Below are 72,089 nucleotides of genomic sequence, written 5' to 3'. Positions count from 1 at the left end.
TTTTGAGTACTTCTATTTCCCCTTCATGCACGTCTATACTTTTTTTGCTCGCTATAGCATTAGTGTTAATTGTTTATATTCTCTGTCTATGCGCGTCTACATTATTTATGATCGTTACAACATTAGTTTTGATTGTTTCTATTTCCCGTGTATTCTCGGTCATACTTTTTTTGTTCGCCGCAACATCAAGTTTGATTGTTTCTATTTCATATGTATGCACGTCTATACCTTTTTTGTTCGCTGCAACATCAGTTTTGATTAATCCTATTCACCGCCAATACGCGTCTACATTTTTTTTGTTCGCTTCGACATCAGTTTTGATTGTTCCTATTTCCTGTGTATGCGCGTCCACACCCTTTTTGTTCGCTTCAATATCAGTTTTGATTGTTCCTATTTCCTGTGTATGCGTGTCCATATTATTTATGATCGTTGTAACATCAGTTTTGATTGTTTCTATTTTCCGTCCATGCGAGTCTACATTATTTATGATCGTTGCAACATTAGCGCCGATTATTTCTATTTCCCGTTCATGCGCGTCTACACTCCTTTTGTTTGTTGCAACATCAGTTTTGATTGTTTTTATTTCCTGTCCATACGCAGTGATATCATTTATAGTTATTGTAATCTCATCCGGCTTGGTATTTTTTTTACCAAAGAATTTATCAAAGTTGTCATCGATCCTGTTAACATTTTTTCGCAACGGGGGTAAATTGGCCGACATCTCCATAAGATCCGAAATAGCATTTTTTATTTTTACAAGATTTGGTTCGTCTGCCGTCGGGGGTCCCCGAAAAAATCTTTCGACAATGTCTCGCATTTCGCCGATGTGCGTTATTATCGACCTGAACTGTTCTCCCTGCAAGTTAAATTCACCACGTAAACCCTTTAACGAATCCGACATGGTTACATAATTGTTGCCAAGTGTACTTATTTTTCCATTTATCGTCAAGATGGATTCACCCGGTTTGAGTCGTCCGTCGCTGGTATACAGCGCGATAGTGTCCTCGGCGGCATCACGCTGTCGTATTAAAACGTCATTCAGTGACACATTACCGGATTTCAATTTACCCTGGCGGTCTTGAAATACAACTATTTCGCCCGGGTCAACACTTGTTAGATTCAACATATCAGCGATTTCATCCTCAATTAGTTTTTTTATGTCGGCGGCGGTCGTTTCCGTGGATTCTTTCAGCGCCGAAACCGGTCGCCCCCAGATATCAATCATTATTATTGTAAATGTTATTCTCTAAAATCCGTTGAGCTTCTACGACCCCACTAGTGTATTCGTTTACAACCACATGAGGTGGTTTCCGCGATGATGAAATCGCCGCAAGTACGTTCAATACCTCGCGGCCACATATCGGTGGGTCACTTAATCGCTGTGTTGGCAGCGTGGAATAAAAAACCCGGGCTGAACACGCCCGGGCTGAACACGCCCGGATATACCGCATGAACTCTTTCGGCGGGGCTAACCCGTATGAATCAAAATAGACGATCGCACGCGGATCAATCGCGTACGCAACCCAATGAGTTCCCGCTCCGGAGGACCCATCGAGGTTAATTATACCGGTTTCAATATTCCTTGGTGCCGCCGGTAATTGATCCCTCATAAAAACACCTCTGAAGTTTTTTATCGCTAACGCGTTTGCGGCGTCTATTAAATCAAAATTAGACATTGGAGTCATTGACTCAGGAGTCATTGACTCCCGAGTCAATAAACGGTTCCCGGTAGTCTTAGACCCTTTCCCGAGTACCATGAATACGGGGTTCCCGGTAGTCTTAGACCCTTTCCGGCCACGGGTCGTTTTTTTTTTGTAGCCTTTCCCGGTTGCCTTCTTTAATGCCATTCCCGCCGCGGTACCAACGGCTCCTAACGCCGCCGCCTTAGCCACTGCTGGGGCCGCCGCGGCAATCAATGCCGGAATCGCAGCTAACAGCGGAAATATCCCACCGGTCTTTTCCATGTTTTTAATTGCTGCGGCTGAAAAATCTATTTGAACACCTTTTTTATTCTTAATCGCGTCATTGAAATGTTTTATTTGACGCGCCGTCAACGATATCTTATGATTACCACCCGCCATCTGCGACGGCTTCAGCGTTATTGTGGTCCCGCATTGTTTAGCCGACTTTGATCGTAATTTCTTGACTTGACCATCAGTCAACTCTACACTGACGACACTATACGACATTTTATTGTAAACGCGTTTATGCTTTCAATTACATGTTTTCCACTGGCGCATCAACGATTCTCATTCGTCCACCAACGCCTTCCAACAGCATTGATTTATCGCTGAGAATGACAGCAACCGCTCTATAATTAACACCAGCCGGGGCTATACGAGCTCGGAAGTGTATATCAACGACGGATTGTCTCGTTAAATCAAGATGTTCCAGCGAAAAATAATAAATCGGATACAGGTTTTTAAAATCAAGTTGTGATATTTGCAAACCGGTGTCGACGTTTTGATCACGACCCATATATGACAGCAATCGATGATACACACGTGCGACATGGTTGTCACCGTAATTAAGCTGTATATCCTCGGATGGTTCCTGTTGTCCGTTTATTCTCAGCGAAACCTCCATGACTCCTAATCGATCAAATATCATATGGCTGCGTTCTTGATTACCCAATCGTTCCCTATTCTGTAGCGCTATGAATATATGACGCGGGGCTGAAACACCCTGTTTTGATGCTAGGTGCCATGTAAACGTATCGGCGACGTTATCCTCTTTAGCATCAGTTGTTACCGCTAGCCAACTCAACAGCGATTTCCCTCCCTGTTCCATAAATGCTAACAATCGTGCTTCCGTGGTAACTGATGGAGTCAGCACCGGCATCCACAATGCCATTTTAGTTAAAATGACTTTACCGGCAGCGACGCCAGCAGCATGCCATATTGCATTGTTATCATCGCCCCTTCGCGTCAGCGCGATTGTATGCTTAGCCCCATAGACAACTTTTCTAACATTTCTGCAGAATCCAAATATGTGATGGAGTGGAATCGCGCATGAAAACTTTCGGCGTGGTCCTTGCAACATTCCTATTCGTGTTGCAAACCCTAGATTAAAATTATCGTTAGTACTTTTTATGATATTGAACTCAGCACCCGGTCTTGTTCTGCGGTCTGGGTTGGCTGCTTCAGTTTGATTAGGAACTGAAGTATCTCTTTCCACCAGCACGTTAATGTACTGAATATGATCAGCGTTATCGGTGGAGTCCTTCGCAAACATCATAGATGGGCCCGCCGATCTTGTATAATCATCCGAGTATCTCGCCAACCCAATTATCGTCGTTGCAACATCAACCTCGCGTTCTATTGATTCAATTTCTCGCCCGTCAATAAGATATCTGGCGCTCTCAAATAACGCCATGATACCGTTGTTGACGAAGCCAACTCGAACACGATGGTCATCTGCGTATGGTGCATTATCGGCGGCATTTGTCACGAGTTCTCCCTCAATTTCGATAAACGCTTCACACGGCAAAAAATATTTACTGGTATCTTGGACTTGAAGTTCAATTCGCGATCGTAGGTCGGGTTGCGCTGCATAATAAGAATAATATTGATAATCACGGACAGAATCATCCCTGCGCACTGGGGCGTCCATATCAAACGCGGGGTCAGCGGTTCGCGCAAACATTCTATTATTTATCATGTTGATGTTTTCAATTGCGATTTTTTCGTCGTAGACCACTTCCCGCTATCGCGTTCATGAGCGCGTTGGTTGCCGCATCGGCGGATGGCGAAGTCGCCAACGACGGAGTCGCCGCCAACGACTGAGTCGTCGCCAACGACTCTAATTTTTCTTCCACGGCGTTATTTATTACTTTACTGACATTTGCAGGCATCACTGTCGTTGATGGCATCTGTTTTTTTCTTGAAAATCTCTTGGATTTCACCAACGACATTAGTTTGTTCCGCGCGGCTGAAAGCGCCTTTCCGGCAACATCTCCAATAGCGCTGATTCCCTTATCACGAATAACATCAATAGCCTTCATTCCTAATTGTTTGGCTAACGGCGCTACTTTTGGAGCCATTCTTGTAAATAACCCCGCAATGGTGCTACCGAGACCATCTCCATAGTACGCGCGGTAAACAGGCAATCGCGAGTTTACCACGTAGACGAGTACTGGTTTATCATGGTTGTAGTGTATGATCATCCTTATTAAAAACACCAGTTTTCCAATTAGTGATTGACCCCCTCCCCACCGCCGTGTGGAAAACCGGAATAAATTTTATCAAAATTTCCTTGGGTTTTTGCCCTCGATAAAAATCCGGTTTTTTTCTGGTTTTTTCTTGATTTCTAGTCATTTTTGGTCGTTTTTTGTTGCCTATAGTCGTTTTTTTCTCGATTTTTCAGAAAAACATCGATTTTCTCTAAATGATTTCCTTGGGTTTTTGCCCTCAAAAAATGGCCAAAAACAGTCAAAAAACGGTCAAAAACAGTCAAAAAATGGCCAAAAACAGTCAAAAAATGGCCAAAAACAGTCAAAAAACGGTCAAAAAATTAACAAAAACGATAATTTTATAATTTTATAATTTTTTTAATCATCCACGAGCTCGTCTATGAGCGTTCGATATGCATTAATGTCCATAATACCGCCTGCAAATAAACGCTTGCAAATATCAGCGGCCTCATTGATTATTTCCGTAGAGTTATTTCCGGCTCGTTTTCCTCCGATTAGTACTTCCAGCCGTGATATATCACTGAAAACACTATTAGGACAGGTAACGCCGTAGGATTCTTTACCAACAGAGTATCCTTTTCCTTTTTTTGGTGTTATACTCTTAACTTCCTTGTGGAATGCGTCGTAATCGGATTTACTACGATGTGGTAATGCATCTTTATGTTTACTTGCTAAATACACTATTCTTGCCCAGTCCTTTAACGACTTTATATTTTTCTCGTAACCGTTATTGATATGCTTCTTATCTCGTATGCTCTTAGCAAAATTGTTGGCAGTAAAATTAATTAATTCTTCCCTGTTGCTGAAGCCTCTAATTTGATCTATTGTGCTCTTCTTGAGTACAATACGGGGTATATTCCCCTCTTTTTCTTCCGGTATTTCTTCTTCTGGTATTTCTTCTTCTGGTATTTCTTCTTCTGGTTCTTTCGCAGTAGCGCCTAGTTCTTCCTCGTCGGCCATTGTAACATAAGGTTCTTGTGGTTCGGTTATAGCGAGTGGTGGTGGCCTCCGTGTTGTAGCAGCCGCTATTTTTGCAGGGAGTGTTTCTAAAGACCTTTTTGTTTGTTTTGTCTCTGCCGCTATCTTTTCAAGCGCACCAAGAACGGGTACAGTTACCGCCGTAACATCCTTAGTCGCTTTAGTTACCGGGGCAAATAACTGTTCACTTCCAACAGCAAAATCAGTTTGCATTTGTTGTCGCGTTTGAAGTTTCTCTCTCACTCTGTCTCGTAACGGTATAAACTTTATAAGCGCTGCTAGCCGCTCTCTGGCTAGCCGAGTAGTAAGTGATTCACCTACCATTATTGTAAATTGATCTGCAATTTCAAATAAAATTTTCCGCCGGGTCTTTCCATGGTGGAAGAAATATATCGTGTCATTGTGTACATCACATATATATAATGTTACATTTGTATGCCGACTTCGTCACGCGACGTGGGCACAGGTAACTTCAAGCTGAGGCTCCCCACAGGGGTTTCGTCTATGATCCTCCTAATGTTTTTAATCTTACTAGAGATCTCGCGGCGTTTTTCATAAAGCTGCCCGAGTTTTTTTCGTATTGTTTCAACGGCAGTGAATAACCCAATGAATACGCTTACGTCATTGCCATACAGGTTCTCATTAATTGTATGTTGTAATCGTTTTATAAAAGAATACTCGCGGGCTAGCGTAAAACGCCCTCGCTTCGATTGTTCGTTTATAGCCTCATAATCGGATAATATTTCCTCGCTGTTGAGCCTATCAGATAATACAATTCCTTGATTTTTTAATTTTGAAATCTCAGTTAATATATTATTGATGTCTTGGAAATCCATATTCTTATAAACATCTTATTTCTAATATCAAAAATTTTATTAAAATCTAGGTTTAAAGTTTAATAAAATTATTGGGGGTCATTTTTGACCCCGTTTTTTGTATGGACAGTACAATGCCGTAAATCTCCACTCGAGTGTTGTGGCAGATTGCAGGCATATACATATACTTAATTATGGACAGTACAATGCCGTAAATCTCCACTCGAGTGTTGTGGCAGATTGCAGGCATATACATATACTTAATTATGGACAGTACAAACAATGACGGGGGCGTGGTTTGCACTCAACCGAACCAAAACGCAACCCATGAAAATCAATCATGGTTGCGTAGTTGGAAAAAACCAACCGCGCACACTATGAATGATAGTGTGGGCTGCGTTTTGGTTCGTTTTGAACTTCAACGAAGGGGGTTTTATCCCCTCCCCCCCAATTATATAGAAAAAAAAAACATCTGACCGTTTCCCGCCAGGCAATTGCCCGCTGCGAGGCGCGAACCCGTAAATTGTTGACTCGAGTTTCATAGTCAAACATGTTTGCATTGGACTACGGACCGCACCTAACAAATAACGAGTTTTTAAAAAATATAAGCACGTAATGCGTTCCAGGTGAACGCGCATAGGTAACTTATTTACATTGAAACAGACGACTATTTGCAAATCACGTGACAGCATAACTCTATCATGGTGACTTCGTCATACCCTCACGAGTTATCCCCCTTCAAATATGAAAATTGAATTCTATGTCCGTTTTTACTTGAGAAAGCTGTTTGATATACTCGTTCTGCAACAAATCGTACTGAGGCGCTACAAATGTCAAAATATTTTCCTGCCTCATTCATTGACTGAAATATTTTTTCCTCGTGCGTTGACGTATCAAATGATTTGACGCCCCTTGCTGCTTTTGAGTACTTACCAGTCTGGCCTTTTTTAATATTTTCACTCTGAGAGATAGCTTGCAGATTACACAGTCTGTTATTTTGATAATTAGAATCAATGTGATCAATAACGAGACTATCTTTGATCAATCCGTGGAAACATTCATAGATGATTCTGTGACAGAGATATTTTTTCCCTCCAGCAGTAAACATTAAATACCCGTGATTGTTTTTCCATCCAACCGGCTTCTTCAGTCTGCGGTTTCTAACAATACCGTCGCGAGATGCCTCGTAATTGACGAGCAGGGGATGCGGCTGAAATTCTTGGTCCATTTATATAATAATACTACTTGTCTAATTTATTATTTGGTTTAATTATAAACCTTTCAATGTAGTCTTGGGGGGTTTTGATGACGAAGTCGGCGGTGGGGTCAATGACGGCGTTTTTTATTCGTTTATCGTAATAGCGTTTTAGTTCCCTGTATCGCTTTCCGCCACAATTAATACACAACTGCGATTTTCCTCTTACACCAACGTGACAAACCAAGCACGGGAGGGGGCCAAGAGAACCATTACGAACGCTTTGTAAATGATACCCGCAGAATTCACCTCTACATGATTTATTGCACGGGGTTATCGACCCAATCATCAACCATTTGCATTTATTCATTATACTATATTCTTTTATTTAAATACTTGTTTTAATTATATGGATGAGTTTGAGAGATTAGCAGTAATTAAGCCCTGGAAAAATATTAGGTTTAATCTCGATAGAGTCCTCAAGGACACACCAAAAGCGTTAATAAACGATAAAACCCTGTTGAGTAAAATACGCGATTGTATCGGTGAATTCAAGCGTGATGGTGCATCTCATAGTTGGTCAACATTTCGAATTGATGGCGTTGTTGATGCTACCATGAACGACAACCGCGCAGCAATGATAATATCACAACTTGACGGTAAAAAGTATTTCTTCAGAGTAAAATTCATTGTCCGGGTGGAATCAGGTGATTGGATCATACGTGATAAATTTGAACCAGTTCTCAGCGACAAGAAAACAGTCACTGTTAGCCGCGACTCCAAGCCGGGGTTGTTAACCGGAATTGACAAACCATACTATGAACGAGCGTATCCTGAAACAGCAGTTGTTTATGGAATATACCCGTTAAATAAGAAACCTGATATCGGAAAACTGAAACCAATGAAACAGTCAACTGGGATAAATTGTGTAGCAGAACGAATAATAGAGCATTTTACAAATGCATGTCGAGGAAACAAATTGACTGATTTACGACGTAGCAAAATCAACCAGTGGGAACTAACCGTAAAAGAGCGTGGAGCAACCATCAGCGACATAGCGAGATTAGAAACGTCGTTGAGATTTCCAATAACCGTTACAACGATAACCGGTGAAGTATTATACGAATCGAAGTATAAATCGAAGGGAGCCCCAATCAAAATTATTGATCATAACGAACACGCATGGACGCCCGCGATCACAATATTTCCACGGGATAGAACAGTAAAGTATATACCCGAAGAATTCCTGGGAGAACAATTCTCCAGGGATGGTTTTCTCGCGGAGAGGAAACTATTTGATGCTATTGCCTACTTGTGTAAAAACGACCCTGTATCAGTGTGGTTACTTCGCAGCGCTGAAAACGATGCGGATACCTTTGATCAGTTTGTAAGACCAAACGGCGAATTATATCGCACTGAAGCATTTCACAACAGGATGAAAAAAACCGCCATAGAATTTGAGGAGCATGATGAACAACTGCTAACAAATTGTTTTACGATTCCATCGGTTGTAGCTCATGTTGCAGCAAGGAAAAATGCGTGGAGACCAACGCGCAAGGAATTTCTGCCGGATGTACAATCCAGTTGTTTGGAGTATTATCACGGTGGATTATGGAACACTGAATACAACCGCGACGCTATGATCTCGGTTGATATGGTTGCCTGTTATCCAGCGAGTTTTCTCGGGTATGGATCCGCCGCTGAGTATTTCAAACGATTTGGACACCCCAGACATGAAATGACTCGTGTTGCTATTAATGGACCACTGCCTGATTTTGATTTAACCGGATTCGCTCGCATAGTATCATTTGAATTCGCGGCAGGACTCCATCGCTGTTGCTATATTTGGATCGGTAGACACATGGCTGAAAAGAAGTGGCTGCCAATAGCGCTGCTACGGTATATGATTGATTGTAGCATGCTAGTTTCGTTGATTGTCAGTGACGCGATTATATCATACCGGGCACAGACTGAAGTCTGGTTACCAGAACCGGAGCGTCTAGATAGCATAATTGACGAGTCCAGAAAAAACATTGATGCCGACGAGGAATATATCATCGAATGGTCCAGGAGGATATTTAACCAACGAAACCGCGAGGCAAAAGATCTCGGTAGAAGAATAATCGGTAAGTTCACACAAGGTGGAAAAAACCACGACTACAAACGATATTGCTCACGGCTGATTATAGATGACGCAGAATATGATTTCGTAATCAAGGACGCAGTGGCAAAAAATAGATACGTGAACTGCAAAACAGCTTTCTTGTCCAATGGAACGAGGTTGGGTACAGTTGTTACCTACAGCGATGGAGACAGCCCGGCGTATCCACATTTGAGGGCGTCTATGCTGGGTTATGCCGCTATCAATTTATTCTCGATGATAAATAGATTCCCCGATACCGCGGTTAGAGTAGCAGTTGATTCGTTTTATATTGACGTAGCGTATAAGGGAAACGTAGCCGAGTTTACTAGTCCGGACGAGAGTTGGGGTACATGGAGAATTAAAAATGAAATACGACGCGATTATTCCCCGTCAGCAGATGTCACCGTTGAGAACAACTACTTACGCGGTGATAAATTGTCAGAATGGTCTAATGCACCATCGTGTTCTGATCCAATTTGTAGACACAAGACGGTTTATTTAAGCGGCTGTGGCGGGTCAGGAAAGACGACTCGGGCAATTGAATTATTTCGAACGCGGGCAAGTATAATCGTGCTTACACCGACCCATAGACTAGCGCGAGAGATAAAACAACGAAATGTTGACGCTGTTACTTATCACAGCTTTTTTCGATACAGCGGCGGTGAGTGGACTCCTGATCGAATGGGTGAAAAATTTATTCCCGACATTATCATCTGGGATGAGATATGTACTGTTTCGTTAGATACTTTACAAATGTTTCTTGAGTGGTTGTTGCGCGCGAATACAGCGGTAATCATGTGTGGGGACCATGGCCAACCACCACCATTTGTCGGCGAGGGTCCACATGATTGGTTGAGCGGGTTCGTGGACTATTATGAAGAAACCGATACTGATTACCGAGCACTTGATGAACAACTGCGCGAGGTTAAAAAATTAATCAGATTACAGCCGGATAGAATTCAATGTGAAATAATCCGCGAGGTGATTCCGGAAACGCCGTTAAATGAATTCTGGGAAACATGGAGACCAAACGATTTGATTGTAGCGAGTAGAAAGATAGTCAGAGACACACTTCAGCGGAAGTTGTTTACGTTGCATAAGGAAAAGTTTCCAACGCGTCCAGTGCCGTTATGTTATAGACCCGCGGACACACGGCGGCAGAACATTGAAGTTGAAATTCCAGGCCGGACAGAAAAACAAATTCTCGTGCTGAATGATATCGTGCTCGTTGATATCGGTGTCGTCGAGGACGCGCTACGTGCTGATAAATCCCCGTGGACGCTAGGATACGCAACAACAATACATTCCTCGCAGGGACTAACCATCACGGACACAATTGTTTGGATAGTTGATAATCGCATCGAATGGTCGAATCTAGTCTATCTTGCAGTGTCCAGAGTACGAAGGATAAATCAGCTTCGAAGAATTGTTATTGACGAAGCCACCGACGAAGCCGGCGACAAAGTCACCATCGATGCAAGCGTCATTGATAGAAAACTCTCGGGTTACCGCCAACAGGATAAAAAAAAACAGCGGCGTTTTGATATTGATGCCGAATTAATAATCTCGCTACGACAACAACAGAATAATCACTGCGCGAGTTGCAATTGTATAATGAGTTGGCGTTATTCGGATAAAGACACTCGCCAATTTACCGTGGATAGGATCGATAACAGTCTCGGTCATGTCAAAAACAATGTGAGGTTGACCTGTCTTGAGTGCAATAGACGCAACGGCGCTAGTTAAGACCACGTGGGGGCAATTGAGTATCGTTAGGTATCACTTGTAGTTGCTCGCGTGTAAATCCGCGCTGAGGAGCAGTTGAATCCAGTCTATAGATCGGTGGTCTACCAGTTGATCGTGTTATCGTTGATATGTTATGTGTGGTAACACTCCAAATAGGATCAGTAGCTCTTTTTTTACCGCCTTCAAGCTCTCCTGGTTCATATAGATATCTAACAGTGACATCGCCAAGAATCGGCTTGGAAACGCTATTTATTTTTGATCTTTTGGGTATATACTCGTATTTAATCGCGTCGCTGGGCTTCATGTTGATTGCTCGGGTAATCTCGTTATTTAACACTGCAATTACGCCTGGCAACCTTTTAACCCATTCACGAGATCGTTTTTCTTGGATGAATTCCTTCGCGTATTGATATCCAAATAACCGTTCAGCGAGAGTCCGATTGAATCGTTCAACAATTGCCTGATCACGATGTAGCGCAGTATGACCTCGTCGTATCGCGACGCTATGATGTTTCAGCGTTGATAAAACAGCGCCGCGAAATTCACTACCGGGATCAACTTGTAATAGATTTGGCCAGCGCAGAGGGCCTCTTCGATAAATTCTTTCAAACGCAGCGGCTACTTCAGTTGCCGACTTTGTTTTTAACGGCTCCGCTTGTTTGTATCGACTCGCAACATCAACTACGGTTAGCGCGTATTTGTAACCGTTGTCATGCGGCAAAAATAGTATATCAGCCTGATGAACTTCATTAGGTACGCTGACATCAAAGCGCGAGAAGTTGATTTGTTTAGGCGGTGGTAGATAGATTTGCCATATAGCCTGTTTGGATAACCAATTAGCCGCAGTGGTCTTTGTTACCTTTGCAGCGCTTGCAAGCTTACCAATTGCGGCCTTCCCCTTCCAGTATCCTCTCGGAGAATAATAGATGGATTCCATGTTGTTATTATAAACGCTATCGTTTTCAATTACCAGCGCCAGAAGCTCCGCTTCCAATCATTAATTTACCTTTCATAGCCGATTTTACCAACCATGAGGCCAATTTTTCTTTGACGGATTTATCAGGAATAGCATTTAATGCGTGAATTAATTTTACATCCGCGATATGACGCTGTTGCAGATCGCTACTTTTGTAAGCAACATCATGAGCATGACACGCCTTATCGATAGCGTTTATTGGATACTCACCGGGTTTGGGCTGATTTTGATCATCGAGTCTAATATCTAATCGTGTTCCGGGGCCACAGTAGTTATATCCTGGGAGGTGTTTTTCTCCTGGATACTTTGCCCACGGTGTTCCGGGGAGTTTTGCCAATTTGGCTGCGATGTCACCTCCTCGCTTTTTTTTAAAACATCTCCGGGTCTAATAGAAATAAATCTAAATTTCTTTGTACCGCATTGTACACACTTGCCAGTAAGGGCCGATCTGTTATTTCTTGTTGTAGCGGTTGTCATATCATTTGTGCCAGTACGTACTCTACACTTCACACAATATAGATCCATAATTTATGTATAGAGATATGAATATAATTGATTTTTCGGCGACTAAAACAAGAGAACCAGTTAAGCATGTTGCAGCGTTACCAAACTCGATCCGGATGATTATCATCGGACCATCTGGATCCGGCAAGACGCAATTGTTACTCAATTTAATAATGAGATGGATGAAGTGGGATAAGTTGTATTTGGTTGCTCCTAGCGTAGATGATCAACGATGCTACGAGGTGTTGAAAGATTTCAACGAGAATGCATCAGCGATCGCTAAAAAAAATGTTATTGAGTTTATTACGGATATCAATGATGCACCGGGTATTGATGATATTGATGGCAACGTTAACAATCTAGTCGTGTACGATGATGTTATGTTAGACAATCAAAAAAACCCAGCTAGGATATTTTCCAGAGGCAGGCATAAAAACACTGACGTGATATATGTCACTCAACGATACACTCAGATTCCAAAAGTAATTAGAGACAACTGTAATATTCTTGCTGTGTTCAACGGTGTTGATACACACACGCTACGAAATATTTGGCAGACATGGTGCGGCGGTGACATGGACTTTAATGTTTTTCGAAACTTTTTTAGTCATGCTCAGTCGACCCCACATGGATTTGTAACGATAAATTTACATGATCCTCGGACACGATATCGTATCGGACTTGACCAAATATTCGGTTAGTTGTAAATAATTTTCATTGTAAATAACCACTTAGCAGCAGAGGGGGCAATGACATCGACGCGGTCGTCGACGTGCTTACCGGACGCTGACGACGCTGGGGATCGACGCGCAGAAGGTGTTAATTAAACCAAATGACGTTTGGACGATCCCCCAACGACGTCGTCGTTTTTTTTTTACCAGGCGCTGACGACACTAGATCGTTGAGTGCAGAAAGTAATAATTAAGCAAAATAACGATTGGACAAAATGTCCGATTCGCCCCCTCTGCTGCTGGGACAAAGATATTACTGGCGATCAGGTCATCACAGGGACAAGCATATTACTGGCGATCTTATCATCACAGGTACAAGCATATTACTGGCAATCAGATCATCACAGGGACAAGCATATTACAAGCGATCAGACCATCACAGGGCCAAACATGTTGCAAGCGATCAAACCATCACAGAGACAAGCATATTGCGAGCGATCAGACTATCACAGGGCCAAAAAATTTATTAGAAGCGATCACACCATCACAGGGACAAGCATATTACAAGGGATAAGATCATCACAGGACAAGCATTTTACAGGCGATCAGATCATCACAGGGACAATCATATTACTGGCGATCAGATCATCACAGGGACAATCATATTACTGGCGATCAGATCATCACAGGGACAAGCATATTACTGGCGATCAGATCATCACATGGACAATTATATTACAAGGGATCAGATCATCACAGGTACAAGTATATTGCTTGCGATCAGATCATCACAGGGACATGCATATTACTGGCGATCAGGTCATCACAGGGACAAGCATATTACTAGCGATCAGATCATTACAGAGACAAGAATATTACTGGAGATCAGATCATCACACGGACAATTATATTACAATGGATCATATCATCACAGGTACAAGTATATTACTTGCGATCAGATAATCACAGTGACATGCATATTACTGGCGATCAGGTCATTACAGGGACAAAGATATTACTGGCGATCAGGTCATCACAGGGACAAGCATATTACTGGCGATCTTATCATCACAGGTACAAGCATATTACTGGCAATCAGATCATCACAGGGACAAGCATATTACAAGCGATCAGACCATCACAGGGCCAAACATGTTGCAAGCGATCAAACCATCACAGAGACAAGCATATTGCGAGCGATCAGACTATCACATGGCCAAAAAATTTATTAGAAGCGATCACACCATCACAGGGACAAGCATATTACAAGGGATAAGATCATCACAGGACAAGCATTTTACAGGCGATCAGATCATCACAGGGACAATCATATTACTGGCGATCAGATCATCACAGAGACAATCATATTACTGGCGATCAGATCATCACAGGGTCAAGCATATTACTGGCGATCAGATCATCACATGGACAATTATATTACAAGGGATCAGATCATCACAGGTACAAGTATATTGCTTGCGATCAGATCATCACAGGGACATGCATATTACTGGCGATCAGGTCATCACAGGGACAAGCATATTACTAGCGATCAGATCATTACAGGGACAAGAATATTACTGGAGATCAGATCATCACACGGACAGTTATATTACAATGGATCATATCATCACAGGTACAAGTATATTACTTGCGATCAGATAATCACAGGGACATGCATATTACTGGCGATCAGGTCATTACAGGGACAAAGATATTACTGGCGATCAGGTCATCACAGGGACAAGCATATTTCTGGCGATCTTATCATCACAGGGACAAGCATATTACTGGCGATCAGATCATCACAGGTACAAGCAGATTACTGGCAATCATATCATCACAGGAACAAACATATTACAAGGGATCAGATCATCACAGAGACAAGCATATTACAAGCGATCAGACCATCACAGGTGCAAGCATATTACGAGCGATCAGATCATCACAGGGATAAGCATATTAGTATTGATCAGATTATCGCAGGCTCTTATAAAGGTTGTAAAAGTGTAAATATGCATAACACATTAGTTAGGCAGAAAAGAAGTGAGATGGTAATGAAGAATATTAAAAATTAATTCGCGTTCATTCATTGGTCAAAACAATATGAACTGTAATTCTTATCTTCATTAAACGTTTGATTGATTGACTCAAGAAGGAAACATTGGAACATGGTGAAATATTTTTAGAAATAATGGGTTTTATTTGAGGGTGGAAAGGTACGTCCACATATATCTCTCTTAACATTCTTCAATTTATGTTTGAAGAGTTATTGCCGATTCTGTAAACTAAAAGTAAATAAGTGAGGTATTTTTAAAATGTGGCTTACAAATGTAATATTTGGATAACACTACTAGTTCGTATTTCTGCGTTTGAATCAACAATATTTAAAATTTTCATAATTTTCCCAATGCTTGTTATAATTTGCTTTGTTTTTATGACCATCATCATCGTAGGTGTAGCGGTGGTCTCTTTGTTTTCTTTTCACATGATTAGCCATCGTTTCCTACGCTACCACAAACTCTGTACACCTTAATTTACATTAACGATATTTCTGGTTTCATTGGTACGTCACTTCTGCATACAAGCACACATGTAATGCCTGTACCATGTTGTGGGAGGGCCATGCGGTTAAAACCAATAAGTATTGTTCATTGATGATGCAATATTAATTTATAGATATTAACGACGAATATGAGCTTTCTTACGTGTTGAAGATCAAAACATAAATTAAGCTATAAACCTCTCTATTTGACCTATGAGGACTCTATGGTTTTAAAATAATTAATATAAATGAGTGAGAAACAACAAGCTTAGTAAAATTCAACGAATAATTTTTCCCTAGCATACAAAAGTGAATTAAATCCAAATATATCATAGAATTGCAGACACAAGTCCTAATAATAAAAATTCTGACTAAACTTTAATGGCAATCCTCATTTCAATACTCTAAGAGGCAAAATAATTAATTCTGTCCCTACACTCCCTCCATTGTTCTAGAAGCCTGTCTTGAAAACAAACTACCAATGAATTTATTTCAAAATTTACAAAAGGCCTCGCCTCGCAGTGACCTGGTACACCAACACTAGGTGTCAATGTTTAGTGATGTGTCACCTTTTGCGAATATAAAACGATTGATCTTGTATTCTTACAAACATAGCCAGGAAAGCGAGCATAACGAAGTTCGACAACCCGTAAATGTGCTAGAAACCTCATTTTTGAAGCAACAAACGACATAATTTATTTATGTACATGTGGCCTCTCATTGTTCCCCTAATCCTACATGAGGCAGTAATAATTTAAATTTATAAGTTGTCTCGCAGTAACCTCGTAGGTGGTAATGTGTAGCGACCATTCACCGTGAAAATAAATCAGAACCCTGTTTGATTAGTATTAAGGCTCATTGAATATAACTTTTGTTTGGTGAGGGTGTGATTTTTATCGGACTGTGACAGATTGGAAAAATGAGAACATTTGTACATCAATGATGCAAATAGAAACTAGCCAGTGATTTTTGCCAAGACAAGACTTGTTCTTTATTGCACTAAGCTTACAATACTCAACATAAGAGAAAAATATTAGTATATAATTTTGCATGCATACACATCAGCCATGGACAATTTATTTTCTCTCACAGTAAATGCAATAAACTCACAATGATATCTCACAGCATATGCTATATAACTCACACTGATAGCTCACAGAAACTGCAGTATATCTCCCACTGATAGCTCACAGTAAATGCAATATAACTCACAGTGATAACTCATAGCAAATGCAATAAACTCACACTAATAACTCACAGTATATGCATTATAACTGACACTGATAGATCACAGAAACTGCAATCTAACTAACACTGATAGCACACAGTATATGCGGTATAACTCACACTGGTAGCTCCCAGTCAATGCAGTATACCTCACACTGATAGCTCACAGCAAATACAATATAACTCACACTGATAGGTCACGGTAAATGCAATATAACTCACACAGGTAGCTCGCAGACAATGCAATATAACTCACACTGATAGGTCTCAGTAAATGCAATATAACTCACACTGGTACCTCACAGGCAATGCAATATAACTCACACTGATAGCTCATAGTAAATGCATTATAACTCACACTGATAGCACACAGTAAATGCAATATAACTCATACTGATACCTCACGGGAAATGCAATATAACTCACAATGATAGCTCACAGTAAATGCAATATAACTCACACAGGTAGCTCGCAGTTAATGCAATATAACTCAAACTGATAGCTCAAAGTAAATGCCATATAACTCACACTGATAGCTCACATTATATGCAATATAACTCACACAGATAGCTCACGGTAAATGCAATATAATTCACACTGATAGTTCACAGTAAATGCAATATAACTCAGATTGGTAGCTCACAGTAAATGCAATATAACTCACACTTATAGCTCACAGTAAATGTAATATAACTCACACTTGCAGCTCACAGCCAATGCAATATAATTCACACTGATAGCTCACAGTAAATGCAATATAACTCACACTGATAACTCACGGTAATTGCAATATAACTCACACTGGTAGATCACAGAAACTGCAATATAACTCACATTGATTGCTCACGGTAAATGCAATATAGGTCACACTGATAGGTCACAGTAAATGCAATAGAACTCACATTGATAGCTCACAGTAAATGCAATATAACTCACATTGATAGCTCACAGTAAATGCAATATAAAGCACACTGATAGGTCACAGTAAATGCAATATTACTCACATTGATAGCTCACAATAAATGGAATATAACTCACATTGATAGCTCACAGAACATGCTATATAACAAACACTGATTGCTTACGGTAAATGCAATATAACTCACACTGATAGCTCACATTATATGCAATATAACTCACAGTGATAGCTCACATAAACTGCTATATAACTCGCATTGATAGCTCACAGTAAATGCAATATAGCTCACACTGATAGATCACAGTAAATTCAATATAACTCAAACTGATAGCTCACAGAAACTGCAATATAACTCACACTGATAGCATGATTTCATTATTACAGTCATTACTTCAATGGAATATGATCATATTGAAACTTAATTATATAGACGTTGGTACAATTGGGAAGACGGTTTGTATATATGCTTGGGGTCCTCCTGGACAGTCTCACAGAATCCTGGGACACATTGTATAAAAAGTTTAATTTATGAAATGCAGTTAAGGTCTCACTCTTGCGCCGTTACTTTTCACCATTAGACAGGGCAGTAATAGAGTTTTACACCTGGCAGGATAGGACAAAGATACTTTCCAGTTCGTTTGGCAAAGATCTTCATAGCATATTGACTTACAAAATGGACACTTTGGATCAAACCAAGACAAAAAGATTTATGCATGCTTATAATCCTTTCAAAATGAAGAGAAGGAAGTTATGAAAAAATGACGAGAGGTCCGTTTCCTGAGGATGATATGGTAGACGTGTTAAGCTGGCATGACTGGAGTTGTATCTTCTCTTTCATTTGAGAAATTGAACGTAAAGAACTGAATCAGGAGCCAAGTTTCATTAAATAATGTTGGCATGGAAGCTTGTAGGATGGTCGTTTTCAACTTCAGGATGATTTGCAGAAACATTACGTTAAACGTAAGCCTTTGTCAAATAAAGTACTGAATTATTTTGGATTTTCTATGGACATATACGTACTCGTATCTTTCAATGTACATATACGTACTCGTATATTTTTATGTACATATACGTAATAGTATATTTCTATGTACATATATGTAGAATTGTCAAAAAATTCAAAGAATATAAGTAAGGTTTTCAAACGCTGTAAATTGATTTACAGTTAAACAAATGTTTAAATCCATCTGGACTTATGCTCACTAGACTATTTATATAACCTGTACAGTTACATTAGGTTTTGGCATTAACTAGTTTGGAAAAAGCAATACACTATTAAAAGTAAACTGTTGCACAACATATGAAGTCATCCTATGAACATATCGCAACATGCACACAAACGATAACGCTTACGCTCCACTGCGAATACGAAACCCTGGGTGGTCTAGTGGTATAAATATCTATCCTTGTAGAATACTCCTATCTCACCTCCGTCCACGCGGGTTCGAGCCTTGGATCGACCGATATGGATAAGTTAAAAAGTTTGATATTAGCTTCCCGTGGCTCGTGGTTCTTCTCGCACTTTTCCGGCTCGTTAACCGCCCCCCCACCACCACCACCACCACCACAAACACAAATCAGGTATCCACTAAGAATACATTCCCTCGCCTAGAATACCTAAACCGTTTTGGCAAAATGATAAAATAAACGCTAGTTTGTCGCACGAATTATCGCCATTTTTCTTCTCTTTATCTCTGCCGTCATGTCTCACCAATTATCAGTCTAATCAACTAGCCTCTTATTCTTTCTATATTGTGATCCTATTGCATATGTACCCGTCTAAAATACCCGTATAAGTCCCCATCTAAAGTAGCGGTATTGAAGTAAGTTTTACACTAACTCTGACTACATAGAAAACCCATGCACAAAACTGTATCCAATATTATTTTGTTCAGGAATTTATTAAATATAATTCGCAATTCGGAATTATTACTGTAGATTCCGAAACAACCGGCAAAATTAGGAATGGATGGCATATCTATGTCCATAGTATGCCTGCCTCGTCCTGTGTACAATAAAAAGAGAGAGAGAGAGAGACAGAGACACAGAGAGAAAGAGATCATCAGAATCTTTTTGATCTTGCCCAGCGGCTTGGACACAAGCTCCATCGGATTAATTTCTCAAAATCTTTTATCTGCTACACTCTCAAGCAACTTTCCCAGCTCCAATGTGCCATGGTCTCACAATGCGGTACGCCTTGGACGTGCATGTGCATGCCTTTGGACATGATCTTTTTGAATTCACTTGCTGTCTCTACATATTTACCTTTAAAACAATAATTGTAGAATTTAGGATGAGACTGAAAACATGACGAGATGAATAAGTTTAGCAGAGGTGAAGTGAAGTAATAAAAATGTAACTGATTGTTATTTGAAAGAAAGAGCTATAATACAAAGCAATAGATTTTGGTACATGCAGTCAAGGCAGGCTTTAGGCCGATTTGACAAATTCGGCAGAGTTCCGTTATCATAAGGGCCCCGCGCGTTTGTAATTTAAAAAAATATACCTATAGAGAGAAAGTAATTTTAAAGCGATGGAAGACACTTTTAGGTTCAATATCATATAAAACTCTTTCAAGTTTATTTCCAAATCTGACAAATGGACCCGCCTGAAAAAACCAGGTGGCCCCGCCAAAAATGATCCAAATTTGGCTCCGCGTTTGCTAACGCCGTTATTGCATGCAGCTCGAGAATCAAGACAAAATATTATAGACTGTCAGGATTAAAGGGAACATGTTCCAAGAATATATACTGTCACCGCATGTGTTCATGACTGAACTCATTCCCCTGACTGGGACAATGAAACAGCATTACTCACGTTATAATCCAGAAAGAACGCCACCGTAATCAATTATGGTCTGTCTATGGATGATCTGAAGTTCCTAATTACAAATGAAATTGTATTAGTTTCCCTGGTCCAGACAGAAAGATTTGTTACTGACAGACATACAGAATTTGAAACCAACATGTAACAGACACTAAGTACCAAGAAGGTATTATCATTAGGCAGAGAAGATATTTGATGCCACCAACGCAACCATTTGGAGGAATTCTAATATGCTACAAAATAAATCAAATAAGGGCTGACATTGTAATGGTTGACAGGTAACGAAACCTGGCCTATATCAAAGATATATCAGTAATAGGTGACTCTCTGGTTGCACAGAAGAAAATACAAAAAAGTGACAAAGTAATCCAGACTGACCAGAGGAAATCGTGCCGATTGTGGTGGAAGCAGTATCAGTAATAACCTGCAAGACAGACTCAGTTTCCGTGGACAATAATAATAATAATAATACTAATAATAATAATAATAATAATAATAATAATAATAATAATGACGTGAGATGACGACGAGGAATATAGTCCATGTAAAGACTATAAATTGGGATCAATCATAACAGCTCGATATCAACTTTATCACGATCTTATTAAACAGACACCAAACCGGACCAAGACTGAACAAGTAAGCTGCCCACGAATATAAAGCTAGCATCAATCATTCTTCATTATGCTGAAGCTTCGTAATTTTCAAAAAAATTAGGAAAATAATCACAATAACAGTTGATTGTATTGGCTTGTCAGACAAAACAAAACTTTTTGAAAGAACTGAGATGTTCCAAGTTTTCGATGACAAGAAAACAAAAAACTGACAAACTCACCGAAATAACAAGAGAGTAAATACATATAACATCCAGATAGAATGTGTACAGCTGGACAGCAGACGGAGCAACCGAACGATGCAGATACCCAGACCTGATTAGAGCTATGCGTGATGCGTACAAAGACAAAAGGTCTCCTGTTATCAAGCAATAATAGGACTCTAGAATCATGGTTAAGAAGGAAAACGATTGAATCTGTTAAAAAGTAACTTTCACAGATGTGCAGAATACTTGCATGCAAAGACGAGACTTGATAATATCTGAAGACGTTTTAACAGCACATCAATCCAAAGCTTATGCAACGCAGGGTCATGGCAAGTTTTACTTGTCGTTATTAGGAAATATGATCAGATCATCCGGTGATGATGATGTGTGGGTTTTTCAGCACATTATATGCTATACATGCCGGCCAGTATATTGTTACACGCACACGGGTATTTACTTGACCGAGCGGTTGTCAAACCCTGGCGCGATTCTCGATAGAAGTCATAAGTTTACCCCGACTTTCCAAAGACTTCCATAAACCTCAGTTGTAAATTAGAAAGCCCGACGTGTCCATTCTATACCTAAATTTTCCTCTAACTAATGCAAGACCACAGATAAACCAAACTGCCAACTATCTATCAACCGTAAATCTGCGTGTTTTGGCTTCATTATGTTTCCGTACCACCAACCGTTCACGCCTTTGAACATATATGAGTACTCCCTAACAATGGGAACTATTTTAACTCCGCCACCTTAGGCCAGTCAATGTATGCTTTCCAGGTACATTTCGCCGATACAACTGCACCATATTCGCCCACATGGCGACATAAAAGGTGCCTGCCAAGGCCCTTTTTATTTATGCCCTTGTGTAATTTACCGGTTTAATACCGTAAGTACTGTCCTTGCAGTCACGCTACTAATGTATACCACTAGATTTTAATATGTACTATTTTACGACATGGACTTTCATTCGGTTTTGGTCGGAATTCACTACTAGTGTACCAGGACATCATGGAAACACATTAACAATTCACTCCGTGACGTTTGCTCCTATTAATTAGCTCATTAGTTCGGGTCATGAATATTTCCATGGCGCCGAATTCCAATAATCAAACAAGTAATTACACAAATCTAAGAATTGCTTAAAACGGGTCACTACAACCAAGTGCACATACTCTAAATTTACTACAATATCTTGTGGAGCAAGAACCCGGGCAAAAAGCATGAAGAATCACTGACCCACTGGAAGCTACTGGAAAGCCATATGATATACCCAGCTTGGCCAAGCCCGAGATTCGACCCCATGTTTAGGGGTGAGATGGCAAGAATGGCGTGATTATGACAATCTTGATACTCTATTCGGCATTTCCTAATACAGAACAGGTATGACCATCTAAAGTGGTGCAAAAATAGAAAACGTGTTTAATTAGAAAATTATATTAATATATATCCTGTTAAACAATTCCGTTTCAGAGCATTTTTGACAAGTTTCGTCTGCTCCGTAGCATGGAGAGTATGTTTTCAGAAAAATCATGTATCCCACGATTAAACTCGAAATATAATTCCACGCATATTTCAATGTTTTCATTGAAAAGATCAACTCCAATCGTTAATCTCACCATCTATTTTTTTTCTAAGTGTAAGATTACACCCAATGATCCTCAGCGATAATGGAATTTAAAAGAAATATGCTGTAACTGGAGCAACCCTAAAATGTACACCAAACTATCACTAGCAGCTAAACAGAAGCAAAACATGAAAGAAAGCTGCTTTTGTAATTACCCAAGGAAAACTCGCCTCAGTTGATCCATTACCCTGCGATAATGCCATGCCACTTTTCATCACAAAATAGAAGGGCGAATCTGTAACTTGTAGTACTGTGGTCATTTCGTTCATTTATATCCTTTTTAATTTTCGTCACAAAGCTAAAAACGTCTTATAACGCTTACGATGGAATATTGGCGGGTACATGGTGCAAATGAGTACACTGTGGTATAAGTACTACTGTCCGTCCACAACACTTAAACTGTCTGCATAAGACAACTCACATTTTCTCCTTGTTTATTTTCACACAAATTGAAGCATTACATAAAGCAAATTACTTTCTTAAGTCGCAATGACCTAATTGTTGACATAATTGTTGTCGCGTTTCAAATGAAGATATTCATTTTCATGTTTCACGTATATATATATATATATATATATATATATATATATATATATATATATATATATATATATATATATATATATATATCTGTATGCATATATATATATATATATATATATATATATGTATCATTGTAGAGGACGGTCGGATGTCATTGTAATCGTACGCAGAGGATACGCTACTATATTACTATTTTTAGAGGACGACTCGGCGTCGCTGTTGTGGAGATTAAAGCCTTTTTCAGCACATGATAGACTATATATAGCGGCAAGTATAACTGGCGGTTCAATACCCAGGAGAAGAAAAAAAACGAGAAGAACCATTGACCTACGAAAAGCCATTGTAATATGACCTGGAGAAAGCACTACAATATCACAATTTATGCAGAACGGCGCGGCACCATTGTAAAATGACCCGGCGGACGTACTTGCACAGACTTTTTGAGTAAAAGCACTAAGACTGAAGCTTTTTCTAAATGCATTAAAAGTAATGTTTCATTAAACTATATTGAAAGTAATTTTCTACTAAAATATATTGGGATTAATTCTTTTTATTTCTGTACTACAACTGTATACTATTTTTAATAAAGATTGCAGGTGCAAAACTCCTTTGCACTATACAATACATTTCTCATGTATTCAAAAGTCTGCAAATTTTACACTCGGTAATAAGTTGCCGAACAAGCAAATTACTAAATTCTCTTTGAATGAGTAAGTTAGAAGATTCACGAGTTTCCTGTATCGAACAAGCCGACGCGGCAGAATTGTCTCTATGATGACACACACAGATGCAAAACAGCGTCAGTTAGAAAAGACGAGAGCTTCATTCTGAGTCGAAATGTACGATCACAAGTATCTAGACGATGGTTCATATTTGGTCGTGAGGTTACGTTCAAAACTGCGTATCAGTTGAGAACAAGCATGCGCAAAATCAGTTCGTTCATCGAGAATCAGAATACTAGGTCCCTTACAGGTAAGAATGTCTGTGTTTATAAACTTCTTTAAAATATAGGGACTTTTAAAATCTGAGATTTTCACGGTTCCCTCTAGACTTTATGTTTTTGTAATATTTTTGTGAGTTCTTTCAATTATATATCATACTCTGATGGAATGTTTAATTGTTAAAAAAAATCGTATTTTTGATACATATTATTACAGAGACGAATTCGCAACTAATTTCATGTTTAGCTTCAATTTGGAAATAAAATACTCTATAAGTAATAAAGAAACATGTTTTGATATTGTATTCCAAATAAGTATTCTATTTAAAATTTAGCAAAATACATTTTTTCAAAACGAGTGTTGCATCAAGCCTCAACTCAAATTGTATACTCTTTGGCTATCGTGAATTTAGTCGAGATTTAATTATCTGTATTATATTCTAAAAGGAAGAAATTCTACAAATGGATGATGTTGGTAAACTCGAAGGAAAAGTGTAATTTTACACGTATTTCGTGTATGTTGTGTATTTTAAACATAAAGTTTTATAGATGCATCTGTAGAATATATATATATATATATATATATATATATATATATATATATATATATATATATATATATATATATATAATGTAAGAAAGATCGTTCATCGCGACTCAAAAGACTCTCTCTCACCTTACAGTTACTCCCCTTACCTCTCGTTCAGCCTCCCCAAGAATGTAGCATTATCAAGAAGGTTAGGATTGACACCTTTTCTTAAGGTATGACGAAAATGTCATTATAACAAGTAGTGGACGATTATCATGGCCAAAGACGTCACTCATTAAAGACTGATTACCTCTTCTTTCGAACTTTTTGCACACAGGAAGGGTCTGTTCTGAAACATCAGCACTAAGAACATCACAACAGGAACGAACACAATTACAATACAGAGTATTTCCAGCATAAAATGTATACATAACCTGTGAGAATTCTTCTTGAAGTAACACCTGAAATTCCCGACATGTTGAATGCATACAGTAACTAGTACAGCCCCGAATCCGAGCTGCCTGCAACCCAGGCTGAAATACATCTATCCATGCCATTGTACAGACAAGAAAACCCTCTTCTTCAATTAATAAACCAATTATGGGAAGCTTTTGAAAAAAATCTACATTCTTATTTTGCATCGATTTTATCTATGAGAAGTAGGAATAAATAAATATAAATAATGACATTTACCAGAAAAAGTTACAAAGCTATTCTGAAAACCTGACCCATCTAATATCTGCCTGCCTGTCATTACATAATACAGAATTTCATTTATTATACATTCTTTGTCTACATCGACTTGCGGAATCACAGACAAAATCTTAGCAATTTTCTCTCATCCGTTCTGATATAGTAAGGAATCATTTGTCAGCACTTGACGAATCTCCCTCCAACCATCCCAATGTCCCCTTCCCCTCCAATCATTACCATAGGTCAATTTTGTATTTTGTCAGCTTGGCATCGGTTGCTGCATATATTTTAGCTGGTGAAAGAAACACTGATGCGTATAATTAGGTACACAGTGCTTATTGTTTCCTTTGGTTGTAAAGATTAAATTTACACTCAAATAACTTTTGACAGTGACAAATTCTATACTAGAAGAAATCCGATATACGTGAAGTTATGAAGCACCTGTATCAAAATGAGTATATGTTAATAAAGTACAATCGAGCCTATATGGGGCGGTCCATTTAGCAGATACGCATGGAGGGGAGGAGGTAACCCAAATGCATACGCTTGTGTATGGTTGGGGGTATAATGATAATGTAAGTACGAATAGGAACGGGGTTGGGGGAACCTGGATAATAATATGTCTAATACGTAACCTGGCCGACTGGGTTCAGTCTGCGTTCGAATTTTAGCGGACATTAGAGAAACATTTTAAAGTTACGCAACTTATTTCTTTGATGCAACTAGACATTCAACGTCGGTGGACAATCTGTTTCATTAAACATGTTAATATTATTAATCCTTGATCGTTTCTGCATGAATTAAATGTAGGCCGTTCTGTTGAATTTGGGGACAGGGATGTGTCAAGCGTAGGTATGCAGGTGGGCGTGCAAGAAAAGTACGTATGTGTACAGGGAGGGGGGAGGGGTCAAGCTGATATATGTACACATATATACACGCACGTGGTCTTTATATGCACGTTGTTACTAAAACAGGTTTGATTGAAAGAATCGTTCTCATCTTTTAGTTTATTATTCGAAATACAATGACTGGACACACGAGCCCATATTCCCTCATGACTAATCACACATCACCAAAAAGTATGTTACTCAATCGTTTTCATATGCACTCGTGTGTCGCAGGCACACTTGCTTAACGACCTAGTAATTAATTCCCATCTATCTACACAGTCATTTCTGATTCCTATGAAAGAAATCAAGGTATAGATAATCAATTATTGAGAATTATAAATATACACCAGACAGAACGGAAAGCGCTATCCCTAGATTCCTATAGAAGAATGCTTAACAATAGTAGGCAGAAATACTATTTTAATACAAATAATACTATTATACAGGTTAGATAATTTTTAATTCGTATTCTACGGAGATTCGAACACAGGTCCGTGGGTAATCGCCAACCATCGCCTTGCATGCACACACGAGCCCAGTTTCCCTCACGATTAAAGACACATCACCGAAAAATGATGTTACTCTATCGTTGATATATGCTTTCTCTTATATAGCCCCATATTTAACATACGTTGATCACACGATTGGCGCAGAAAAAATGTTGACAACGGGTTGTCAACGGCCAGGATTTTTGGTCAAGGCTTACAAACATGAAATGGGGGCCCCGAGTGGCCGAGTGGTCTAAAGAGCTCACCGTTACGGATCACTGCCATCTCACCTCTGTCTGCGTGGGTTCGAGTCGTGGGTTCGGCCTATGTTGGTATGTGAGAAAGCTTGCCAGTAACTTCTCGTGGGTAGGTGGTTCTTTCCGGGGGTTTCCCTGGTTCTTCCTCCACCATTAATACTAGCCGCCATGTATAGCCTATCTTGTGCTGAAACAACAACAACAATCATGAAATTCGGCTCCCGACTCCCAAGTATTGTAATATTAATTACCGTTCTTACAAGACATCCAAAACGTTTTGTCAACGAATTTACATCAGAAACAAATGTGTTTTGTTATTTAGGCACACATGAAATGGTCGTTGGCAGTTAAAACTGATTACGTCCCGTTCCTGGGTTTTCTTTATGTAAAAGAAACAAACACCCAACAGTCCTTTTCAGGGTCACCCACCTTTCTCGAAAATATATATTATTCATTTTGCCGAAATCAATGAAAACTCAAAATCCCTTTTCTGCTCCATGAAGTACGTGTGTGAGTGCGTGAATGTAGGTCGTTATTCTAAAGCATCAAAACCACGAGACACCTACGTTTTCTGTCTGGTCTATTCTGGTACAAATTTTTCACTTTTTCTGTTGTTTGAAATTTCTTCACTTTCACAGTTTTGACCTCCTTTTCGTCCTCTCTTTCCTCTCGTCTTCTTTTGTTCTCTTTTTTTTCTCATTCTCTTTGCGTCGGGGTCCTTCCTTTTTGGAAGGTACCTCTTTTTTTCTGTTTGTAACCCTCTCCTCTTGCTCCTGTTGTTTCTTAGAGCTGTCTGAAGACCAATGTCCTTTCTCAAGAGAAAGATAACAGGTATCTAGACGTTTGTCTCTTTTGATACCTTTCTTGCTTTTTTGACGGTCTGGACATTCTGTAGCCCAATGCCCTTCCTTCTTACAGACACAGCAAGCATCTTGACTTTTTTCTCGAATACACCAGACAGAAAACGTAGGTGTCTCTTGGTTTTGATGCTTTAGAACACTAATGACGATACTAATGACAATTATGTTTCTCGCTTAACGGCTTGATGGAAGTTAACCATATTTCGTATTTATGAGTCCATGCGATAACCTTGTATAAGTTTTGAAGGGGGCTGTAACAATTGTTAACAGCGAGGCCACTTGCGATAGCCAACAACGTTGCATCAGTTATTGTTGTTGATATCTTTATTTTATGGTTGTTTTTGTTGGTGGTGGTGGTGATGGTGGCGATATTGCTGTTTTCATAGAGAAACGATATTTGCTGTGTGTAAAGTTCCCAACATACGAGGAAACTTGAACTTGAGTACCACGGGCTACATTATTTTCCAAAGACGCATATAACTATTTTGTAAAAATCTAATCAAAATTTCCTGTAACTTATTGGATAGAGAATTACTGAATACTTGAATTATACAAAATAATGTTTCAACACTTTAAAATGTGGACTTCAGTATATGTTTATATTGGATGCTATAGCATAGACACTTCGCAAAAGAGCATGCCGGGATCGGTCCAACCAAACCATGTAATGAGAAAAGGAAGAACACAGTACAAATAAGAAAATGATTCGTAGTCATAGTAGTGTTGGAAGTACTGCTAGCGTAGAACGATAATAGCAATGAGATAATGATAACGACGATGATAAAGCTGGTTGTTACGAAATGTTCAAGTAAAAATATAAAAAATACCTACGAAAATGAGGAAGAAAAATGAGACGAAAAGTAATGAACTTGCCCACTCGACTTAAGTGCAGTTCATCTAAATGGTAGCAAATCTGAGGAAGTCGATGTCCCCCTACTTTTATGATACCTACTACAGCAGATGCTTATGTCGAGTTACTCTTGCAATAAACTAAATGAATGAATGATAAATGGACTGTTTGATTGGTTAATTGCTTGCCTGATTGATTAAACAAACTACGTAATTGAATGAGATACATTAAACAAAATTGAATCAGATTTTTATCCAGTCAATTGCCACAGAAGTAATAATCATGGTGGAGCTGCTTAAACAAGTAAATCCAATAGTCTGTGACCTATGATTACAAGTCAATCCAATAGCCTGTGACCTATGATTAAAAGTCAATCCAATAGCCTGTGACCTATGATTACAAGTCAATCTAATAGCCTGTGACCTATGATTACAAGTCAATTCAATAGCCTGTGACCTATGATTACAAGTCAATCCAATAGCCTGTGACCTGTGATTACAAGTCAATCCAATAGCATGTGATCTATGATTACAAGTCATTACAATAGCCTGTGGCCTATGATTACAAGTCAATCCAATAGCCTGTGACCTATAATTACTTGTTTTACGTCCGTAAATAACGCTCTGTTTTCCAGCACTTTTGCTGAAACGTTAACTTCGGAGGAATATTCCATTTGTTGGACATGAATATTTTCTGTTCCGGCATTTGCTTGGATTCTCTCTGGACATCCGTTTATTTTTCCCTCTGTTCATTGAAATAGTTGTGATATTCTATCCATCAACATGGCATATGATTCAGGAGAGAGACTGAAATCTTTGGCATATTCTTCTCCTTGGAGCAATCTCACTGTTCTCTGAATAAAAAACAAGTAACCCATTGAAAAAGCATTCATCGGTATCTATGCCCCGAGCCATCAATGTCTTGCAAACATGGAGGCATCTAAAGTTACCTCCTGTATACTATTTTACTTTTGGATATTCAGTTCAAAGTTTGTTTGCTAAGTATTAATATGAGTTTAGCTGCAAAGCAATATAATATTTCTCGGTTTGTTTGACCTAATTGGAAATAAACCTGGTTGGAACCATAACTTGTTAAAGTTTGTGTATTGTTAAAGTTTGTGTGTCAGCACAAAGTACCAAGATTTATTATCAAAATATGTTGACTTACTAAATGTAAAATTGCAAGCTACTAAATTGAAATTCAGAGATACTAAGTCTGTTTTCGAGTTACTATATAGAAAATTCAAATTCATAATTCGAATGTTAGAGATTCTAAGCTGCAATTTCAGGATTGTACCTGAAATTTCGAGAAGGTTAGCCAACTTTCGCGTAACTTTCAAAACTCACAAATCAATCCACTTGGCCCTTGTGCTCCCTCGTAGTTTTTCAAAGTCCCAGGTGGTGTCATATTTCCGGATAATTTCAGTTGGTGTCTGTAAAATACCATCTGGCTTCAGTCGGATTCGATCAGTTATCACACGTTTCCTTCCATTGTCTTACAGCTATAAAATAAATCCTGTACGTAATAGTTACAATAAAATATTAATTTTAAGACTTGATTCCAGCAATTTAAAGATAGTTTGATGAGTTATTGTTACGTTAGATCGCTCCGGTGGCCTAAATAGTTAAAAAGGTCACATCCGATGCGGAAGGTCATGGTTTCGAACCCCACCCAAGTCGTACCGAAGGCTTATAATACTGGTACTAGCACCTGCCTCGCTTGGCACTCAGTAATAAGAGGTTAGTGTTAGGGCTGGTTGGCCTGGTGTCAGGATAATGTGACTGGGTAGGACATCATGCTACATGTATACGGCATGATGTTCAAAAGCCATCTTCAAAAGCGTGAATACTCCAAGCAGGCGACCCATTTGATTTGTTGTTGTTATGGGATTTAACGCCATTTGTAGCACAAGATAGACATGGCGGCCAGTACAAATGGTGTAGGAAGAATGAGGAACATCTCCGAAAGAATCACTGACCCAAGAGAAGCTACGGGCAACCTTTTTCACCTACTCACTTTGACTGATCCTCAAGCTCAAACTCACACAGACATAGGTGATATGGCAGTGATCCGTAACGGTGTGCAACCATTCTATTTGTAAAAATGGAACAGCCATTGAGAAACTTCTTGAATCGATACAACTGTTTTGTTTAGTACATTTAATGTTCAATGAAACAAGATAATTTAGTATGTACACGGTACTCCTTTTGTATATTCTATATATAACTCACGTTCTCATAACGTAAGAAACAATTATATTAAAAGTATTACCTTTTCCTTTCGACATCGGTAATGGTTCTCATATCAAAACATTGTGATCTTTTTATAAACATATTGTACGTCTGCACAGAGAGAGAGAGAGAGAGAGAGAGAGAGAGAGAGAGAGAGAGAGAGAAGCAGCCTATAAGCATCTCGTCCTCACCGATGCAACGATTGGGTTCACTATGTTCGCCGATAGAGACTAAAAAGTTATGAACGGGTCTCCGGTTGCATGATGTGCGCATGTTCTGTAAAGCGTATTATAGCTAGTTGACCGACCACTTTATTCTCCCGTTGCGCTTTGTTTGTGTAGTACAGCATTCCCAAGGTAAATGTTAAATATAGTGATTTTAATGAACTCGGATATCACGCTTTGCACCTAAAAGGAAGGAGTTATTTCTACTTCAAGGTGAGGTCAAAATGTTCGCGAGAATAACAAAATCTCCTCCTGGTCCACTGGGATGGCCTATCTTGGGATGCCTTTTGGAAATTGATTCCAGTCGTCCTCACGTCAGTTTTGATAAATGGGCGAAGCAATATGGGCCCCTGATTTCGTGTAAAATGGCCGCCAAAACTTTGGTTGTAATCAGCAGTCCTCTATTGGTCAAGCAAGCCTTGGTGGAGAAGAGTTGTTCTGATGTCTTAAATGACCGACCGGATACATTCATTTCCAAATATATAATGGATAATGCAAAGGGTGTTCTGTTTGGTGAGTTTCGTTCATTTTTATTCCTCTTGCCTTCATTTCATTATGAATCTCTTCTCATATTTGTTTGCTTTTCAATATCGTGTTGTTTTTTTTTGTTTCATGTTAAAAGATGTGCAACATCACTTGAATAGCAAATCCAGTCTACCGCTTTTCTACTTAGAAGAGGATTAAACTGTGTTGTATTTGTGCTTTACATTGACCTGAAGTTTTTCGCAGGTATAGTATCATTCTGTAAACGATTTCAATACGTTGCACATTTTGTTTTCTGTATGCAAAAAGAAACGTCCCGGACCAGCGGTGACGTGGAACGACCAAACGGCCCAGTCTGAATTAAAGCACGAGGCAAAATTCACAGCTGCAATAACATGGCTTTCTTTGGTACATTAATTACATGTATATTATATTTTAAGCATGTTTGGTCACTCTACACTAAAAATCTGTCTAATATGCCCTCATTCGACTTATTGCGACTGGATCTCTCCAAAACAATAATAATGGTGTCTATTCTGAACCAGCCGATATTATTTTTTAAGCTACATTGATTGAATAGGCACTTCCGTGAAGCTACTTACAGCTGGACCGCTCCTGTGGCATAAGTGGTTAGTGCGTCCGCCTCGGATACGGGAGGTCGCGGGTTTGAACTCCGGTCGAGTCATACCAAAGACATAAAAATGGTACTAACAACTCCCTCTCTAGGCGCTCAGCATTAAGAGGTTACGTTAGGACTGGTCGGCCGGTGTCGGAATGTCACTGGGTGGGAAATCATGCCACATGTCTGCGGCCTGATGCCCCAGTGTTAGACATCACTATAAACTATAAACTGCCACAATGCAGACATCGTAGCGACATGACTGAAAAAGTATTGAAGCTACGTTAAAAATCTAAATCACGTACACACACGCACACTTTCTGTTGGACATGGGGACGTATGAAAACATTTTCTCCCCATAGTACTCGATTTTATCTATTCATTTTTATACTTTCGTATAATGTACACATATAAATATCGAAGGAAACATTGGTCCATGTCTATCAGGCACACTGGTTTACGACCTCATCACAGACATACTGGATTACGACCTCATCACAGGCATACTGGATTACAACCTCATCACAGGCATACTGGATTACAACCTCATCACAGGCATACTGGATTACGACCTCATCACAGGCATACTGGTGTACATGCCACTCTAAAGCATGAGAAGAATATGTTGTTACAAATGGAAATCACCCATCGTTATATTACCTCGAAACCCTTTGTGCTTTGCACGATGCTCGAGCGTTTTGTAAACTCTTGTTTAGAATTAAAGAGAAAATGTCTTACACAGAAAATGTGTGAACCTAAGGGTGCCAAAATCCACATAAACACAGTCATACCATGAATAGGTACCGTAAATATATTCAAACAGTTTTGAGCACGGTTCTGATCTAATACCTGTTGTTACTTTTGTTTTTGTAGGTTTCACGCCATTTTTCAAAACAAAATCGGCTATGCATGGCGGCCAGTATAAATGGTGGATTAAGAACCCTGGAAAACCCATGAAATAATCATCGACGCACGAGAAAATACTGGCAAACTTTCTCACATACCCACCATGACCGAACTCGAGATGTAACACCTGTGAATGTAGCAATGGTAGATAGTTGTACTTCTTATGTTAGGTGTTTCGGCTCGAATAAACAGTAACGCAAGAAAGAGTCAAAACAACAAAATTTGAAAATTGTAACAAAACAATTATTTCCCTATAAAATACTGTAAAAAAAACCAAAAAAACTTACGGTTTTAAGAATCAAATCCAAAAATAATTCAAGAATAACCCACGGATTAAATTTTCAAAGTCCTAGTAGTGAAATGTTCTAAACAATTCAAGTTCGAGTTCCGACGAAGAATCCAAGATGGAAAGCGGTGACGTATACTGTATCCTTTGTGGTGTTGGAATGTCTACCGTTCTGTGTTATTCACGAACAATACTCATGATATTTGAATTTCCCAATACGATTTACTGAAATATCTTTGTTCTAGAATTCTGTATGAGCACTCATATATTTCCAGGAAAAATTATTAATCCTTTTGAATCAAAATAATTCGAATTAACATTAAAATAACTCCTAACTGACACAGCAAAAGAAATACCTTTAGGTCAAGTGTTTTAAGCCTAAACTAAGAATGATCTCTATAAACAATGATTATATAGTAACTCGAAAGGCAAAACAGATTCCTGGATGAGGGTCAATTTTCCAGAACCGTCGAGAAGTATTTGCGTAAAAAAGCACATATGACATTGACAAGAACAAATCCTTTTGCTCTAAGATAAAAATGAAAGGTTGCTTACTTCTCTCACTGATTTCTGAATTAAGGTCGGGAATTAGATCAGGTTTAGGTATTTACAAATGAACAGTCAAACTATTTTATGGAAAAGTGATGTGATGTGATGTGATTTTGATTTTTAATGTAGCTTTAACAATTTTTCAGTCATATCGCTACGATGTCTGCAATGTGGCAGTTTATAGTGATGTCTAGCACTGGGGCATCATGCCGCAGACATGTAGCATGATGTCCCACCCAGTCACATTATCCTGACACCGGGCCGACCAGTCCTAACACTAACCTCTTAATGCTGAGCGCCAAGCGAGGCAGCTGTTAGTACCATTTTTGTAAGTCTTTGGTATGACTCGGCCGGGGATCGAACCCACGACCTCCCGCTTCCGAGGCGGACGCTCTAACCACTAGGCCACCGGAGCGATAATTATGGAAATGTAACGAGTTCCTAGTAAACAAAACTACATTATTTTGACATAATGATATCAAAAATAAAAAGATTTTAAAACTTACAAACAATTAAATTATATCAAATAATATTTAAATTAGATATACATAACACACCAATTATTTGATTTGCCTCACCCTTTCATTATTCTGCATACACCAGTTTTAGTTTTCTCTGATTTTACAGATGATTGGTCCTATACTATGTTCAATTCTATTGAAGTAGAGTTGGTAAGTGTCAGCTCATTTCTTTTTTAGACGGGAGCTGGGATGTCGAAGGAAAATACAGAGTGCGAACTTTAGATAATGACACATCCAATTTTTAGTGTCAGAAACAAGAACATGTAATTATTGCTCTTCGCTAGTGACATAAGATATGATTCATTACGATTTGATATGTGCCAAACATAGGATATGATTCGTTACGGTTTGCTATGTGCCAAACATCAAATCAACAGTAGATGTCCGCCCTGGATGTACACAGAAGATTCGTATGCTTTTCATGGCTGTCAGCAGTAGTATAAAAATTGGGGTTCTGCACCCCTCTTTCTTGAATGTGATCTTTATGCAGCAAAAGGGGTTCTGGACCATTTTTTTCTTGTACGGTAAAAAATAGATGTATTGGACCGTATAGGGTAAAGTGGGTGTTTTAAACCACTTATTATTCAGAATAGGGTGTATTGGACCCTGGATTGTAAAATGGAGCCCTTTTTTGATGGATGAGGGTACAGTGAGAACCAGACGTAGTAATCTCATGGGGGTTCTGGACCAGTTTGTGGTGCCTCTTAGATGTTTATCATGAGCATAAACATTGGATAAGGAAACTTCGATTCCATAAATGTTTCAAGAATCGTCAGTGCTACCACCTTGGCAATGGAAGGCATCGTCGCCAGACCTGCCAAAGGTGACAGATGACTATGATGATATTTTGAAACGTCACATCGTCGTTTAACGCAATTTCCGCATCAGATCTTACAGATAAACAATATTTGGAGGCTGGAATAAGTACAGCATCAGCAAGTACACGTACTGCAACAAATGCAATTTACGTTTAAAAAATCCTGAGATACTACAACATATACGTTAAACATGGGCGCTAACAAGAAAACATTTACATATGTACCTGCTGCTGCATCTGATATTGCAAATAATATGTTGGAGTACCTGCTGGTAGTGACAGCACCAAAGGTGCTAAAAATTGCATTGGTCATATTCCACATCTCGTAGACGCTGTAGATAATCGTTGGAGTGTTTTATGCATCTGCGTCAACTCGGTATCCGTGAAATAATCCAAATTATGGTTTCAGTTTAACAACGCGATAACTGAATGGTTAGAGTGGACCACAAACGGAGAAGCATCTAAATTTTCAATCAGAATATAGTGTCAAGCGGCCGTTACAATTTGGAAATTTCAACTACAAGTCGACTAAATGCTAATGTCGGAAGCATTTATAACTGGCTGTTAGTAGGATCGACCGAAAATACAACATGTATAAGACATCAATCGTTTGTGTGACTACTTCTCAGTAATTTACGTTTGATCTTGAAGTATCCACAAACAAGTACTCGTATTTCCGGATTTATGTTGTCAACGCTATGAGTCATTATCCTGGAGTTACTGTTTCAGATATATACCAATGACGACTTAATGTAAATCTTGAAGTTTCATACGCAAGTTAACTATTTAGTGTAATCTCATAAAAATGTCCACAGATCCACCAGAGTTGCTTAAGAATTGTATAATCTTGTTTAGTCATCGATAACACAAGTTGATGCTGACTCGCTAGACCCAGAAAGTTCAGAAGAATCAAGAGCGGTAAATATAATTGCTCGAATGAAAAAATTAACTTTAGGTTCACCTAGCTTAAATGAGAACATGATAACTTTGTTAGAGTTGCAGAAATGAGAGGCACTCAGCTGAAATATACAATCCGAAACTTTGATATAATAAGTAAATACTGTCCTCCTAGTGACTGCAAAATCTCGCGGCGGTACAACACCGGAACAAGAACGAATAAATAAAGCTCAGGTTGAACTTGACAAACTAGCTGATACAGAAGGAAATAAACTAGTAAGAAATCGTACACTAAGAGACAAACTTGCTAAACACCGTAGTTTTCGTGATCTAGGTATGGACTCTCCTTATAAAAACGTTATACAGTATCAGATATAGAATCACCGCTTGAGCGTACTCTGATATAGAAAACGATTTGTTTTATTAAACTGTAGATGAAATAACGCCCTAGAGATTAGCCAGCGGCTAAAATATTACATGTATGGAGTTACACACTCCGTCACCAGCACACTTGGCTACCTGTCACACTGGTCAATCAAGCAGTCAGTATTCCAGGTTGTTCAATCAAGCAATCAGCGTCCACCAATCTCAATCAGAAACGCTCAATCACCTGGTACTCGACCATCAACACTTTGCTCAGCTTCACAGCTGCTACGGTCAATTCCTATGGTTAGCTCTACAGCTTGTACGACGACGACTCCGATAACTCTGGTTAGCTGAAAATACATCTAACACCGTGTACTATGCATGACATGGGCATATACGATGAATCGTAATGACGTTACACACAGATTACATTATGAGCACAATAATTACAAAATTACAGAAGTGAACCTAACCGTGCCGAAAAGAATCATACGGTACTAAAAGTTTTAAAAAATGCAACTTTATATATTGCTAATATAAATATATTGCTAAGTCCCAAATAGGAATAGAAAATATTTGCATAGTACTACGTAAGCCAAAGTTACATAGAAAATATTAAAAAATAAACGTAATAGTACGATAGTTATAACTTGTACACACAAAATTAATAACTCAACATACCTCTACAGCTGAAGATTTCCAAGTCCATAAAGTAGACCGCTCACTGACAAGACGTTCCATAATGTAAAGATTTTGTCTTACGGTGAGGTATTTACACACAGACGATGCCGCAATTCAGCTCTTCGCAAGTGCGGCATAGGATGAACCGAACTCACTGTTTCGAAATATTTGTACAATATACATAAATTACCCTTGAGTACCGTTGTACACAAAAACTAGACCCGAGTACAAGTATTTCATGAATAAAAGGATTTATACAATTCCATGACATTTATAAAGCGATAGCTTCACATGAAATTGTTCTTAAGATGCTTGAGCCTGGTTATCTCATCAGTTGTAAGGTTAATTTGTATTTATTTTGTCATGATGATGAGAGTTACATAATACAAATAGCTGAGACGTTAAAAATGTCTCGAAAAATCGTAAGTGATCTCATGCAAAAACCGCAGTAGTCTTATATAACGAGAGTTTCCGGATCAGCCCAACATGTGTTCGACGACGATGATGATATGGTCTTTTTGTGAGTTTTCTTTCTGAAGTAAAACTCATCAAATCCTTGGCAAACATTTTATTCTAAAACATCAATACATAACTCTGTTCTTGTGTACATTTTTCTATCTTCCCTTCGATGACGGAACCTTCTGTCAAATGATCTCTGGTAAGTCTGGTTTCCAGGTTGTTTAAAGCTTACTTGCACAGTCTTGGTCCAGTCTGTTGTCTGTTCAGTAAGATCCACTGATGTTGATATAAGCAACAGTCATGATAATACATAGTTCTGTCTAGAATTACACTCATCGGACCTTCTCAAGTATTATTATTTTCCCAATACTTGCTGTTTTTATTTGTTTTTTTACTTGAGCACAAGCGTTTTCACATTTGAGTTTGATTGGCAGATTATTAAAACGGCTGCTGCGTAAACAGTCGGCAAATCAGTGTGGCATATACTGACACAATTTGTAATTTCATATGTGTAACCTGAGAGTCGCCTATTGATGATATGGCTGTGGCATATGCCAGGTTTCTTTACATGTTTGCCTTCCTTTGCTCCATCCTGTTGTCACTTTGTAATTAGAAGTCCACCGGATGTTTGCCTTGCTACCAGCATCAGTCATCTCTACCTTGAGATAACACCACATTGGCGCTAGGGTTTTCATCAAAGAGAATTCTTACTGTCTGGGCCAGGGAATCCACAATATTTTCATTGGTCATAACGCGCTTCAGATTCTTTGATTATACTGGCCATTTTTCCGTGTTGATATCCGTAGTAATATTGTCTTTTCAGGGGACTGAGCGAAATCATTGACAGTTGTCTTGAACATGCCTCTTTTGATCCTGACATTCTCTATTGTGTTGCTCAGACATTTTAGCAGCGTACACCAAAATCTATTGCTTTGTGCTATAGTTCTTCGCGTGTTTTCTGTTATGATTATCAGTTTCATTTTTATTTATTCACTGCACCTGTACTAAGCTGTCAACACCTCACCTGTACTAAGCTGTCAACACTTCACCTGTACTATAACATTATTTTGTTGAAGGTAAATACGGACAGACAACAACTGAATTAAAAAAGATCATGTACGAAGGTCTGAGCACGCACTGCCAAGGTGCCCCGCAGTTTGAGACCATGGCACAGAAGGAACTACAAAAGTTGATTAAGAATGTAGCAGCTCAAAAAGGAAGAGATTTCAACCCAAGCGAGTTTGTGTCCAGCTCTGTGACCAACATCGTACCGATTCTGGTGAACACTCCGTCTCTCTTTCTTTTCTGACCTTCTTTACGTATACAACGTATACAGAGATGCCAATTGTTACTGATTTTGGGAAAACTTGGGCTTGAATACTGTTTTTAGAATAGGATTTCTATATGGACGTAATTAGTGAGAAACGTACTTCAATACTACTAGCATAGTTGTTGTTGTTGTTGTTGTTTAACGCCATTTTTCAGCACACGATAGGCTATACATGGTGGCCAGTATTAATGGTGGAGGAAGAACCTGGGAAATCCCCAGAAAGAACCACCGACCCTCGAGAAGCTACTGGCAAGCTTTCTCACATACCCAAATTGGCCGAATCCGAGACTCGAACCCACGCAGACAGAGGTGAGATGGCAGTGATCTGGAACGGAGCGCGCTTTAGACCACTCGGCCACTCGGGGCCCCACTACTAGCATAGACGGATACAGTTAATTTAAGATCTCAGTATAGAAACAATAGCAAATGGCCATAGGATTAGACTGATAATATGTGAGACATGACGGCGATGTAATAGAAACAATGCCAAAAGACCATTAGATAAGATTGATACAATGTGAGACGTGAAAGCAATGATATTGAAAAAAGATCACGATAATTCACGATAAAAACTAAGGTATATGTTTAACGCGTTGCGAAACTGATATAAGGTTTCTAGGGGATCAATGTACTCTCGGTAGATTTGTGATTTGGGACATTGATGGCTTGATGCATTGTAACACATGATGGGCCATACTTGGCGGCCAATATATTTGTGGCAGGAAAAGCCCGGAAAACTCGAGAAGACCGATGATGCAATGTGAAGTTAAAGGAATGCATTATCATTGGTGTACAATGGTCGATCCAAGACTCGAAGCAGCGCGAATAGAGCTGATATGGAAGAGATCAATAATGGCTAGCACTTTAAATCATTTGGCCTCCCAATGCTTCGTATTCTCAATGGAGCGTAAACGTTATTGTATGTGTCTAGGCAGGTTTAGTATCGTAGGAGGACACAGTATGACTATACAAGTTTTTATTCCATACTTTAAATAACGTACTGCGTAATCCAGACTATCTCCCAAGATTTAAACAAGTTAATTGATGCCTGCATGCCCGACATGCTCTGCAGTGACATTACATCATGGAACCAGAGGTCTCATTATGATTTTATATATAGACCAAAACTGTTTATTATTTGAGTGTCCAGGTTATTGAATATAGACAAGAATGTGACAAGTGACAGTACAGAAATATAAACTGAAGGTCCTGGGTAGTTGGATACTCCTTGTAATGTACGGCACTGCTATGCCATCAAACTGAACCTTAACGATTTTAGGCAATCCTTGTTTCATTGTAATATGCAGCTTATCGAAAATTCACAAGAGAATATAATTCAATATTTTCACTCAGAAATTGAACATTGTCGTTATCTTTTCATAGTAAAGTAATTACTAAAGATGAACCTTGTGCGAAATATGCTTGGTACTGCAATGGCTGCAACAGGTATCATGGAGAATGATATAATTTTCTGAATTATTAAATATGTTAATAGTAAAGATTTCCTTTGCTAAGTTAGGTGTTTTTGTTAGATTTTGCTGTAAAACAGACTACCTGTTGCCTATTCAATAGCTGATTGGATTGTCTGTATCTTCTATGCTGATTCATCCAGTGTTATTTGATCTTGCGGTAATATTGAAAAAATGTACATGTCTGCTGTCATGTTTGCACTAGGCAAGTAGTGATTTCGTTCAGTTTACAAAAGGGCATTGACAGAACATTTGTAAAATAAAACAATATTTATTTTGACCATTAGAGACTAAGTTTAAGGCACAAAGTTTCTTTTTTAACTTTCAATCCAGGATTACGTTAGGATCAAATTTGTAGCGCAATTTTTCCATGGTTCTTTCAAGTGTTGACATTAAAATCTTTGACAGACGAATCTCCATTTCAGAGCGCGCTGAGCTTAAAATTTTATCTTCAGGTGGAATCGGATAAAGCAGCTGTACCGGTTATATAAATTGTCTAATAAAAAGCTCAGTTGTAGCTAAACATTTGATTACCTGAACATTTGGTTAACGAAATATTTTGTTAACTAAATATTTGGTAAACTAAACATTTGGCAAGCTTTATATCAATCTACAGCATTTAAAACACTTGGTTATATTCTTTACATTTTATGACATTTATACGTATTTGTACATATGTTTGCGTATATATTCGCATAAAATATGTATATACGTACATGATTATAGGCATAGATGCAATACACAAACAAATCATTATGATGTTAATAGATATTATATTCTACATACCAGCCTAATTTTTATTCCATTTAGAGAATTCTTGTTAGGCATATTTCTTTTGAAGCTAGGATGAATCTTTTAAGGTTAAACGTTTTTCTTTTACTTTCAATCCAGGGTTTCGTTAGTGTAAAATGTTTAACGCAATAGTTGCATGTTTCTTTTAATTGTTGACATTTAAAACTTGGAACCAGATAGGGAATTTACATTGAATCCTATGATGTGATTGTTTTTGTGCATAATCAACATGATTGAAATGTATATCCAGTTTTCCGGCTCCGTGATGGACGAAAAAGATGTAGAGGTGATATTGGAATACAACAGGGCCCTCATGGGGTCAGTCGAAGCAGCGAATGATACTATGCTTTGGATGTTCCCGCTTTTACGCTTTTTGCCGGTGGAAGTCGGGCGGAGATACAGGCGCACGATGCAAGCTAAAGAAGAACTACTGAAAACATTCTTCCAATCGAACAAGGTGCTTAGAATGTGTTTGGTTTTTATTTCCTCTGGTCAAAGGACAAGCAAGGTTATGGTATAAACCTTCGTTCTGTCACTCATTTCCAGTCGTCCGCCAATCGGTAAATACGTTTTTCGAACACTATGGCGGTATAATTTCTATTTAAACTTCGATCAAATTTTATTTACCTACGGCAAGGATTTTATGGGAACAAAAATTAAAATGTACCCATTTACCACGCGCGATTGGATTTTTGTAATCCAGCAGGTGTTACAAATTCTTGAACGTTAAATCAACTCGATGATGTAAGAATGTCTCTTACTATTACCGTTGTTCCTTCTACCCCCGTGATTTTGGTTCTACGTACCATTGGAATTAAACTTGGGAATTAAATATAGGCTTTTTCGTTCCGTACATTATTAAGAAGATATTGCTCATGTTTATTTCATATGTGTTATTGATGATTGTATAAATCAAGTCATGACACAAAAGGCTTTGTTTGTAGCAGTATATTAGTCATATCGTCATAAATGGTCTTTGAGAGTGACATTGCTTTAGAATTAGCTCAAATATCAAAACAATCACTCTTATTTTCTTGGTTGCTGGTAATTTGTCTTTAGTTGGTTTTTGCAGACTATCGTTCACATTTTTAGTTAAATATAAAAGAGGACTGTAAAGGCTTTCATCCTGTCATTGATCACGGATGCCTTCTGAATCAAGCGATAAAACATCATACCGTTCTTGTTTTGTTGCTGCGTGGACAACGTGAATCTCAAAAATATGAGATGTAATCAGACTGTTTATATTGTGAACTGTGCCTCATTTGAAGTTATACATTAATAAAATTAAATAAGATAATATATAATAAACGGCATTGCTCTTACTTGTACACATTTGTAAGTGTCGTTTTCTTGCATTCAGATTTATCGTCTATTTCAGGTCATATATTCTTAGACGAGTATATCACTTCAATGTGTTAGAAAAATACTTGTTCATATCAATAAATACGCACTCTTTAAACATTTTAAAAGGAAACATATGAAGCTGGTCGGAAGCGTGGACTGGTTGACGTCCTCTTGAAACTCCAATCGCAAGCACAGCTTAAAGGAGAAACACAATGGCTGACAGACTCTCATATCAAGGCTATCATCCAGGATGTAATATTTGGTGGTAATGTTCTCAAAGTTTACCGTTCAAAGGATTTTTTTAAAGACAAAACGGGTGGTAAAATAAAATGGATTCTTAACTAGAACTCAAACATTGGGAGACATCACTCTTTTACAGTTTCAGAACAAGTTCCATTTTGGAGAATGAACCGGCCTACAAATTTCAAAGTCCCCTGATCAATATCAGTATATGTGGCTTTCTTGGTGGTAGGTGGTGAGCCTGATTACAATACAAGAACACTTCATACTCAAATCAAACTTGATTTGTAGGTGTTGCTGGCAGGCTTGGGCCTGGTTGACATGCACGCAAAGTCAACATAACAACAGGGCCGTTAAAATGTGGAACATCAATAGCAAAACAACAGGGCCGTTACAATGTGGAACATCAATGTCCAGTTCCTTGTGTAAATTGAGATTTAACCTACTTAAAACGATGAAACATTGTCCTCTCAATGTATGCGTTTGAATGTGAGATTGCATGTTTTGCAAAACTAGCAACAATAATTTAAAATGTTATTGTATAAAATATGTTCTTGTTGGTGAAATCACAATATATGTAAGGTAATCGAGCATTGCTAGAAAAAGGCCATTTTTTATCAACGTGTTTGGTCCTTTTACCGATTACTATTCTTGAAAATGAAATTAATCTTATTTCTCTTCTTCATGAAACCGGGAACAATAAAGAGATCGATTTTGTTGCAAATCATTAATTCCACTTTTCCAAATCGCTGTAATATGCTATACATACCATGGTTATAAAGTAAATTGTTTCTAAAAATGCCACAAATGACATTGCTACAGGCGTCTACAAATTTGCCAAAGAAATATTTGTGTATCCGTGATTAACCCCAGCACCATCTGTTTCTTTTGGAATGGAGAAGATTAGTATATTTTTGTTAAAAACAAATTAGCTGTTAGCCTAACCTAATGCATCTGAAAACTGCGTGTTCTCATTAATACAGTTAGTAATATACTTGTATGAAAGAAAAACATTATTGGCGATCACTTATGTACTGGCATAAACGAGAGTACGGGTTATGGATAAATTGGATACTATACAAAATTTAAACAAAAGATAGATATCGCATCTAGCAATCATAACCGAAGGTATCGGCTTTGTATTGGAGTTGCTTCAACGAAATGAACGGGAGCAAAGGTTCCCAAAAATGTTTTAATATTTATATTTGCTTATTGTCTGTCTTGAGAGTCGACGTGGACTCTAATACAAGGGTTGCTGGTTCAATACCCGACCATGCCAGAATTAGTCGGCTCCGGCGTAGTCTCCTTGTGAAAAGCATTCAGCTCTCATTTCTCAATATGATATGGTCAACAAAGTGTTGAAATTGCCACTAATAAAGAACCAATCAACCAAACACTGGTTTGGCAAGTTCTATGAATACGTTTAGGTTATCATTAAATTATCCCCTTTTCCCTTTATCAATATATTGACTTATCGAGGTGTTTTATACTTGCTTAGGTGCAGGAATATTTCTTAATATGTTATCACGTACAATTTTGAACAAACAAATACTGTTTTCAGAAAGTTCTAATCGGGGAAGTCACATCTTTTCAGGAATTGGTAGCGTCACATATAGCATCCTCGGCATTCTCCTGCTCCTTCTTCATCACCATGAATATGTAGATGGTATATATCAAGAAATCGTCAAAGTGGTTGGCTTGGACAGATATCCCAGCCTTCAAGACAGACCTGCCATGTCCTACACAGAGGCAGTAATACTGGAGGCACTGCGCTATATCACACCTGTGCCTATATCCGCTCCTCATCGGTATGTACTTTGGTTTTCTTTAGCCACAGGTCCTGTATTGGTACCTTATCATACTTTAGGAATAAATGGTGTTGGTTAATTTGTGGTGTCAAAGCAACACTTTGAACAACACATTGTGCTGAGACATGTAGTTTGAAGTGCGTTGCCCAAGGACACCCAACTCTGTGTGTGAGTGTGTGTGTGTATGTGTGTGTGCGTGTGTTTTATGTGTGTATGATTTGGATTTTTAACGTAGCTTTAACAATATTTCAGTCATATCGATATGATGTCTGCAGTGTGTCAGTTTTTAGTGATTTCTGGCACTGGGGCATAATACCAAAAAAAGTAGCATGATGTCCTACCAAGTCACATTATCCTGACCCCAGGCCGACCAGTCCTAACACTAACCTCTTAATGCGTAGCGCCAAGCGAGAGAGCTGTGTATAATTCTGCCGGGGATCGAACTCGCGACCTTCTGCATCAGAGGCGGACGCTCTAATCACTAGACCACTGGAGCGGTGACACCAGACTGGAGAGGATCCAGAATGATCCGATGGTGGGAATCACAGCTCGATGCGGATTAAAAAGCTTGCCCAAAACAAGCTGTTCTGCCATCATGTTCAAGAAAAATTGAAAAGTAATTGCCTTTCAACCTAAATCAAACAACAAAACAGATAAATACATTGTATGCTACTGTGCAACTGTAGACCAAAGAAATGTTGGGAAAGATTAGACAGTTAAGACATTTATATACTCTAAGCCTTGTTTCGGACTAATTCGTTCATGACCTTCCCAATAGTCGAAATGGCGAGAAAGAAAAAACAACACATGCTACCTTGCAAGAAAAATATGATGCCACAGTCATTGCATTCGTAAAAGAGACCATTGAAAAGGGAGGATTATGTTCTATTGAAACACACTAATTGACAAGCGCTAATATTGATACTTGGAATTGATATTGTATATCGGGGTAGGCAAGCAATTCCTTAACTAGAAGCTACAATCAAGGCACATTGGCTGTAGCAGGATTGACTTGATGGGATGCTTGGATCAAATGACAACACAACACAATGTGATGAAAGATGGAAGTTTATGAAATGAATTAATAAAAATATGTGTATACTCTACAAGAATTGTTGATTCTTTCACGCTCTATACACAAGACTCATTCAATTAATTTACACAATCATTCACAAATGGGAACACATAAGCGTGATTCTTATATTTAAAATGAAGGTGAGATTCATACAATCTCGTGTAATGAAAGTGAGATCCAAATAATCTCAGGTAATGAAAGTTACTCAGATTGTACATCAGTTGAAACAACACCATCAATTGAAACAAATATATTCAATTGCAGTCAACAAAACAAATGTACCAAACAGATGATTTTTTATTCATTTATAGTATAGTTCACAGCCACGTATGACACATAAATACTTGTAAAACTTGCAAAGGAAACATTGTGACCTGGCTCACGTGTCCATTGTCAAACCACACAGTTCTCCTGCATTCTTGGGTTGGCCCACACTTGTATTGGTCACATACACCCTTCATGGATCCACCATGCGCAGAAGTTTACAAATCAGCAGTTCCGTTCTTGTATGGCCTTGATGGTCACACCTACTTATATCCCCATACAGACGGCCAGACCGACAGCCTGTTATACCCGCACATACATACGCACAGACAGCTACATTAAAACCAAACTGGTCATAATAACAGGTACGGAATTAAAATCAATAGAAACATGCTACTAAATTAAGCTCTTAGTAGCAACTTGTAACATTTCAGACGTTCAGACCGTTTCAAATACTCGTAGTGGTAAAGGCAACATTTCACGCTACGACATTAAAACTTAATATGCTTCATATACGAAATTAAAAGAAAAAACATGTAACACTGAACCCTATGGCAGTAGAACAATAATGTAACATGTACCCCTATGGCTGTAGAACAATAATGTAACATGTACCCCATTGGCTGTAGAACAAAAATGGAGAACTTCACTCTTTGACAAGATCCAAAAGACCAATGTGTCAATTATAAAAGAAACTTGCATTAAATCTACAGGAGAATTAGTATTAGTAAGGATAAAATACCAGTGTATACTATACTTTTGTGTATATCGCCGCAGGTAATCTACGACGAGATACATGCTAGTTCAGTCGCTTAACTAGAAAAACAAGTATCCACCCTATATAATGTTGTGCGCATGTACGACAAAAATAATCGAATCGCTCTAAAGCGAAACCAAGTTTTGTATTGCCTTATTCTGCGACATTCGCCCACGTTGTCTATAACTGATTCCCACCAACTCAACAATGTTTTCCATTTGCATATAACGTCTGCCAATAAGGAAGACAAACCCTTCTATTAAAACTCCTACTCCATGTCATTCAAAATAATGCTTACAAATGTATATGCTAAAATTATTGAAAGTTGCAACAAAAATACCAGGATAAAATGTATAAAATAGGTGAAATGGAGAGGTAATAAAAACACTTCTTTACAAAAGGGCCCGTTGAAATGGAGAGTTAATAAAATACTTTTTTACAAACGGGTACATTGATATCGAAAGTTTATGAGAATACTTCTTTACAAACCAGCACATTGAAATGGACAGTTAAGAAAATACTTCTCAAGATATATACTTTGACGGAAGAGAAATCGGTGCATCCAACTTGATGGCAAGGATAGACATCTTGAAAATATGGCCATCTCTGCTCGTTGTTAGTGGATAGTAGTATTGACAGGTTTTCACATAATTGTTTATACCTATACGTTGTTAGTGGATAGTAGTATTGACAGGTTTTCACATAATTGTTTATACCTATACGTTGTTAGTGGATAGTAGTATTGACAGGTTTTCACATAATTGTTTATACCTATACGTTGTTGGTCTTAAATGCAGTTGATGCCAATGCGACCCCTCAGAACCTGACAAATATCATAGCAGATACTTCTCGAGAACGAATACTCATACTGACGTTGAACAAACTAAAAATTAGAACAATTCAGAGTTACTTCTGTAATAAAATTACCCTGATTAATAAGTATTCAATGAAGCCCAATATGCTAAGAGAGATTTAGTGTATTATTCCAAATTCAAATACAGTCTGCTCCACTTAAATGCATATCGCTTACTTGCATATATCGCTTAAGTGTATAGCGAAAGTATGGACCCATTTTATATTGTAAATATACTTGAATTCCGCTTAAATGCATACTCCGTTTATATGCATAGCTTGGGTCCGGTCCCGAGGCTATGCATCTAAACGGAGTTGACTGTATTAACAATACGCTAACGTAGTTATGTGTTTCAGCGGTATACAGCTTTGCTTTTATTGTAATGTTACTGCATATGGACACGAGTGTGCTAGTGTGAAAAATATTGCAAAAGTACGAGTGCTCAATTAATGTTTGCATTTTAATTTTTAATAGAGCTTGGAGTGTGCTGGTGTGAAAAATATTGCAAAAGTACAAGTGCTCAATTAATATTGGAATTTTAATTTTAATAGAGCTTGGAGTGTGATGATGTGAAGAATTTTTAAAATTTAATATTTTTAGTTTTGTTATCTATGATGCGAGACAGTGAAGCACACAAACATAACTTTGCCAGCTCTCTCATTTTCGTTTGAAACCACTATACTCCATTACTGCATATATCGCTCAAATTTTTACTATAGTAGAATTCTAATCTAGAAGGTTATACGGTACTGACATATCGAGAACTGTCACTCGCCAATTAAAATTCAATTTATTGACAGTCATTAAGAAGTACTATTGCTAGATTGCAAGTATTCTCAAGACTAGTCTTGACTGTTCTAGAATTTGGTACGCCGATTCGTTATCAATATAGAGTCCATCGATCAATTTTACTTTTACGATGTACATGTACTCACTTTCTTTCTCTATCTTTTTGATAAAAAGGAATCACATATTAGTGGTACTATTTGTAATTGTTTAGATTACAATTATATGTGCTAAAGTAGTTAAACAATTCAAACAATGGATGCCGCGATATTGCAGAAAGATCTATGTAATTTGGATATGACTTTTAAGTTTGTACAATTTTGTTTCTTTCCTTTTTGTTTATAGCGCCATGGAAGATGTAGAACTTGAAGGATATACCATACCTAAAGAAGCAAAGGTGACAAATGAAATATTTTGAAGGCAATGTTATTGGGAATCTGGTATTTGGTAAAGATCAAATAACGACGCCAGCATAATCTGAACAGAACTGTACATTTATTAACATTTGAAATGTTACATTTGTGTTGATGATAATGAAAACAAAGTGTAAATATTTACGGTAAGCAAGCTGATCACTTGATAAATACGCAGATAAGAACTAATATATGAAATCCAGAACAGTAAAATATCTTTTTCGTTCTCCGCGTTGTTCGTTTGTAGAAAGGTACATATTGGCAGTGCCAACAGCCTAATTACAATGCAACCAGAATTAAGCAGGCCAATAACTATTTGTGTAGGCACCTTGCGAAATAGTAATCTAGATAACTTGTCAACTACCAGACTAATTTAATGTCTCAGATTAAAGATCTCCATTGACTAATTACTAACTGAGACGGATAAGAGAGACAGACAGACAGACAGACAGAGAGACAGACAGAGAGAGAGAGAAGGAGAGAGAGAGAGAACATTATTGATCCAGCTCATTGTAAAATGGTTAATCATGAATGTAACACGAAAAATTTTTTCCGTATTCATATATAGAAACTTAACTAAATCACCACAATGTGTGTGCTTCACCATAGCGTGCAGCGCCCTGAGTAGTCTGGATATCGTGTTGTTTCTGCACGAATGCAGTTGAGTTATAATTCTTTACATAATGAGTGGATCTTTTTTCCTGATGGTGGAAGGGGGACGAGTCTTCGGCTAAATGGGATGTTGCGTTTGTTAATGATGACCCTTGTGGGATGGCTGGGGTTGTGAATGCAGATTCTGGCTGCATATCATAATGGTAACTCTACTCTTCTTAATATTTAAGATGTTTTGCCTGTTAGAATATATAGTTCTTCTTTAGAGGTATTTTGGAGTGTGCCTGTACATATGCGCAGATCTGTAGCTTGAATTATGTCAAAGCGTTTGATAATGGATGGTTTGACGGATGCGTAGACCTGACATCCATAATAAAGTTTGGATCTAATTAAGGCCCTGTAGAGTGTTACTAATGTGTCTCGGTCTGCGCCCCATTGTAAACCTTTGATGTTTTTCGGGAGATTAATGTCTTCATTACATTTTAGTACTATTTCGGTGATATGATGATTCCATGAGAGGTGCTGGTCGAAATACATACCTAACACTTCTGCGACTTTTTCAAATTGGATTAGTTCTCATTGAATGTATAAGGTTGGGGTTGTATAATGTGCGATTTATGGGGGGGGGGGAGAATAGTACTCCATTTGATTTTTGATTTTGATAGTTTGAACCCCCATTTGTCAGCCCATTTGTCGATGTTAGTTAAATTGACATGCAGTTCAGTAATTATCTCTTGGCTGCGTGGGTTGCCAGCTTTCTATATGCCACTGTCGTCAGCAAATTGTGATAAATCAATTTTACTAAGGTCAACAGAGCGTTCTATGTTGTTTATCATGATATTAAATAGATTATAGGGGGCTCTAGATAGAGTAGAACGTTTTTTGTCTGGCAACTGCATTCTCTGAATGGACGGACACACTGGTCCTCATTCTTCCAAATCTCTCACGTCTGCCTCCAAGAAGGAATTATTCCTGGCATACCCACGTACATCGCTTCAGCTGGCAGGCCAAACGACGTCATGCGGGAGGTGGGGGGTGGGGTGATTTTCACACTTCATCACTAGCCGTATGAACTTCTACAGGGAAGTCACCGGCTAGGTCGGAAGGTCTCTACAGATCAACGGCCGAGTGTTCGGGACCAAATCGCACCATATGTACTAGTGGATTGCGGCTGTGGTCGACCAGCTATGGATGGAAATAGCAGGGAAGGCAGATCTCTTCAGTCATGGTTGGCCATCTGCCCAGAAGCGAGAAACTCCGATGTAAAACCTACGGCCTGCGGACCTGGCTGTCACTGTCATGGCTTGCTGTCTACTGTCTACTGTTTACGTTGGACTCTATCAAGCCCTGCAGCGATGGGAAAAGGGCGAAAACGGCTGCTAAAAGATGTCTCTGGGACCGCAGTCCCATTCCTGTATGAAGAGGGGCCAAGAGAAAATGGTCTAACCAAAGCTCGTCTCCTTACCCCCCACCCCCCCCACCCCCCCGTTGGCCTGCTCTGGCAACGGGCATCTTCCAACGCGGTCGGAATTTAACAGAAATAACAAGGCAGGCACCATCTGATTTACATTGTGGCAGAAGACTAAATCTGGCTTGTTGGAACATCAGAACATTGCTAGACTCAACCGACAGCAACAGACCAGAACGACGCTCTGCCTTAATCGCACACGAACTCTCTCGCCTTGTTGTCGACATTGTTGCACTTAGCGAAGTTCGCCTTTCAGAAGAGGGAAATTTGAGAGAACTCTGCGCTGGAAACACCCTTTACTGGTCAGGAAAACTAAAAACTGAAAAACGACTTTCAGGAGTCGGTTTCTTGGTCAAGGACACAACCACCACCAAGAAAGGAAGCTCCAGATCAAAAACCTGTTGTCTGAAGACGTCAAGGCAGATTTTCAAGAGAGTCTGTAGTCTAGGCTTGAGAACTTAATTGTCCGCCAGATCTACCACCGGAAGAGATGTGAAATCACATCAAGGCTGCCACTCTGCAAACCTCAGAAGAAATCCTTGGATTCACCACTAAGAAAAACATAGACTGGTTTAACGAAAACAACCAAGAAATCCAAGAACTGCTTGACAAAAGAGATCAGCGTACCAAGCTCATCTCGCACAACCACCCTGTCCACAGAAGAAAGCAGCCTTCGGCCTTATCTGCAGTTCCCTCCAGTGCAGTCTCCGAGACATACAACATGAATGGTGGAAAGAACCCAGCTGTACATTGACAATGTTGACTACAATGGGTTCTATGAAGCGCTGAAATCAGTGTATGGTCCTTCCTTCCAAATACATAGCCCCCTAAGGAGTACAGATGGCCAAGAGTTACTCACTGACAGGGAATCTATCCTGAACCGCTGGTCAGAACACTTCCACACCCTCTTCAGCACTAGCCGTACAGTCCAGGAGGCAGCAATATATCGCATCCCACAACAGCCACCTAAGATGGAACTTGATGCACCCACACTGCAAGAGACTGTAAAAGCCATATAACAAGTGAAGACAGGAAATGCTACATATAAAGATGGTATCCCACCAGAGATATGGAAGAGAGAAGGCCTAGTATTGCGCACCAAACTCCACGAGTTCTTCGTTTGCTACTGAGAGAAAGGGAAACTTCCACAAGACCTCCAAGATGCAGTCATCATCACCTTGTACAAAAACAAGGGGGAAAAGTCTGACTGCTCAAACTACCGTGGGATAACTCTGCTCTCTATTGCAGGCAAAATCCTTGCTAAACAGACTGGTACCCACCATTGCAGAAGAACATGCTCCAGAGAGTCAATGTGGCTTCAGATCCAATAGGGTCACAACTGACATGGATATTCATTCATCAAACAGAGCTGAACGTAGTCCACCAGTTCACCTACCTGGGCTGTGTGATATCCTTTGATGCCAAGATTGACAAAGAAATAGAAAACAGACTGGCCAAGGCAAACAGCGCCTTCGGCTGACTCTATAAACGAGTCTAGCACAACGCCAGTCTCAACAGAGATACAAATATCAGCGTCTACTGAGCTGTCGTACTGACCACCCTCTTATATGACGCCGAATCCTGGGTCACCGACAGCCTCCGCACCAGCCCTATTGGCTTTGAAAACTAAAGTTCCACACGAATTTGGCCGGATGTTTTAGGTTGGAAATGTCCCTCGTCGCTGCCTTGGTCTGGGATGAAATCAAAGGCCTACAAGGTGTAACCTTCTGGATAATCCTCGTACTAATCCCTGACAGGTGTTGGTTCCTAATTGTCCCGTGGCTTCATACAGGGACAAGTACGATCTCAAGTAATTTTTCTTCTAGATGGGTGTTTTGGCTTCTTTTCCGTACATCAAGAGATTCTCCAGGTACGATCGGTAAGGGTAAGTGTCCATGATGCTACTGACAAGTTTGCTATTCAAGTGCGAATCCACTCCACTGAACTAGGAATGAGTGAAATTATTGACGGAAGCTACTTTATATTTGTACTTTATATCAGGACCGTCTGCCGATGCGTCGATCACTTTCACTTTTAAGTTAAAAGTAACTGCTAATCAGATCAATGTAATCTTCGGTCTCTTTTGATTTTAAACTCGATGTGAGCTGATCCTGAGTCCTTGACAGAGGAGATGGGATGACATTCGACCCATTGGGAATTTCTCAACGTCATCATCGTGGGTGGCATGGCAAAGAGATCTAGTTCCGAAATGGAACAGGCGCAAGACTCTCGGTGCATCATTTTTTCTCTCTGATTTTTAATAATCAAAAACTTATAAGTCTCGAGCAGTTCTTCTTTTTTTAGTCTTTCTAGCTTTGTCAGTGTGAAGTCCTCTGTGGTGTGTTTTAGTCTTCAATTTCTGCCTTGTCCTTGCTGTGGCGTCAGGGATGCAGGAATGCCTGACTTATCAGCATCGAGGTAATTTATAGTAGTTTGTCGTCGACCCCAGATGTCTTTGTCTGTTTGAAACATGACATTTTTGCATGCTATGAAGAAAGTTTCTTTTGGGTTTTGTTTTTCGATGATGACATTTTGGAGAAATTCTTTACCGTGCGTCAACACAGCATGTTTCAAAGCACGAACCGATGACACAACACACCACAAAGGTTTGGCAGAAAAAGACGATTTGCATTTAAGGCACACGTTATCCACACCACACCCACAAGGGTTGCTTTTGTAGATCTTGCAGAGAAGAACCGGGTGACGGATTGGTCACTTTGGTAGCGGTAGATAAGCTGGTAAGATATCCTTTCCAGCACACTTTAACTTCTTTGACACGTCGTTTTCCGACTTTACGGTTCTTCGGTCGAGAATGCTTTGATACTCTAGCTCAGATTCTGTGCTGCCATCTGTAGATGTTCATCCAAAATTTCAAAGAAGTTACAATTAAACCTGATGAAAAAATTGTCTATATCCTAAATTTCATCAGAAGACGACGAGCCACTTTATCATACTAAAGCTTAACACTTTTTATGCTCTGCTCGTCATCCTCTTTGGTCAGGCGTTGTAACTCGTGCAAGTAAAACATTCCTTTTAACACCTCCCCGTCCATGTCTTCAAAATTATAGACGGCAAGATAACGTCCACGCGCTCTCCCAGTGACACGAAACAATTCGGTGGTCCATAAGGTAAGTAACTATTGTCGAAAGTGCCTTTGGTTTTGCCAAAGCACACACGATCTTTTGAGAGGCACTAAAACCAGGAATCGTCCTTCCATTGGATTTAATGGTCACTTCTGAGATCTTGTAACTCCAGAGGTCCATTTTATCTTCTTTGTTCTTTTTATCTTGCCTTCATGAGTCCTCCCAGCATTGCTCCCAATATTCCTTTCAGCAAGGGTCCTAACCACATGGACAAAATTGCTAAACGTTGTACCAATATATTTTTGCTCTTGACGAATGGGTATTTTCTTCTTGACCATTTGGCGAAGAACGTGTAGATGCTTGGCTAAGCGTTCTTTCTGATATTTCTACAAAGGTATCGTGCCTTTCAAGACATTCAAGCAACATCCATACACAGTATCGACGACGTCTTTGGAGGCTGTTTGAATGAGTTGTTGTCGCATGCATGAGGGAGATTTGGACAGGACAGGCAACATGTCCCAATGTTTGGCTAAACGAGGAGGAAGCACTTTTCTTTTCTTTCTTTCTTACCCAGAGAATGGTGTGTCCATCTTTTAGGGGTTATCGTTGGGCTTTGAAATGTACAAAAATATAATCTCCAACCTATACCGCAGGTCTCTCTTATACTGCAATGCGTCGCCACTGGTTGTCTTTACGACGTATTAACTTGATGATGTCGTGGAGGGGTTCGCAACGGACTAAATCGGGATATTCCTTGCTTGGATAAATCCACTAAACTCTGTAACATGCCCGATCTCTCTTGGACTATGACTTTGTAGTTAGGTACTTTGTGAGCAGCTGCTACTGAAGCTACAGAGGAGGAGGAGGGTGCCACCGCTTGAGAAGACGTCCTTGGTTTCCGTTGTTTCATCAAATGAGGAAGAACCGGTGTCAAATTGGGTTAGGCAGGCATCACCAAAAACGGAGAAGTGGAAGACCCTGAGACTACTGGAGACGCGGTCACCGTCGTTGCAGGTTGTGGTTTGCAAATGTATGGTTGCTTCCTGGTCGAAGGACCTCTCTAACGGGGAGAAGCTTTCTTCTCGGGTCTGTTCTGGGGAATTTTTTAAGTGGTCTTTTATTTTACTGGTGTTGTGACCTGGTAATGACACCGTTGCTCATTTCTTCTTTCGGGTTCGGTTGTTGTTTTTGGGAGTGACATTTTTCTTGGGGACGACTTTGGGGGCATTAGAATCCCATTTTAAGAGGAAACTAATGATGACACTTCCTAGCAAACCGCTACCTCCAGGTTTGAAAATGATTTGCTTTTTAGTTTGAGGTCGATGCGGCGATGGCCCAGTTGCGTCATGGCTAACTTGTTTATGTCAAAAAAGAGTTTTATTTTATGAGGAATGTGAAATATACCTTTCAGTATTTAACGTGCTGTCCATCGTAAGAATTCTTTGAGGCTGTCTTCTAAGACACGAGCACGTAGTTGTGGATTTGTTACGCGACTGATGCCTTACAACGCAGGAATCAAATTGATGGGAAGATGAGACTGAATGGACGTTATGTTGACACTGTGTGAGACAGACCCAAAGTGCTTGAGGTTGTTTATAGATTTTTTTCCTAAGTTGACGACGGAGACGTGTACCCGACAGGCCCTCTCTCTTGGAATTAGTGGTGAAACAGATTCATACGAAAATGCATATAATCGTGAGTGGTAGGTTTTAAATCCGCGAGTAAATGGGCATGTGGGATTTGAGTGGCTTCGTCGTACACATGAATCCGTCAAGACGTTCCTAACTGTTGGGTTAAGATTTGCACTTGCCATTTGTCTTTAGGGCTTATAAACAAGACCACGTAATGAGCTTTGAGACTGATGGTGAGATGGGCTTTACTTTGTTGGCACAAATGTTGGGTGATGTAAATTATACTGGCATTACGATGATGGTCTTTGCGCGTAAGCCACAGCTTAGTTTCTTCTTCGTTTTCTCCTAACATATCGTCGAAGATGACAAGATGGGTTTGACTGGGGTCAGGCACGATCCCGTCCTTTTCGCCAGGAATGCCTTCCACAAACACGGTGAAATCGCCTTGACATTCTCGCAAGAGACTGTACGCCGTTTGCCACACTTTGTAATATCACAAGATCCGTTGAGGTAGACGATCAATCAAATGATGTTTATGGTTGATGGCCATTGCCAATTTGAGTTTGAGTTTGCAACAAGGATATAAACAATTGTGGACTATTTTAATGAGCAGTTGCATCGGTTACCTTCTTCCCAATCTTTCCCTGATATACTCTCCAACCGGCGCTCACGAGTAGCCTGGTGAAAGTCGTTCACGGTCCGTTATAAAAAAAAACTGATTTTTAGTGTCACGTTCAGGGTAACAGAGGCCCCATTCGTTATAAGTCCCAACCAACCACCAAATACGTTCCGATGCTCCTTTAATCTCCTCCGTTACGTGCATGTTGGATCCATTTGTCTTCACTGTTACACAAATAATGAAGCCAGCGTAGGACTTTGACCGAGTATTGATGTTTGACAAAGTTCTTCGTTTGAGGGCTGATGATAGCCAGAGTGTTTTCGGGCATGAATCGTTGGCGGTATACTAAAGAACACGCTTTGCAATGGTGCAGGCATCTTTCAAAGGATCGATCCCTCAGTGTTCCATGAATAAATCTCAAAATCTTCCACAGCAACGCCGTAAAATGTCCACATCGTAATGACAATACTTTAACATTTCTTCCTGAAAGTCGAGGAGGTCCGAGGCGTGAGTCTGATACCAAGAGTAGAAAGCTTCTCTTTGTTTGGTACGCATAGTGTTGTAGTTGTAGTTGTGAGCCTTGGGCAAAAGGGGTAGAAGGCAATTTTGATTTGCTTCGTTATTGAGAAAGTGCAGAAAATAACCTTTGGTCATTTCTGTCATTCCAAACGTTTTAGGCATTCGACTCAAAGGCATGGCCAAGTAACTGATCAGATCTTTAAACTGCACTGGTCCCACTTGCATGGAATGAGTTTGGGTCCGTTCAAAGTCACTTTCGGTCGTTCGGTACTTTGTTCTGTATAGTATCTCAAAAGAACTGTCCATCGTATCCCGCTAAATTTTGAACCATTACCGTGCCATGACGATGACAATCTCCGTAATGTTTTATATACTCTTGGCTCCACTTCTCGTCGATTGGGTCGAAGATCCATTTAGCGAAATCGGTTATCGTGTTCAGTTTCCGAAAGATTTTTTCACGTTCTTCAGGAATCAAGCTGCAGTGAGGGAAATGAATAAAGATTGGCTTCTCGTACGCTTGATGAGCAGTAAGTGATTAATAATGTGAATGCTGGTCTCTTGCATTCATTCTAAATCTAAAATGATGATATTTCCTAATTTTGGGTCATCTTCCTTCTCTTGTTTAGAATGGTATTTTCGAATGTAGTTGTTGTTGGTAACAGGTTGGACTGACAAACGTTCGCTGACAAGCAAGGCAATGCACTCGTTCTTGTCCTTCGTCCAGACAGTTTCAAGACGCCAAACATTCCTCACATTTCGATCCACAATGTTTGTGTTGATCTCGATTGTTATAGGCATAGTCTCATTTCTCACAGTAATATCTGTATCCCAGGTGTGGGGCGTTACTGGTAATGGCATCGATATGCTCATCACGATAGGCGTGAATGTATTGCCAGTCTTTGAATTATTTCCTCGAAACAACAAGGTCCGCGCACTTCTTAAGGATGAACCTTTAAGGTGTAGCGTGGAGCTAAGACGTCTTGAAATTTTTGCGTTTCAGGAATAGCAAAGGGTGTGTCTTTGGATAGCTCATCATGTTGTAAGAATAGTTCTGCATCACTTCTTTGTTTGACTCTGTTCGATTTTCGAATGATCTCGCAGACTCTTTTCCCTTCTACCAAGTCGTTCTTGGCGGCATATGTTCGTCCCATCACGACAGCAATGTATAAACACATCTTGTTCTGAGGATTGTTAATTCATACGAGAATCTTTCTGCGAAGATCGTCTACCAATAACACCATTTTGTCTCCTGTCCCTTGTGGAATTGAAACGTGGATCATGAGCAGTGTCGCTTTTTCATCGGTGATATGAAACTTGTTGTTGGATTGTTGCACGTGTTGAATCTTGTCGATAACTTTTGAAGGTGTCATATATGTTGGGCTGCTAAACTCGATAAGAAACGGGGGATTTCAAACTATCACGATGAATGGAAAGTCGCAAGCGATCGTCTTCTCTGGCGTCATATTTTCGTTTCAGTGTGGTTAACAGAGAATCCCACACATCGGCGATGAACTCTTCTGCTTTCTCCAGCAGTATATTGGACTTGAAATATTTAAACTTCACCGTGTGAGTGTAAGCCATGATTCTAAATTTTCTAGATAACAGCCTTTCCGTCCCTCGAATATAATAGTACTTTTCAGGGATTATTGGTGGTGAAGTTTGGTTGAGTGTAGACTCTCTGGGTATGGATTCTTGCTCACTCATGTCATCTTCAAAATCGCTGACATGAATTTGAGTCAAGACTTCAGCTACTGTGGGAGGCGATGAATCCCATTCTGCCCCTTACTTTCTTCTCCTTTCTCGTCGAAATGTTTCATCTTGACTGCAAAAAGTCAACTGAATATATTTTGAACGCCATGGGCACCTTGATATCTATGTCAGACCAGTGTTTGTATAAAGGGCCAGTGTCTTCCCTCTTAGTATTAATTTCACCCTTAAACCGACCAGAACGATGAAAAAGCCCACACAGATTGAACTTCTCATCAGAGCTTTGCGAGCTGCCATATGAAACGTTTCTTCAGACAAGCCGACGTACTACTCCCCCTCCTTCTGTGACAAAAGTAAAGATACTTGCTATTTCTGTAAGAAGAAAGGGCAGGGCTACAGAGTTTCCAGACTGTCAAAAAAACAAGACAAGTTCCAGAAGAGACAAAAGTCAAGGTACCTGTTATCATTATCAAGAAAACGGACATTGATCTTCAGAATGCCCTAACAAACAACAGAAGCAAGAGGAAAAGAGGGGTTCGGAACAGAAAGAACAGGTATCCTCCCAAAATGAAGAACCCAAACACGTCGAGAAGGAGAAAAAAAGAGATGAAAAGAAGACGAGAAGAAAAAGAGGAAGAATAGGATGAGAAAAAAAGAGAGTAAACAAAGACGCAGAAGAAGTCTATAAACTATTTGAAGTGTTGTTTTGTGAATTGGATTGTAAAATTTGTACCGGAATAGACCAGAACTAAAACGTAAGCGTCTCTTGGTTTTGATTGTTTAGAATATGAGCCTAGACCTTCACTCACACATTCACAATTGTACATCATGGAGCGAGAAAAGGATTATGAGTTGTAATTGATTTTGGCAAAATGAATAATATCTCTTTCTGATTGAAGTGGGTGGCCCTGAAAAGAACCGTTGGGTATTTAACAAACAAACTCAGGTAGGTAATCTACTTTAACTGCCTTAAGCTTTTCTCCACAGCCAAGACCAACTTCTGGACTTGCTTCTGTGAATGATTCAGCAGAAATTACTAGAGGTGGTATCTCAGGCGTGGTAACAGGATTGGACTGTTTGGCTCGGGAAGGTCATTTTCTCTTGGGTCGTAATAAAGAAGTATGATAGATTTGTTTCAGGCTCCTTAACTCTGCCAAAATATCTAAGAGTATCGTCACCATTTGACTTTCACTGTCCTCTGTTTCTCTTAGACCGTGTTTCTTCTCTGCTGTTCTTCCTGTCGTTTCATTCTTTCCTCTTTTACTTCTCGCTAATGCCGTTGAAGGAGAAAGGCTTGTTCTGCTTCTTTCAGCTGATGCAAAAACATTCTTAAATTCTTATTTCTGCCTCTGTTTAAAACCCTTGACTTGTGGTAAAAAAGGAGACGGTGGCAAAGGTACTGGCATCGGAACAAATTCATGCGAAGAAGAAAGAAAACCGACTAGATACCAATTAAAATCGGTCTCTTTTGAAGCAAGTCTGTGTTGACTTTATTAGCCGATGCTGTATCATCGCTTCTCGTCTTCATGGCCAGTGCACCCCTAACATCGTCTTCTTAGGTACCGTCATGTTTGAAAACTATCGCATGGATCACAGAGCAAACACGCTAGCACATCTATGCAGGGAATTTGACATCACAGGCAACTCTCTTCGGATTGGAAGACAGACTCAACACTGTGACTGAATTTTGTAACGGATGTTTTGATTGGTGAAAACAAACACTCAATCCGTTTGGATCCGTACTTCCACTATATATAACGGCAGTTCATTTCATTCCCTTCACCTGTTCTGCTCACAAGATGTTGACTAATGTTGAAGCATCTACTCTGGTATCGTTGATGCTGTTCCGTATGACTTACCCATGTATGTCAAATCATCCGGATCACCGATACGATCGTTTGGAAAAGAAATATGTATGTGGAGAGACATTGTTGTTTGAATAGAGTCCTCATCTACGGTCCAGATGTCAGAAGAAGTTTGATGTAGGCAAGAAGAAGACCCATGCGATGTCCTCTATGTTAACAAAATAATATCAACATAAAAACCAAAGGCTTTTTTCAGGGCCACTCATATGCATCGAAAAAATTTGCTTTCTTGTTTTAATTTTGTTTAGTCTGTTGTATAGATCTTTGTATAATATATAGATGGTCATTCATGTTTGTATGTTGTGTTATATATGTCTATGTCCCGCCAGTCCCGTTCCCGCCAAGCGTTCTATGTATTTTTCCCGCTGTTTGGTCAAATTGATTTCAGCCTCTTGCTACATTGTTACCGATCTTCAGTACCGTGACGTCACCTCACCTGTTCCATTCCTATTGTCCATATACAGTCCCTATACTTTCTGTCCCTAAACAGGCCAATTATTTCCATGGTAAAGTCCCATTGTCCCCAAAGTGCCGGTACCCTATTCCCCATGTTAAATTCCCATTGTCCCTAATCATGCCCATGACCTTTTCGACTGAGATTTCCATTTTCCCTAAACAGCCTTCTATTACTACTGACCTATATATTATCCTTGACTTAGAGAAATACCTAATGTTAAATACTATATACTATAGCGATGCCATCCAAATTTGTTTGCTTTCATGCGTATTTGAGCACGATTTGTCTTGGTTTCCTAGATAATGATCAACATCTGGACGATTCATCATGATGCATCGATATGGGGCGACCCCTGGGTATTCCGGCCTGAACGTTTCCTTGACGACAACGGTAAACTCTTGCCGGCAGAACATACTCTGAGACAATCGTAAGTTTAGGCTAATCAACACTTAGCGACAGCTCCACGCCTAGGATTCTGATTTTATATAATCTTCTGGCTTTAAGACAATCGTAAGTGTAGATTAATCGACACTTAGCAATAGCTCCACGCCTAGGATTCAGAAATTATATAATCTACAGGCTCGAAGACAATCGCACGTGTAGATTAATCGACACTTAGCAACAGCTCCACTCCTAGGATTATCGTATTATATAATCTACATGCTCTAAGACAATCGTTAAGTGTAGACTAATTGACACTTAGCAACAGCTACACGCCTAGGATTCTGGTTTTATATAATCTTCTGGCTTTAAGAGAATCGTAAGTGTAGATTAGTTGACACTTAGCAACAGCTCCACTCCTAGGATTATCGTATTATATAATTTACAAGCTCTAAGACAATCGTAAGTGTAGGTTAATCGACTCTTATCAACAGCTCCACGCCTAGGATTCTGGTTTTATATAATCTTCTGGCTCTAAGACAATCTTAAGTGTAGACTAATCGACATTTAATAACAGTGCCGTGCAAACGATTGCTTAAAGGTAATCTCTCAAACCCTTTTCTGAATATCGCTTTAGTAATTATTCTCTATCCAAAGAACACATGCCGACGATAGAGTATTATCCTTAGATATTCAACAGTGCATGGGAACAGGAATTACTTTTAATTCGTGAGGTGTAAATATACACCACTTTGAACAGATGAGCGTATCTATAAGCTGACTGGCAAATTTGTATCATTATCGTCTTCTCTACATCTTTAAATACTTTAAGTTACAAACTTGCTTTAATCTACCTTTTATAACGATGAAAGCAAAAACTGTAAATCGCAGCACAAACAAAGCTATACTCCATTAGCTCCAGGAACCATAAAAACAACGTATAAAAAGTTTTCCATTAACATTGAGAGTATATTTTAGGCAATCACCAATTATATTATGTTTCCGTGTGTTTCAATTTAGAAAATACTTTAATTTTCGTTCGTCCTAATTTTAGACTGATGAATTTTGGAGCCGGACCAAGGAGTTGTGTCGGTGAAGACCTGGCGAGCTCACGGATATTCCTCTACCTGACTACACTTGTACAGAAATTTGACCTACTTCAGTCGGAAGTAGGCAATGGAATTTCGGACGACCCTCGGGCCTTCCTTCCCGGTGGTGTATTGCGACCTCCTGATTACATGATGCGAGCAGTTGCCAGATAAAATTAATAGTTTTCAAGATACTTTGCTTCATTTTGTTTATGAACTATATATGTTTGTCTGTATGTTTATATATCTGCATGTACAAATGTAAAGTCAAACGTTAAATGTATGCCCTCTATGAGACTGACCCGTCAAAAAAATGATAATATTAGATGCTGACATACTATCAAAAGTAGAAAGAAATATTCAATTGTATACCCGCCTATTGCATGAAAAAGGATAATTTGTTACCTGTCAAGCTTATTAATGACAATAATTCTTTTTCTTTTTGTGGGAGTTGTTTGCAAAAAAATTATAAAATCTTGTTTAAAAAATAAATGTTATTAAAGGTGCCGCAAAAAATAATGGCATAAAGTTTTAATCGTTCAATTTCAAAAGTACCGTTTATTGTAGAATTGTTTTAAAACATACAATTTTGCTTGTGGTTTTGAGAGAGTGTGTGTACGGCACCCCCGGAATACATATTGCAAAAACTCGCGTGAGCTGTATTACATGTATGTAGATGTTTGAGTTTCATGTTACGTCAATTTTATGTTACGACAACTTTATCGAAAGGCTTCCGTATAAACATCAACATGACGTACACTTTCATGAAGGTTGAATATAATAAAATAATTGGTTAGCCGTTAGGAAAGTGTGAATAAAATGCAAGATACAGGTAAACATACCACATCTGTTAAAGATAGGGACAAACAACATTTTGCGTATCAAAAGCAATCATTCATGAAATGTGTCAAGCTTTTATTTGGTAGAAAAACATGAATATGGAGTAGAAATAGGCAGACGAAGACAACGAATGGCCAGTATTAACTCTAAACACATACTCAATATAGCATTTAAAAGTGCTATTTATTAAACTCGTTGCATATTTTGTAAAGATCCATATACATGTAACATTTCGTTTGTTCCACTGAGAAATACAAGAAAATTTGGATACTTCCTCTCCCAGGAGCCGGTCAATCATCGGGGTTCCGTGCAAAATGTAAGAAATGTGGATGCTTTTTGGTCACCTACCAACATGAGCAACACTGGATCCCACTGAGGAAAGAAGCAAATGTATGTAAGTGGTGGCACACATAAAGACCATCCTTTATCAAACAAACTGCACCCGATTAATAGCTGGCGGTTCTTTGAACCTCATGAAATGTATATATTATCTTTCTGCACAATTATATGTTCTCAAATTTGTTAATTATTCTTTGTGATTACACTTACTCTATTCCCATGTCAGTATTAGTTTTGAAAAGTCATACAGAAAGTATATGTGTTTGGAATCTAAATTTGTTCAAAGCAGATTGGAGCTCGCAAGTAATCAAATGTCTTCATCTGAAATGACGTGAAGGGAGGAGACTTGGCCCTAAACGTTTCTTGACTTTTTAAAAGTTGTTACCTTATTCCAAGCATTCACATAATACAACAATCTTAGTTTTATGGATTAATCCAATACCAAACTGTTCCTTACACATCAAAAGTCAAATCCTCTTATATCGATCAGCAACTGTTAGAATGTTCCTCTACTTATTTCTGACAGTGACATGCTGTAAAATTACTTGCAAGAAAGAAAGAAGTGACCAATTATGCCCAAGAGTTGTGATCCTGAATTCAAACGTCTAGGGACAAATGTAACTTTTAAATCTTTGTTAGTGACAGTGCTATAAGAAGAACCCGGCACCGAGGACAACCACTCCCTTCAGGACAGGACTGTCATAGAAATTCCTGAAAGACCATTCCGGGAGAACCCATGTGTGAATGTACCCAATGTAGAGACTTTAAGAACATTACACACTGTACCTATGACACCTTGGTTACGAAAAAAACATGTTGTACAGTGACTTGTTTGTATCCCACTTTGATCGTTTCAATGTGTTTATTATTTCTGTACTTAACCATTTGGCTTTTATGTACTTTTGTCTTTTCGTGTTGTTGCATTTTAAGAAATAAACGTGCCCGGAAAAAGGATAAAAACTCTTGTCTTGTCTGTTTTCGGGACAAAAGTGACATTCCCTGAACTATGGCTACCTCTACTGTCTCTTCTCCCTCCTCCTTTACTTTCAAAGTCATCGACGATCACTTAGATCGTGCCAGTTGAGAGGCCCTATGTCTTCGTCATCCTTTTAACATGTTAAATGCCGGACCTAGTGGTTCAGGCAAAACCGAATTTGTCAAACGTTTGATCGAACATCAACATCATTTGATCGATCGTCCACCTCAACGGATCGTGTGGTGTTACAAAGAGTGGCAGTTGGTATAAAGCCTCCTGCGAGAAAGTCAAGGCGATTTCATCGTGTTTGTGGAAGGCATTCCTAGCAAAAACCACTCGTTCGTGTCTGACCCCAGTCAAGCTCATCTGGTCATTTTCGACGACATGTTAGGAGAAGACGAAGAAGATATTAAAATGTCGTTTACGCGCAAAGGGCATCATCATAATGTCAGTGTCATTCACATTACCCATATTTTGTTTCAACAAAGTACAGCCCATCGCACCATCAGTCTCAATGTTCATTACGTCGTCTTGTTTAAAAGCCGAAGAGATAAATCGCAAGTGCAAGTCTTAGCCAAGCAGTTACGAACAGCTTGGCTGACTCATGCGTACCACAATGTCACTCAAACCCCACACCCTTATTTACCCGTGGATTTACACACACACCCCCACCAGACTATTTGCGATTTCGTACCCATCTGTTTCACGATCGGAGCAAAGATAGCGTTCTCGTCGTGTACACGCCCCGGTAGTCGACTTGACAAAAGAAATCTATAATAACTTTGGACACTTTCAGTCTGTCACACACAACGCAAAGATGACGTCCATTCAGTCTCGTCTTCCCGTCAAATTGATTCGTGCATTTTGTGCGGCATCAGTCGCGAAATAAAATTCACATATACCTCCTCATGTCTTAGAAGCCAGTCTCAAAGAAGTATTACGACGCTTTATGATGACAACGTGTCAAGTATTGCAAGGAATCATTCACATTCCTCATGAAACTCAACGCTTTTTGAGAGCAACAAAGTAGCCTTGACGCAAATGGCTGATCCTCGCATCGAAACTCAAACCAAAAAACAAATCCCTTTGAAACCTGGAGGTAGCGATTCTTTAGGAGGTGTCATCATTCGCTCCGTCTTAAAATGCGATCATACTGCTCCCAATGTTAAAAATATGCCACTCCTAAAAAAGCTAAACGAACCCCAAAGAAGAAAAAGGGCAACAATGTCAAGACCATGTCACAACCCCAGAAAAGAAAAGTCCACAAAAAAGGAAAAGTTCTCAGAAACATAAAAGCCCCCAGAACACAGTTTCTACCCGCAAGAGAGACACTTCGTCCAGGACCCAACCTTACATTCGTAATGTTGATGAAACAATGGAAACCCACGTCTCCAAGAACTTCTTTAGCGGTGACATCCTCGTCCTCTTTAGCTACAGTGTTAGCTGCTCACAACGTACCTGCTCCCAAAATCATAGTCCTAGAGAGATCGTGCATGTTACACAGTTTACTGAATTTCTTCAAGCAAGAACTGTCTCGATTTAGTCCGTTACGAACCCCTCCACGACGTCTGATGCCAGTCATCAAGTTAATACGATCTTAAGACAATCAGTGGGGACGCGTTCCAGCATAACATAGACCTGAGGCAAAAAATGGGAATCAGTGTTTTTGTGCTCCTGAATACCAAAAGGTGTCACCCCCAGAAGCCATCCCTCTTCTAACCCCAAAGGAAAGAAAAGAAAAGGACTGCCTCCTCGTTTAATCAAACATGGGGACATATTGTCCGTCCTTCCCAATGCGCATCCACCCTTGCGGGGAAAAAAACTAATTCAAACAAAGACGTCATCAATACCGTGTACGAATGCTGTTCGAACGTCTTGAAAGGTACGATACCTTTGTTTAAACACCAGATAAAAATGATTAGCCAAACATCGCCACGTTCTTTGCCAAATCGTTCAAAAGAAAATACCCATTCGTCAGCCCCACGAATACCTGAGGAAGAAGAGGTACGGGAAGTCTTTTAAACACCGTCAGCAGCTCCCATTCCTAGTAAGATTGTGGCGCCCTTGTTGACTCTTTCCCCTACACCCAATGAGAAGGACTGAAAGTTTGGGTTAAAAAGGCAATGTCCACTCCTTCTTCGATAGAAATGAAAAAGAAAGAAGGAAAAGAAGAAGTGAAAAAAGAAAAGACCAAAGCCATTCCATTACCACCTCAACCACCAGTTAAGGGATTGTATCGTGCTGCCAAAATCCGACTGAATAGTCTCCGTTTATCTTAAGTGCAAGGATGGTAGCAAGAACAAGCCATATACACTATATATAAACTCATTCGACGAAACTTTTCCAGAACTCTCACCCGAGTGGAGGACAACTATCGTCATTAGCAAGCCGCTTTAGCCGATGTCTCTCATTTGTGTCATCGACGTATTTTCTAAATGTGCATGGGCCATTGACTTACAAATCGAGCAGTAAATTAGTGCGATTCCTCAAACTGGCGGTGAAACAAAGCGAACGTCACCATCTTCGACGGCAAGCCGATAAAGGCACCGAATTTCTGAACCAAGCTTTCAAAAAAGAATTAGACAAACGAGACGTTCATCTTTTCACCACCGAGATTCCCGAAACCAAAGCCAGCATTGTGGGTCGTTTTTAAAGCAGCTTGAAAGAACGCATGTGGAAATACTTTCCTCATCTAAACATTCTTAAGTACATTAACGTCCTACCACACTTGGTTCAAGCGTACAACCAATCTTACCATCGGAGCATCGGACGTGCCCCTCAAGAAGTGACTACCGACAACTAAGTGACCCTTTTTGAGCGGCTGTTTTGTCCGTCCCAGATGGTGGCTGTCCCCAAGAAAAGTAGATTCTTGGCAGCAGAAGATTGGGTGTGCATTGGCAAAACCAAAGGCACTTTCGACAAAGGTTACATACAAAACTGGACCAACGAATTGTTTCGTGTCACTAGATGAGTGAGTGGTCGTCATCCTGCCGTCTATAAATTGGAAGACATAAACGAGGAAGTGTTAAAAGGGACGTTTTACTTGCCCGAGGTATAACGCCTGACCATAAAAGAAGACTAAGTGTATGACATCGAAATCATTCTCGAACAAAGAACGCGTAAAGTTGGAAAACAACGTCGAGAAGAAGTCAAAGTGCTTTGGAAAGTATATCCTACAAGTTTTGATTCTTTGATTGACGCTTCGCAGGTCATCGGCTATAAAAAGAGGTGCCTTTTAGGCCCTTCGACACAGCCTCGACCGCAGTGACCACTTCGTCACATAGTTCTTCTCTGCAAGATCTATAAAACCAACCCTTGTGGGTGTGGTGGAGAACGTATGCCTAAAACGCAAATCGCCTTTTTCTGCCAAAACATTGTGGTGTATTGTGTCCTCGGTGCGGCCTTTGCCAATTTTAGTTTGCAACAAGCAGACTAACAATTGTGGACCATTTTACTGAGCAATTGCATCGGCTACCTTTTTCTTATTCCTTCCCTGAAATACTTCTGGTACGGGAACAACGGGACTCTTGCGTTCAGCGTCAGTCACCGGTCCAACAACATTAACATTTTGGGCGGAGACACTCCTCTGACTTCCAGTGACCCCTCGGACAGTAGCAGAACTCTGGAATTATAAACAACAATAACCAATTTTACTTAACGCTACCCAGTGACAGTCCCACGGAGGTGTTTCCAATAACACCGTTATTACACGGACATATTACCTCATACCATCCAATTAGATCATGAAGCCTATTTGAAAGTGGCTTTGCTGGAAAAGATTTACCCCACACAAATTAAAAAATCTCTGAAACTCAAAACATATTCCAGATCGAAATCCTGAAAGCCCAGTTGCAAAAAGAAAGAAATACAGAATTGGGTTTTCAAGTGACAAAAGGTTAGCAAGCAATCCATCATTCAGTATTTACACGTTGAAAATTCTGTCAGGCTATTATTTTTGCGGTGAACATTTGGTGGACACAATTGCTGAGGTTCGAGGTAGCATTTTGGCAAAGCCCCGAAAGGAGTCAAAAGAAGTGTTAATATTGAGTACCATAAATTGGCTTTTCACCTACAGATAAAATTTCAAGATACCGATACGTTGTCCTTCAGGTTTAATGGCAATTTGTTTGAAATTTTGGGTGGACATCCACAGATGTAACACACAATCTGAGCCCAAACATCAACAGTAATATGGATTTTACGGAGCTTTTGGATCCCTGTAGAATTGAACGAAGGACTCAATTTGATATTTGAGTACTCCGATGTAGTGGATTACAATGTGGTGGGGCAAACCTCCGTACCGTTACTGTGTGTCATTCTTTTCAAAGTGGATTCTACCACGGGCAATGACCAGGAAATCGGAAATACCTATCACGTTCAACGCGAATTTGTACATCCTTACTATTTACCCGTCCGTAATACGTATTTTGACACTGTCAACATTGCTATAAAAGGAGATCTGGGACAAAATATTCCATTCTCTCAAAGGAAAAGTCACGATAAAATTCCTTTTTCGAAAACGAATCTCTAGCGATGTATAAGTCATGTATTCAGTGTACCGAGGAGTCGCTCGACAGTAAGGACATGGTTTAGCAGATATGATGAAATCGGCCTTTTCATTCGTTGGACCCGGTGTTGAAACCGATGGTGACACAAGGAATGCACGCTTTGAAAGATGCCACATGGACGCATGGCAAAGAATTTCTCAAAAATGTCATCATCGACAAATAAAAACCAAAAGAAGCTTTCTTGAGAGAAGGCAAAAATGTCTTGCTTCATTTGGGCAAAGACATTTTGGAAACTCCTGCTTCCCTGACGCCACAGCAAGGACAAGGCATATTGAGAATACCAAGACACCCTTCCAGAGGACTGCACACTCATAAAGATAGAAAGACTAAGAAAAGAAGAACTGTTGGAGACTTACAAGCTTTTGAGTGTTAAAAAAATCACAGTCAGACAAAAAAGATGCACCTAGAGTCTTACACCTGTTCCAAATCGGAACTGCATATGTTTACCACGCCACCCTCCATGATGATGATGCAAGAATCCCAATGGGTCGAATTTTATCCCGTCTGATCTGTGAAGGACTCAGGATCAGCTTCAGTCGAGTTTGAAATCAAAGGACAGTCCAAAGATTACATTGATCTGAATAGAAGTTACTTTTACTTATACTTGAAAGTGAAAGTAATTGACACATCGACAGACGGTCACGATATAAAGGACCAAGATAAATTTACCCCTGCCATTAGTTTCATGCATTCCTTGGTCACTGGGGTAGATTTGTATTTGAATAACAAACTGGTCAGGAGCAGCATGGACACTTAACCTTACCAAACGTACCTGGAAAATCTCTTGACGTACGGAAAAGAAGCCAAGAATACCCATCTGGATGCTTGCGTGGTACGGAAACCTGATACAGTGGACAAGTTTAACGATACCGATTTGATTACAGATAAAGACCCCAACCAAAATGTAGGATACAACACCCGACGAAACCAAATCAAAGGACCCAACAAAAATTTAGAACTAATGGATCGTTTGCATTTAGAGATGTGGACGCAAGAGAAGTACTTGTTGAACGGAGTGGATGTCCGCCTGAGACTGAATCTCAGCAGTGTGGCTTTCCATTTGAAAAGTGATGCTGTCTATTACAAAATCATCATCTTCCTCCACCATTAATACTGGCCGCCATGTATAGCCTATCTTGTGCTGAAAATGGCGTTAAACCCCACAATAATAACAACAACAACAAAGCCATCATCGAAGAAGCTAGACTTTACGTGCGACGTGTGGACGTGTTAACTAAAGTGGGAAACGACATCAGTCACACTTTGAGCAGAACGACCGCCAAGTATCCACACACACACATATGAATATACGTGCCTGCAGCATGATGTCCCAGTGCTATACATCACTGGAAACTGTCACACTGCAGACATCGTAGCGATATGACTGAAAACTTCTTAAAGCTACGTTAAAAATCTAAATTACACACACACACACACACACACACACACATGTCAGCTAAACAAACCAAAGCAAAAGAAAATCTAAAATCTGTCGGCAATGAGCCTCAAACTGCAGGACATAAACTATAAACAATGAAATAGATTAATTACTTAAGGGTAAAATTGGCAAAATAATCTCCTGTTATCCAACATATCTTGAAATTTGCCAGTACAGTTTCACGTATTACATACAATAGTAAGAAATCATACGTAGAACACAAACCATTCATTGCAAAATTGTATCATCTCGCTAATGCCATTTGTCTTTGATATCTTTTCGTATATATTCACATCCTGCTTCCCTAACATCATTGCCTTGTTACGACTCTATGGTCTTAAACAATGTAACAGAAGGATGAAACCAACAAAATTAAAATATACATAACAGCTTACAAGTAACAACTATTTTCAATCTCAGCTTTGGATTTTCAGCATCGTTAATACTTTGCCTTTACAAGTACAAAACTTTATTTCTGTATAAATAAGGCCATAATGTTTTAAGCTAAATATAGATACACTAACAACAGACAGTTTGGTAACAACCAACTCGCCGTCATTAGCGTGCAGACTGATGGATCATTGCCACAGAATATATGCCAGTAAATGCGATCTTGTGCCATTTTGTCCGTCCATTACGCAGCCCGAAGTTGAAGTCCTCAAGGACCTGCTCCACTATTAAAGCACCCAGTAAGCTATAATTTCACATGGTGGGGGAGAGGCCTTGGTTGGTACTAGTCTGACTTCCTACAGTGCGAATGTGTAGTTTGAAGTTAAGTGGGTAGGAGGCGCACATTTAGTACCACTTTACCTGATTTTTTAGAAATCTGAAAGAATTAAGGTTAAGGAAAGTTCAAATGTAATCGACGACCATTCGTCCTACACTAATATCATTGAGTCTCTTATCCACACACACACCACCACACACATACATCAACCCCACACACCACTACCAACCGCACAATAATACAAAACAAAAAATTGAAAATGTGAACAATGACAAACCACACAGTTCTCCCGAATTCTTGGGTTGGCCCACATTTGTATCGGCCGCATACACCCTTCATGGATCAACCATGCACACAAGTTCACAAA

General features: G+C 39.4%; 1 protein-coding gene across 1 annotated transcript; it reads left to right on the top strand.

Moving 5' to 3' along the window:
* Positions 1-31,780: 31,780 nt before the first annotated feature.
* Positions 31,781-64,973, top strand: LOC149777707 (steroid 17-alpha-hydroxylase/17,20 lyase-like). Its single transcript, XM_089938758.1, has 8 exons — positions 31,781-32,202; positions 39,350-39,552; positions 42,115-42,321; positions 43,335-43,473; positions 45,043-45,256; positions 49,337-49,388; positions 61,665-61,792; positions 62,801-64,973. Exons 1-8 carry the CDS (start codon positions 31,914-31,916, stop codon positions 63,006-63,008), a joined length of 1,440 nt encoding a protein of 479 aa, XP_089794884.1. The 5' UTR covers positions 31,781-31,913; the 3' UTR covers positions 63,009-64,973.
* Positions 64,974-72,089: the final 7,116 nt, after the last annotated feature.

This window comes from Sinohyriopsis cumingii, chromosome 17, assembly GCF_028554795.1.
Source record: "Sinohyriopsis cumingii isolate HCF-2022 chromosome 17, ASM2855479v2, whole genome shotgun sequence".
NCBI lineage: Eukaryota > Metazoa > Mollusca > Bivalvia > Unionida > Unionidae > Sinohyriopsis > Sinohyriopsis cumingii.
This window is presented reverse-complemented; position numbering and strand designations above follow the sequence as displayed.

Bases quoted from the DNA above. Each gene is read 5' to 3' on its own strand.
- LOC149777707 (XM_089938758.1), top strand. From the start codon at position 31,914: ATGTTCGCGAGAATAACAAAATCTCCTCCTGGTCCACTGGGATGGCCT. The intron at 32,203-39,349 runs GTGAGTTTCGTT...ATTTTGTTGAAG, and splicing joins TGCAAAGGGTGTTCTGTTTG to GTAAATACGGACAGACAACA. The intron at 43,474-45,042 runs GTAATGTTCTCA...ACATCTTTTCAG, and splicing joins CCAGGATGTAATATTTGGTG to GAATTGGTAGCGTCACATAT.